Source organism: Cydia splendana, chromosome 1, assembly GCF_910591565.1.
Source record: "Cydia splendana chromosome 1, ilCydSple1.2, whole genome shotgun sequence".
Taxonomy (NCBI): domain Eukaryota; kingdom Metazoa; phylum Arthropoda; class Insecta; order Lepidoptera; family Tortricidae; genus Cydia; species Cydia splendana.
The window spans coordinates 33084917-33150472 of record NC_085960.1 but is presented as its reverse complement, the minus strand read 5'-3'; the positions used below and the strand labels follow the sequence as shown (position 1 = coordinate 33150472).

Here is a 65556-nt window from a genome sequence, read left to right as displayed (position 1 = left end):
TTAGTCCAGCTTTCCTGGAACTAGGGTTAGGGGATTCATTTCATCTCGGGCTGTATTCTGAAACTGAAATCAATACCGTAGTTACGACTACCTACAACTAAGTATCATAATACAATCAAGTATATATATAAGTCAATCAAGTATGTATGTATATACGCAGACGAAGTCGCGGGCAAAGGCTAGTAGATATACGGACCAAGCTAACTCTGCACAGACTTTGCAATGACAGTGTGGAAGTGTCACCGTAAACCAGCGGTCGGCAACAAGCGGCCCACGGGCCGCGTGCGGCCCGCGAACCTCTCGCTTGCGGCCCGCGAGCCGCCCTGGCTATTTTGTATGTAATATTGACAAACGACAATGTCTGCTAAAGTCACAAATATTACCAAAGTGCGGCCCGCGTCAACTGCGTTAACTACTATGTGGCCCTTGGCTGCTAAAAGGTTGCCGACCGCTGCCGTAAACGAAACGTAAACATTTCTATGAAAATATGACGATATGGCATTCCCACACTTTGTCAAATCAGAGTACCTAAGTCCAGAGTTGGCTTAAAAGACAAATTCTAGTCTTGTTCAAAATTCAGACTCATACTTTAGTTATTTCTATAATCTAAGCTGCACTCAAATGAAATTAAACAATACGTTTTCCAAGTTATTTAGATTCTTTAAATGAACATTGGAGAATGTTCCCGAGGCAATAACGGTAAACTCATCAAGCTGTTCGTCAAAAGCACAGACACTGGTTAAAATTCAAATTCAAAACGCTGCCAAAACGTAAATAATACGAGAACGGCTAAAATTAAAATACCCTGTTTTCCGCAAACAAAGTATTTTAAAATATGCTTCCTTTTTAAAAGAACTCGACATTTATTTAAATTTCGTTTATTGTTGTGTGTATTGAGATTTTAGATAACTTGGCTCCTTTCATGCGGAACTTATTACTTTAAGTTTAACGAAATTTAAATTTCTAATAATAGAAGATTTTCTTGCTTCGAAAATGTTAATAGAATTGTTATGAAAGAATATTCAACAATTGTATGATTTTTAATTCACATAAAAAATTGGATTGGTAAATGAATGGATATTTTCTTCATTTTGGTAATTTATTTTGTAGAAAGTTTAGTTTATCCAGTATACTTGGGCCATTTTATTTAAAGTTGTCCCCTACACTTTTTTTTCAAAATTGGGATTTTTTATGTTATTTCTACTCAGAATCATGAGCTCTTTTGATCCTAATAGGAGCAAAAAAGTGTCCCAAGATTTCCATACATTTTTCGATCTTTCCATTCCGAAACTGCCATACAAAGTCTATGAAAAAATGGTAACGGAATGGGAAAAAAACCTTGGGACACTTTTTTTCTCCTATTAGGATAGAAAGAGCTCGTGAGTCTGAGTAGAAATAACATAAAAAATACCAATTTTGAAAAAAAGTGTAGGGGACAACTTTAAATAAAATGACCCACTTAAACAATTGCTTGGAATTGTAAATCTTAAGAGTCCGCAGCAAGCTCGGCTGAATTTCACATTCCCATACAAACGGAGTTTCGTTCGAATTGTAATGAAAATTGGCACATACAATAACATGAGGTATATCTATGCCTGTAATTAGTTTATATAGCTCCACTAGCTCCAGCTTATAAAACAAACGAAATAGAGCAAAAACAAGTTTTGTATGAAATTTCTACCTCAATGCAGGGCTTAAAGGCTTAAAAGAAACCTTCATATCTACTCTCTTTGCGCCAAAGGAGCAAATATTTCATAGTCTCATTTCCATTCATGTGTAATAAATCTGCTTAAGGTCGACGCACACTTGACAACCCGCTGTTTCGCCTTGTTCACCTTATACACATTTTATTGTGTGCTTAACTCGTTGGCGTTTTTCCTGTAAATATCGCAAAAATCATCATCATCATCATATCTGCCAGAGGAAGTCCACTGCTGGACATAGGCCTCCCCCAAAGAGTGCCACAATGACCAGTCTTGCGCCACCCGCATCCAGCGGACTCCCGCGACCTTTACCAGGTCATCAGTCCACCTTGTGGGGGGTCTACTCACGCTGCGCCTTCCGGTACGTGGTCACCACTCGAGAACCTTTCCGCCCCAATGGCCATATAGGTTCTACGTGCAATGTGTGTAAGGTTTGTGTGTATAAGGGCTGATTTAGACGGCGCGCGAACTCGTATGCGATTTTAGTTACATTGAGGACTATTGGTTACGTCCAACTCGGCCGACCAATCAAAAACCGCAATGTAATGAAACTCGCATGCGAGTTCTCGCACCGTCTAAATGAGCCTTAAGGAAACAAATGAAATCATTATATTAAATTAATAGTGTTATTTTTTCCAGGCTGTCGACTTTTATTGTATTATCCACAGATGAGCCGTCAACTAACATTAACCTGAATCAAGCTTGTGACTCCGAGTCACTGACTCGGAGTAAAAAGCGGATACTATCGCTTTCGGAGCGCGTCAGTTTCACTTATACGCTTGCCGGTTTTAACGTGGTAATGGTAATTAAAGTAAACTCGTCTAACGCGAGCCGAACCACAAATTCGCTGTTGTATACAGCCCCAGGGGCGTATTTACCATAGGGCCAAGGGGGCCATGGCCCGGGGCGGCAGGCCGCAGGGGGGCGGCTTCGCCGCCCCCTTGCGGCTTTTTCTGGGCGCCTTTTATAATCAAACTTAGCTATATTTTTTATTATATTTTAATTGACATTTAAATTAATAAACAAACGAACGCTTCAAACCCCACCAATTGCTAAAAATATCTACCAACAAGTACCTAAATTAAGCAACATTTTCGTTCAAGAAGTATTAGTACGGCGCAGTGCCGGATTTACCACTAGGCTGAGTAGGCTGAAGCCTATGGCGGCAGATTATAGGGGGCGGCAAATTTGGGTCAAAAAAATATTTTATTAGCTGTTCAGATAAGGTCGACCAGAATTTTGTGGCTCCCCTATTTATTTGTAAAATTTAAATAACAAGCCTTGTCGATTTTGCCGACCTCTGTCATGTCAAGACCCTTTATATTGAGACAGACAGACGGCCGGACGGACAACAAAGTAATCTTATATGGGTTCCATTTTTTTCCTTTTAAAGTACGAAACCCTAAAAATTTACCTACTATTTTCTCGAAAAAATTTCGCGCTCGCTACGCTCGCGTTTTCACTTACGTACCTAACATTATTTGTGACCCATCTGACTATATACATACGGGCGGTTCTTGTGTCTTCGTGGTATTGAATCTCACTAAAGTGTTCCGATCCCATGCCGAAACTCAGTACAGATAGAGTGCTCTCGATATCAGGTACAAATACAATACTTTTCATGACTTTCCAGCACCACAGAATGAGGGATAATGGTACGGCCTGTGTAATACGCATCCCTACTACTGTCATCTGCATAGCAATGATTATCATTGATATGCAGCAATGACAGCACAAAACCTAGTGCAACGCCAGCGGTAATGTCCACACTATCGGAGCAGCTTCCGTCTACTATACGGCTCATGTGCGTCTACCGGAAAAAAAGCTAGCGATCCATTTGTATAACATAGTCCCTCGAGTAGAGTCGATGCCAGACCCGACCGAACTCCTTAGCTATATCCAGCCTGACTGCCATGTCTCACCTTGATTCTCAATGGCCAAAACCCAGCAGTACCCAGGTACCCACCGGTCACCGATCAGATCAGGCAAATATAACGAGGTCGCATCGTCATTGAGTGACAAAAACGGCCCATATAAAATAAATCTGTATCTAGAATAGTGACATTAGTGACGTCACCTTTCTGCACTCAAAAGAATAAAAAATTATCTACGTTCCACTATCAGCGGAGAGCGCCTGAATAGCTTAGCTCTTCCTTAATATAGAAGCTGAGCTGACAAACGTTTTAAATTACGACAGCGTTATTGATGATTTTGTCAACCAATTTGTACACAGGAAAACAATGTAAATGCCTATGTGAGTAAATGGTAACTGTTTAGTTTCTTTTTATTTCACACCCCAAAGGTACTTGTTGCAGGTTTTTTTTTCTTAAATAAAATACTTTATCGTCACTGATGAAGGGGGGCGGCAAATCAAAATGGCCCGGGGCGCCAAATTTGTAAATACGCCTCTGTACAGCCCTATACCTACAGACTACGAAGTAAGACAACTACCTACTAGAGTCTGTGCGAAAAGAGAAGAGTCGTGGAATGTATGAGCCCAATACATTCCACGACTCTTCTCTTTCCGCACAGACTCTACTACTAAATGAACTGCAATTTTTGAAGTGAAAACTTCTTTAGCGGCGCTGTGCACTTTTTGAGGTGGGGAAAAAATATTAAACTCGAGACAGCGTAAGGCGTAAGGCCTAAGGCGTAACGCTCTCTTTCTACCGCGCGGCGAAAATGTATGCCTGAGCCTGCTGTTTCGTTTAGGCGGCACAGGGCGCTTGCGTGACGTCACGTGTGACGGACAATGTCATTGTGTTTTTCCTTTTTTTTATTTAAATGCTATCTAGTGAGGTTTCCTCAAACTGGTATTAATATAACTGTAGGACTCACAGTGATGTGCTTAGGGGTTTCAAGTAATGCGACGAAATAACGCTAGATGGCGTTAACCTCAATTATACATAGTGCTGCAGACATTTTGCACTAGATGTCGCTGTTATTAATATTTTGAGTTACAATGTCGTTGAGTTTTCACTTCTGCCGGCACTCCCGGAGTGCAACCCGTTGTTTTTTTTAAGTAAACTAATTACAACATTTTTTATTCATTAGGTACATACATTAGGGTGGGCAGGTGTGTGTATTTTTCGGTATTTCATAAAATTTCATTGGAATTTTAGTGTAGGTATTTTTTAGATATTTTTAAGCAAACGGATTTGTGAAAACAACCCTTAAGGGGGGGCAACGCTAAATTGTAGATTTTATATTAGGTATATTGTACATTTTTACAAAGGCAAATTCCTTGAATAAAGTCACATAGAAACTGGATTACAGTTTCAAGGTCAAAACCTTTCTAGGTTATAGGTTATAGGTTTTCGCGGGCTTGGTTTCCGCAACTCGACGTCATAATATCGCGCCTATTTTGCGTATTGGGTTGGCGGCACTATTCCTGCCAACCCAACTCTACCAAGAAGCCCAGCAGACCCTTGACGTTGCCGACGACTTCTGGGAAAGACCCCGGTGAGCCGAGGTGTTGTGCCCGGTATTTTGCCACCCCTGGGCATTCAAGAATGACGTGGGCGGCTGTCTCCTCTGCCTCCATGCACGCTCTGCAGAGGGGGCTATCTGTAACACGTAGGGTTAGTAGGTGCTTGTTAAATGAGGCGTGTCCAGTTATTGCCCCGGCTATAAGCCGGAGCTGTGGTCTCTTCAGCTGTCGAAGTCTCCGCGACAGATTGGGGTTGAGTGTCGGGAGGGCTTCCTTTGCCTGCCTGCAGGTGCCTAGGTTAGACCAGTATTGTTGGTGTTTTACCTTGGTGTTGTGTCGCAGCGTGTTCCGGAGCCAGGCATATGGTAGAGGTAGGATTGGCTCAGGTCCTGCCACCTTCAGTTCCGAGCCACCTCTCGCCAGGATGTCGGCTGCATCGTTACCTCGCGAGTTGCTGTGTCCTTTGATCCACTGCAGAGTTACGCCATTGGTGGTACATACCTCTGACAGAGCTTTGTGACATTCGAAAATTAGCCCTGAAGTGAGAGTATAACTTTGTAGAGCTTGTAGTACTGATCGACTATCAGAGAGTATGCGGATGGGGTAGTCCATTACTTCCCTTGAGACGATTGCGTGTGCTGCCATTATAATGCCCATACATTCCGCCTGGAAGACTGTGTTATGGGCACCAAGTGGTGTCGAGATGTGTATGTTTAGGTCCTCTGAGAAAACCCCAGCGCCAGTGCCTGACCTTGTTTTTGATCCGTCCGTGAAGATTCTCAGCTCCCTTGGGTTGAGTCCTTCATGGGGTTCTTCGTGTAATTGTATTTTGTATTTCTTGTCGAAGACGAACTGCTTGGGTATCCTGTCAGTCACCGCTTCTATAAGCGGTTCCTTACCTATGGCCTCGTAGAGGATTTCGGTGTGTGGCACCCTAGGCGGTCTCCAGAGATTAGATTTTTTTAGACGTACCGCCGCAGCCAGCGCTTCTTGTTGTATAAAGAGGTGCAGCGGCGGGAGGCCCAGTAAGGCTTCCAGGGCCGCGGTTGGTGTTGTCCTCATGCAGCCCGTTGTCGCCATACAGGCCAACCTCTGGAGTCGTTGTAGTCTAGCCTCCACAATGGATAGTTTGCTGCGTGGCCACCATACTATCGCACCGTAGCTTATTATTGGTCTTATCACTGCCTGGTAAAGCCATAGAGTTAGCCTGGGAGTTAATCCCCAGGTTCTACCTACCATTTAGGTGATTACTCCAATTCAATTTGTTGTCAAGTATTACCCCTGGATACTTTACCTCTGAAGATAGTTGGAGTTCTGTATTGAACAGTTTGGGAAGGTGGTAGTTTCCCAAATTGCGTTTGTTGGTGAACATTACCAGCTCCGTCTTTCGGGGATTGACTGTGAGTTCGTTGTTAACGCACCATCAGCGCTCCACGATGGCTAGTGCAGAGCGGGTGACATCGCATACCGTACCTGAGTGGTTGCCGCTCGTTAGTATCACTATGTCGTCAGCATAGCCGATTGTGTAGTAGTGATTGTTGTTTAATGTTGTTATGAGGTCGTTCACCACTAGGTTCCATAAACCTTTCTAGGTTAAAGTTGACTCGATTTGAAAAAAAAACACGAGAACGAATTTTCAGAAACGGATTAGACTAGCAAAATTTTAAAGAGATCTAATACCGCGCGGTCGCCAACTTCCATCGCAGTTTTTCGCGTGGCGCAACCTATCATTTGTTCCTTTCTAATTTTCTGGCTTTAACCCCTCATAAAAAATAGGAATTCGCTCTAAAATTGTTTGCAACTTGCTCATGTTGAAGATACATATTGACTTTTCACTATTAATAAAATTGAGCACCGCTTTTTAAAAAATGTATTCCGAAATACGTATAGTTGGAAATTCGTAAAGGGAGTTTCCATTAAAAAAGTAATATTGCGCAAATTCACATGACTGTTCTGTTGAGTGTTTTTTTTATCGTTGTAGTCATATACATATCGATATATGGTGATACAGAATATTTTGAGTTATTATCAGTTTTCTTAATATGCGTGACCGTTTTGACATTTCTGTTTGTTAAAGTCAGTCCATCAAAAGTCTGCAGTGGATTTGATAGCCCACGCAGTGCACGTGTTATTTATAACGTCAAACTTCTATGAAATTATGACGTATAAATGACACTTGCACTGCGTGGGCTATCAAATCCGCTGCAGACTTTTCTTGGTCCGACTCTAGAAAGAGACTTCATTTAAATGAGGTTTGTTAGAGGTTGCTAAGTTTTATGAATAAAGAGGGTAAAGCTACAGATACGACTTATCACTGGCTGCTCATATGCTTGTTTCCCGCCATAGTGATTTAATAGTTATTTGTACAACAAGAGATCAAAGTTTGATATTTCTTCGAGTGCTTATTTTGAGTCCCGTGCAAGCGAAAGATTCTATAATAGATTCACGAGCGTAGCGAGTGAATCTAATTTAGAATCTTGAGCGTAGTAAGGGATTCAAAAGCGCACGAGATGTAAATAACTTTGATCTCGTGTAGTACACAAAATGTTTCACCCTAAGCAGTGAGAACATACCTAGAGGGACAGAGAGAATAGAACCCAAGTATATCGAACTTGTATTAGACCCCGCATGTTGAAATGACATTTGACTATAAAGGTCACTTGAATGACATTTTGTCTCACTCAGTGAGCAAAATGCGATTTTGCTCACTGAGTGAGACAAAATGACTTAGTGAGCAAAATCGCATTTTGCTCACTGTTTTTAAGAAGCAAAGTACCCTTGTTCGAGCTGCTGAGGTGAAAAAAAAATTGTAAAACCGCCGCAAGGATGCCGCTGCGCACTGCGCTACATTCGTCATCCGTATCTACAAGCGGGTCATATAAATTGTGCAACATCCTATAACTGCATATGCACCTGCATACAAGCATCTATTGGCTCCGTGCAAAGCGGGTGGTGGGGGAAGCCGAAACGATCGCAGCGCTTGATGTGGCCAAAAATGGCAGTTATGGTAACAGTGTTTCTGTCAATTCCCATATTTCTCAGTTATTTTGTTCTTTAAATCATACTTACGATAAAAATGGGTCACGAGTCACGATAGCTGTTATGTGGTAAGCTGCAATAATACTGGACGAAACATATTTTATATATTTTCAACACTGAGCTAGATATTAGCTTTTTATATCATATAGTATTATTCCAGACTTAACAACGTAACGGGTAAACATTTTATTTAGTCTATGTCAACACAGTTTTGCATCGATGTTAATAAAATAGTATGGCTATTACAGTGTACCAACATTAGGTGATTGTAATATTAGTTATTGAAAGCCCGTCAAAAGCATACTTTTGACACGCAGGGTTGTCTGTCGTCTGTCACTTGGTCTGTCACAACAGACATTGTTATAAGCGAAATAACATAATTTGTAACTTAAAATGTGTTAAGAAAAAGCTGTGAAGAAGCGCAAAATTACACTTGCAAGCATCATACATATCCCCAGGAAGAGGATCACAAAGTGGGCCATCAAAATATAACGAATAATAGTACATTGTAGGAGAGGACGGAAAACCGCTAAAAGATGGACGAGTGCGTTTGAGGGCCGACACGTTAGTGGAGGCCCTCAAATGATACGATGAAATTTCGGTAGGCGTCAGCGTTAGAATATCATTTTCTTGACTAGAAGAACTCATTTTTATAGCGAGCGTAATACGTGTATCTTGTATTTTTTAGTCAAACACAATTACACTATCCAATTCAGTAAGTATTTTCAGATCCCGCCTTTTTTACTTTTTTATCACTTTTAAGAGGCGTTTTTCTGTTATTTGCTTCAAACCGACTCTAAACTTAGAAGCGTTTTTGGTAAAAAACAACCACAAACAGCTACAAAAGTAAAAAACGCCTTAAGCGTGAACTGAATGATTAATTGTTAAAAAAATGAACTGAATGGTTTTGACATTTCTTTTTTTTAAGAAATGGGTCCTATAAATAACCTAATTTTATTTTTGAAGGAAAAAGTTGCGCCAAAAAAGACCTTTTATTAATTTTTATGTTTTAAATGATACTCATTGCTGTAGCGAACCGTCACCAATGACAGATGATGATAACAATGAAACCTTGTAGTAGTGGTGGTTCAGGTGCTACAGCTACTGCCTACTTTCCAGCTTGGTTTTAGACCATAGCTATTGCCACATTTCCGAACAGTGGCGTGAAAAACATTTTTTCATTAAATTTGTAACGAAACAACAACGAAGAAAATATTAATATGAAATACACAGATAATGATTACTATTTTCAGTAAAGCAAAAACCAAGTGTATTTAATATTAAAAACGAAAAGCTTCCGCATATTGTTATGTGCATTTTAGTAAATATTTTTAAGACATATCCAAAGACGCGAAGACGACTATGTGATTAAGAAAGTACTCAACATACCAAATTCGGCCAGGGGAAGAGGTAGGCCACCCGCCACTTGGTGGAATAACATTAAGAAAGAGATGGACCAGGACAACCTTACTACTCAGACAACCCAGAATAGAGTTCTCTGGCGCAAATGTACAGGGAGACCCGACCCCAGATAAACTGGGAACATGGGTTGGACAAAGAAGAAGAAGAAGAGTAAATATTTTTAAGGAATAATTTTGTTGCGCTCATTATTTTGACAGCGCACCCAAAGTTGCGAACGCTAAGCAGCGCTGCCATCGTGCACGGTCCCATATCAGGAGCCGATTCCGTATTAATTACTTGTTACGGTTTTGATCTAATTTTGATGCGACCTTGAAGATATAGTTTGTCAAAGGACGTCTCATTTAAATCATAGAGAGAATCATACTATCTTTGTCTTACACTAGTACTAGCACCCAAATGAAAAGGATGAGGTATAGTTTTCCTGGTTTACTACTGACTGACAAATTGGTTTTACCAACTATAGCTCACGCTATTGGTTCATGCGAAATCAAGTAAAAAGTGTTAGTCGAAGATATTAATGTGATATGTGATGTGTGGTGTTATAAGATATTTATGTTCAGCAACATATCTATTTTCTTTCAAAAAATATAGTTTCATCCAGTAGGCAGATCGGTGAAGGTCGGCCTTATATATTAACGTAGTAGGTATCTCCTACTATATTGTGATCTAAAAAAGCGCTTCATTTTTTCAAAAACTCTGCTGGGTGAACCCACTGCATCTTAAGGGGCCCACAGGTTACCAGTTCGCCGGACGATATCAGCCTGTCAGTTGTTCGGAGCTGTCAAATTTTGCGGTTAACTGACAGGCTGATATGGTCCGGCGACCTGGTAATCAGTGGGCCCAGGGGCGTATTTACCCTAGGGCCATCCGGGCCATGCATGGCCAACCCCCATATGCCGCCCCTGGCGGATTGCATTTTGTTTTTCTTCCTTGACTTCTGGGGCGGCGAAACGTATTGGCCCGGGGCGCCAAATTTCAAATACGCCCCTAAGTGGGCCCCTTTTTAGTTTCATATTAGAGTTGTCACTGTAATATAACGTGTGTGATCCCGATTAGCGCTAAATGGGTTAATGTAAGCGTCACCCTTTCAATACATCACTGACTTAATATTAGAAATAGACACACAGAGCGGAACAAAAACGTCAACAAAACGTGGGTCAGAATGACACAAGCGCCAAATTTGCATTGATGATAAAAACGTTTACGTAAATTTTGAGTCAAGATAAATGTTTTGTTCGGAAAAGAACTTACTGTCGTAAGCATTAAGTGTCAAATTTATAAACATTAGTACCAACACTGTTAAAACTTTAAGTCCGATGGCACTAAACGTAACGTCACCATTGTATTTACGTCAAACGAGAATAATGAACGAATGGAGGCCCTTTGGTTCATTTTAATAGGTATTACTGTACAGAAAAACCAAAGTAATAAAAGAAACAAATTTAATTTGATCGGAAGTTCAAATAAAATTAATTCATTGTAACAACCCGTGTAAGTTATCATAAAACAAATTTATTTTTAATAAGTAGTATACGTGTTTAAATACTATTTTCCTTGAAATAAATTCAACTTATTAAATAACTGTGTATTTTAGATCTACATAATACTCTTCGCACTTTCGTTCTTTGCATATAGTGCATGGGGACATTTAGGTCGCTACTGGTACTGATTGGTTATGGTCTTTATCAAAAAATCCTGTGGTTGTCACTGTGTTCAGACAGTTTTAGCATTTACAGTTAGTCGATGTAAGCCCTTATTGGTCGTGTATATGGGGCTAATCATAAATTACGTCATCTATTTTTGACCCCCCCCCCCCGCCCTAAAATCATCCAAAAATCATGCTTCGAATGACCCTGTTTCCTCCTACGTCATGCTAGCATCATCCGATGTCCAGACCCCCCCCCCCCCCCCTAATTTGAAATGACGTAATTTATGAATAGCCCCTATGTCGGAAACAGGGAAATGGGCCGAACACACAAGTGCCGTTTTGCCTTGTTTAAAACTGCATCACCCCTATCTCTTGCTATAATAGCAGTCCTCTGCACGTCGCATAGGTTTTCTTGGAAATCTCGAATTTAAACATAATATTATATCTTATTCTTATATTATTATTATTATTTTATTTTTTTGTAAATGTAATATGGGTCCTGGAACCTGAAATAAATGATTTTTAGTTTTATTTTTATTTATTTATCTTACGAATTCCATATAAAAATAAAAAAGTATTGACCTCACATCGACTCATTAGATTTTTGTTCCTTCACGTCCCTTCTTTGGTACTAACAAAATAATTTATTCAAAACCATGAAATTACCACCAGATTACATAAAATATGTAATGCTATCCAAAGAACTAACCGAAAGAAAGACATTCCATGCTTTTTCCTTGTTTTATCATTGTTATTTTTGCATATTTTTACGACCATTTTACGACATTGGGTCATTCTCGCATTTCGTGCAAATCGGTATTATTTGCAATTTACCAAAAATGTGATGGTGTTTTCGAATATCTGTTAATGCAAGGTTGTAACATAGGACCTAAAGTATATTGGCCCGCCATGAACAATTCTAAAAAGGTGGTTATTTTCTTTATATTTACAATTAACCCCCACTATTTTCATTCCTCTCTGCATATAACGCGTGAAGTTAAACTTTGACCTCGATTTGAACCTTAAGATACTAAAAATAGAAAACTTGTTGTTGGTTCAGTAAACAAGTAATTTAGTTATGTTTTATATCCTATAATATTATACGCTAAGAAATTAACAATAAAACTATACAGCCTTATAAGTGATGGTCCAAGCAATTTCTTCATTACCGACGCGAGAAATGGATTAGCTATATTTTGCTATGTAGCAAGGGTATATAGCACTTCCCGCGGATACATCACATTGTTCGTCAGTCAGTTGGCCGCGTGCTACCACAGCGGTCGTCCGTATGTTGCTTTTGACGAAAATACCTACGTTCTCTCGTGTCGGGAAGGAGTGTGGTTCAGATAAATCTTCATCGCCATCTAGTGATTTATACAGTAAGTACCAATTGTACATCATTAAAATTATACCTAATTGATGTGTTTTAGGGTTGCCTTTCGTGTGGCTTATTCCGCGAAATCAAGGTCTGATATCAACCGACCTAGGCGACGAAAACTTCCAAAACTTCATTCATATCTGTTTCATTCATTTCTTTTCCTTCCAATTTTGCCAGGGAAGGTAATGAACGAATTTAGAAGGTAATGATAATGTATTTGAGGCAGTGCATTTAATGGAAAGAGGGTTAAGTTATTATAAATAGAATTTTGGTATAAGCATTTAAAACTGTATGTAATAATATATAGGGGAGCCCAACTGGTGATTTTTTGGATTTAACTAGAGCCCAGTAGATTAACATAATCTGCCGCTCTACATATAATACCAGACCTCACTCAAGGACTGTGCTGAGAAATTTGACACGTTACTAAGAGACTAAGTGAGTTGGAATCATTTGATACCTGTCGACGATAAGGTGTCGAGGAGAACGGGGCAAATGTTTGAAATAAAGGGCAGAAACTACAGAAACATAAACACAGGCCGATAAGCAATAATAGTGCCTCCGCCGTCAAAAGCGAGAATTCCCAATCCGTGCGTGATAAATCTCAGAAAACTACGCATCGCTGTCTGCCTCCGCCTGGGCTTAAAAATATGCGAGCCCCACGCCTGTAGTCGATGCGCTCAAGCTGTTGATGATTTAGGACGGCACGGCTTACACTGCCAAATGAGCGCAGGCCGACTATATAGACACGCCACATTGAACGACCTGATCCGCCGCGCCCTTTGCACCGCCTCTTTACCCGCAACTCTGGAGCCGTCAGGCCTCTCTGCCACAGATGGCAAGAGACCTGACGGCTGCACTCTTGTGCCCTGGAGCCTTGGCCGCCCTTTAGCGTGGGACGCTACCTGCGTCGATACGCTAACACCGTCCCACGTTGAGGGATCGGCCCGGAAGCCCGGGACTGCCGCGGACCAGGCCCAGACACTAAAGCGCCGCAAATATGCGTTCCTAACGGACACATACGATTTTGCGGCGCTCGCCATTGAAACACTGGGCCCATGGTCGACCGACACCAAACAGTTAATAAAGGAAGTGTCGGTCAGGCTAATAGGCGTCTCGGGCGACCACAGGGCGGGCTCCTTCTTGACTCAAAGATTAAGTCTGGCGGTTCAAAGGGGCAACGCCGCCAGCATTCTAGGGTCCATTCCAGAAGCGGGTAGCTTGGGAGAGATATTTTATATTTAGTATTTAGTTTTAGTTGTTAGTTTAAGGTTTTGTGTAAGTAAGTATTATTTTAACATTGTAGAAAACTGATACCAGCAGTAAAAAGCGGTGTAAAATCCCTCTCAGGGCGGTGGACCATCGCAAGTTCATCCATCTGTGGAATATAGCTTGAGGATCGGAGGACCTACGGGCATATCTGCTGTTATTCATGGTGCACTGTCGATGAACTTAAGCACAAAGGGGACTCCAAGACTTTCAAAATAGGAGTACCCTCGACAATGTATGAATCCTGTTTATTTCCAACTATGTAGCCTGATAATCGTGGTCATTTCGTAAATCCAACGTCAATGGGAGTCAGACAAAAACCAACCAATAATACTTAGTTTCGGAATCCTGATTTGAAACCTTCACTGGATCTAATTTACCAAAGTGTAAGGGGTCTTAACACCAAAGTAAGTTTTTCGGGCTTCTATGCTGTTGGTCCACACTACTTAGGTACCTGCATATATCTTAAAGGGGTGTTTAGAGCTTTTGAATGGTCCAATACACTCCATGCTTAATCTGGTACCTACTCTCCATAAGTACATATCCTCACCATTGGAAGATTTCACGGGTAAGACCGATCCCAAAGTCAAGGTATTCTTTTCTTTCAGCTTTAGCAAAGCTGTTTGAGTCCATACTCCATGGCACGTATGCGAAACAAGTGAAACCATTATTCCTGTGCAACACTCAGCATGGTTTCAGAGCGAAACGGTCTGTGAAAACTAACCTGACCTTGGTTGACACCATCTCAGAGCATCTGGATATGTCCTGTATTATGATTTCCGAAAAGCCTTCAATCGTGTGGGTAACGATGTATTCCTACACAAACTAGACGCTATTGGGTTTAATCCACATTTGCTTAACATTTTTGCCAGTTATCTGCGTAATCAACCGCAGTATGCAACGACCAGCATGGCCACTTCGTAACAGATCCGTACCATACTCGTTCAGGTGACAGCCAAGATTCAATCTTGGGGCCTTTCCTATTTGAAATAATGGTCAATAACCTGCCCTCGGTTATCCATAACGCTCGTTGTCTACTCTACGCCGACGATCTTAAATTGGTATATTGAGTTGAGAAGGAGGAGGATTGTAAGTTGCTGCAGGAGGATGTTTCATCTCTGTTCCAATGGAGTCGGGATAACAAACTGACTTTCAATGCGGCTAAGTGTCAAGTGTGTAGTTTTAATCAAGCCCTATTTCCTACACATGCTTAATTTTTTCTTGGACCTGAGCCAATAGACTCTTAGATCAATAGACTCTTGTAATAACAAGAGTCGTCTCAGTAAAGGATCTTGCGGTCATATTCGATACGCGGCTAACATTTCACGACCATATCAAAGCACTTGGTACTGTAGCTTCAGTAGATTAGGCTTTGTCACTCGCAACGTCAGAGAATTCCATGACCCTTGCCCCATAAAAGTTTTTTACAATGTTCTGGTCAGAAGCAAGTCGGAGGCGTCAGCATTAGCCTGGATCCCTTACGAGTCAACGTACATTCTACTATTGGAAAAGGTCCAAAAGAATTTCCTTAGGATTACCAAAAAATATTTATTTTAGGAACCCTGAGCTTCATGTCTTTGGACGTGAGGCAGAACTTAAGCCTACTACTTTTAGCTTGTTGGACTTTTCGTGGAGACTCTGGCTGCCTTGAACTAGTAGAGAGGCTTGTAAGACTTTTTGTACCGGACATTAGAAATATAACCCTTAGGCTTCTCCTGGTGCATCTCCTGTTGACTCATGAGTGCTTGAGATTTTGCGAGTTTATGGAGCTACGGTGGATGGATTGGCAGTCGAGTGTATTTGGATGTTAATTTTAAATTAAAGTATGTAGTTTCTCAGTGTGTTGGTGACAAGACTAATGTAGTGCTGTGTAATCATTAAATAAATAAACAATACGAAATACGTCTTCAATCACGTAAATTGTGCTTGACAATCGCTACAAGCTAGGTGGTAAATCATAAGTCGCGATTGTCAAGCCGGAGTATTTGTTAAGTCGGCTTGATCGTCTGCACAGCGCTTAAGACACGTGATTTTAATATTGTTCATTATATTAATGGTGTTAATTTTCGTTAACTAAAGTTTTTTTATTGCGATTTCATAAGTTTGTTTCATTACCCTCCACTGATAAAATTACCATCCATGCCCATTTCATTACCAGCGCGTAGTTCATTACCACCAGTCTTATTAAATGAAAAGGAATAAGGTTTTGAAGGTGCCTTTAGCATAAAAGTGTCAATAAATGAATCCACAATGCATGAAAACCCAAAAATTTACCATTTAAAAGAAAATTTACAAATCGAGAGAACATCACCGATTTGCACGAAATGAGAGAACGACCCCATTGTTGACAACTTCACATTTGAGCGGTCCATACAAGACTAAACGAAAAAGTAACGCGTGATCTGTTTTAACGTTACTTTTGCGGGGCCATTTTTGGCGGCTGATTGGGTATCCAGTTCTTATTCTATATCAATGCAATACATTTAAGAATTTCTCCAACGATGTTCTACCTACAAAGTTAACTAACTATTAATGAACTATTTAACAGCATACCGCCATTACACTGCCCACCACGCATAAAAGCCGTAACAGCTATTGGAAAACGTTTGAATTTGCAACTTATTGCTCAAAAATACGGTTTATAATTGAATGATTATTCCATTGTAACGACTGTGATATAATTATACCTACTTCAATTTAGGTACTATTTTAAACAAAAGTTTTTAATAGGCTTATTAGCCGTGAAATTATGCTTACGAGAATTTAATGAGACCTTATTTTGCCATTGAAGTTCTCGGCTTTAGCGTTTAGGTAAGTACATAGGTATTAATATTATTATATTATAAGTACGAGTTTTTTTAATAATTAAGTAGATATACATATAAACATTAAAAAAAACGATCCTTGCAGATCCTTATACTATTTTTTGGGGGGAAAAACTCATTTATTATATAATAAGTGTTATAAAATGAATATAAAACTAAAATTAACTACAATTAAAATATCTAGAGCTAAAAAAAATAAAAATACAATTTTTTAATGGTATTTTTGCGCCCAAGTAGGGTTCCCGCAGGCAGCGTTCCCGCGCTGGATTGCTATGGCCAATCTTTGCGCGAGAAGGCTGCAGATGATAATCCGGAAACCTCTGTAATCCGTCAACAACCGATGTTTTCCTTGCCCGGATTAGCGAGGGCCTACTGTGTTTCAATATCTCTTTGATTCATTCATTCATTTATAATAATTTTGAAATTCATCCCGACGACGTTTCGCTATGTATACACAGCTATCGCGTCTACCGGAGATACCTACTCTAGTTCGTTGAATACAGACATATCGTGCGCATATATACACTAAAACGATTTCCATATACCATATAACATGTCCTCCCGTGATCTAGTATAGCTTCTGATTTTCCTTTACAGCCCCATCTGGATTTATCACCCTGTATACTAGAGCACGTTACCGTAGCGTTCCGCTTTCCGCTTAAATTTTATTCGAGGCACATAAGTCGTAAAGACCAAAACTCATTTTGACTGGAATAACCTTAAGCAAAGAGGTATTGCTTGTAGAAGAGGTGTAACGTCTCCCCTTATTCATGAAACTTAGCAAACCTCTGAATTTGTTCCCTTTCTAACAAATACAAATGTCGAAATGACGGATAAGGACACACGATTATCAAGACCTTGTTAGACTTGACAAGTGTTTATGAAAAACGTCGTAAGAAAAATCGTACGTAATCGTAAACTTATTTTGTTAAGTATGTTAGTTAGTTGGGGTCTCTTGGAAGCTAGATTTGACCCACTTCCCGATTTCCGATTGAGCAGAAATTTTGCATACAAAATCATGACATGGAGCTGATCTGATGATGGAGACAGGAGGTGGCCATGGGAACTCTGTGATAAAACAACGAAAGTTAGAATTGTCTCGATGTGTATTAGTTGCCCGTGGAATTTTTCTTTCCAGTACAGTCAGCGATAAAAACTTGTCCCAAAAAAATTTCATAGGTACTTTGTACCTCTTCTAATGTTAATAGCTCTTTGCTTTAACTTTATGACCCATTTTAGAAAAAACGATTATTGTTGACGATCTAGCTGAAATTACGTTTCATTTAGTTTACTTACCTATCATTATATCTTAGAACAGTTATAGTATTTTATACGGTACATGTTTACCTATTTTTATGGGATTCTGTTATGTTAATCTAGGTAACAAAACTAATGTAAATAACCTCGTAAGGCCCGCCATGCAATTTTTTCCTATTTTTAATTAACCTTGTTAAATATTATATTGGGATGAATTTCGTTTGTTTGAGACAGCGATTTAATAATTGTTATTTACGATACGAGTGAGAAATAAATTCCTATTCGCACGTGTATCGTACGTTTTACAGTATATATATGACAAATTGACTAGGACAAACAGCGCTTTCAGTGCTGCTCCTACTGACAGTCACATATTAAGACCATCCCGTTCGGTCATCTCCTCCCTACTGCCTAAAGGGAAACCTCCAACACCAGATTATTTTGCCTACTTCTAATATGTTTCTGGCCTTGACACACCATTTCTAATTTAAACGTGATTTCCTACAAAACCTGCCCCATTTTTTGTTAAGTAGTTTCTTTGGAACTCCAAAAGAACCATTGCTGTTAGCGATTAATGTTCCCTTTCATTGGCTACAAAAGGCTCTTTTCAGCCGAATCAAACGAAAGTTGAGAAGTATAGCCACGTATAGATGTGCGGAAAACGCTTTCAGTATCGTCGATTAACATTACCTACCTCTAAAGGGACCGTGCGCGTTGGAGGGTCCGCCATCTTGTGGCCCCAATCGGAAACAATCTGCCCGATTCGAACTTTAAGATACGTCAATTAACACATTCACTGCCCCCAACGCACATGTGCGTTCACCGTCATACAAGTTTGTTCCTAGGCCACACCCCCTGGCAGTGAATGCGTTAATAGACCAAAGTCAAAGGTGACGTATTCATTGGAAGAAACGTCACATTTGACACTGACGTATCTAATCCATATCGTTTCTAGATCTATTAATTGACGTATCTTAAAGTTCGAATCGGGCAGTAAGACTAAGACACATTGCCAAAGCAAGTGCTTTACCATCTACCGTTCTCGTAACGTTTTCTTGTGTTGTGCATAGTACGTTCTGCAATCTTGTAGGCTGCATCGGAAGCATAAACTTCACATTTACGCCTCGCGTCAAAAATCTGACGGCTCCTATGCTGCCCCCTATAATTCATGCACGCTCTGAAGCAGCTTGAGATAAATTCTGATTTAACAAATTGTTAAGGTTTTGATCTTGTGATACGGCCTTTAACCTTACCACGACTGCATTAGCAGCAAAGAATATAATACTCACTATTAGCAGTGTCAAACTGACATATACAGAATGATTCAGGAGACGTGAGCAGGACTTACACTGCGCATTTCGTAAATTATAAGCAACTGTTTCGTATCAGTATTAGTGAGGTTAACGTTAATTTTCTAGTCGTGTTAAAAAAAAAGTTATTAATTTATTTAAGATATGCATGGTCACCCTACAATTAGAATACTAAACTACCGATATTCTGTGTCAAATTGAACGTCATCACTGTCATCACGGTCTGGCTACTTTTGAATACTCGTATACTCACTCAAGTTTGACAGTTTATTTTCTTCGTAATCAAAATGCTGTCATTACGGTTAAAGAGGTTTTATGTTTATTAATTAGGTCTTGTAGTGACCATGATTGTAGAGAAAGAAATTTGCCCTCACCAAAAAGTTAAAAAATAGGAAAAAGTGTGGTTGTTTCACCTAAATACGACGGTGATCGATCAATTATCAGTTACTGAGTATGCAGGATAAGTCCTGCTCACGTCTCATGAATCACCCTGTATATTCGCTAACATCTGCGTTAGCTGCGTGACTTAGGAGCCCATCAACGTGCACACTAGCGCCACTGCTAAATAAACATGATTATTTAAATTTAACGAAAGATATTTAAAAAAGGGGGCCGCTACTTACATCAAACTAGTTTTTATGTTGATGGATTCGTCGATCTATGAACTGAAAACAAAAACAGCCGTTTTAACTTTGGACGCATAGATTGACGAATCCAGCAATAACTAGTTTGATGTATTCAACAGGTACTTAAATACAAAATACAGCGGCATCCTTTTTTTAATACGTGTCGTTAAATTTAAATAATCACGATTATTTAGCAGTGGCGCTAGTGTGCACGTTGATGGGCTCTTAGGTACTTTCTATACAAGTACCAGCTGTCTACACAGCCATGCTATGGGTAGACATACATAAAGAAGACAATTTTTTACTACATACATATTACACCCTCACGACGACAATTTCATCACTGAAGAGCTTATTGCAGCTTGGTTGGCTCCATTTTATTTAATACTTTCGGAGTTTCCCACGAATTCGTTCGCTCGGAATAAGTGGATGGAAAGGAAAAACCAAGTTCCCGGCAAATAAAGAGTAGCCTTCGTTAAATATATTAACATTTTAGCCACCGGCCATACTCTGCGTACAGATGTAGTGCTTAATTGTTTCCCATCACATTTTCACGGAAACTTACGAACCTGTCTTGCTATTTCAGTCAGTCTCGGTACAAAAAGCCTACTGACATGGACTGAACTAGCATGATAAATACGAACGTTTTCGAGAAAATACGAAGGAAAACAATTATGCACTACATCACCTGTAGTGACTTTACAGGTCAACTTTTATTATGGATCCAATGCCGAAATAATATTCAGGCGGGCGACAATTCATTCCTCAGTTTGGCTGAGCGAGGAAAGAAGTTTCTGGAGAAACGTACAGTTGAGGACTTCCAACCATCTAAGTGGAGAAGTTACTATACCTACTGTCTAACCCTGAAACCGACATGACAAAATTACAAAATTACCATGTAAGTATATTTAGTACAATTATAGCTAGCTGACGTACAAAAATTTTGTTTTGAATGTACAGTACATGTCTTCATAATAAATGTAGGTACCAAACTAGTTCATAAAAAGTGTACGAATCATTAAATACAGCCCCGCAAATGGCACAATTTATGGAATGGTATTTAGTCACTGAGTACCATTGTAATAACAGCAGATCGGGTCGTAAAGCTGCCTCTTTCCGGTTGTGAATCTTCAAATTTACAATAGTCGTTTGGCAGCGAAACCAAAGCCAAACAGAGTTCATGAAACTGAAATCTACACACACTTATATTCCCTCATATCGGCTATGTAAGGCAAAGTTTTCATGTTTTCAGCGTACATGTATAATTTAACTATTCGCATGATTTAGTTGGAAAACTTTGTTCCTCACAAAATAAATCGAGACACTGCACGCCATCTATTGACGTGATTATACAACTTTGTAAACAACAATGCATACCTAGAGGGCAGCAGTCAGAATTACCTACAATCAATGCAAATGTTTTGAATTCAGCTGTAAATTACATGTGAGCATGTAATTACATAATTATGCTGCAAATATGTTGGTTTTTTAATAAGTTATGTTTTTTGACACAATGGTCTTGTAACGCTCTTTATACACGCTTCCAAAATATTGATTTACGAAAAACATTTCGGCGTCCCCATTGCGCATGCTCGCACAAAAGGGTACCAGAGGGCTGTGAATCTCAAATCTACTTAGCTTTTATATTTCATGTAAATAGTAGCCAAATGATAGACCCAATTTTTACAAAAACAACGAAAATCCTTAGACACGTTCGTTAAGTAGAGATCATAAGTTAGTAAATAGTGTCACAGAAATGGGTAATATTCAGGGAAACGAAAAACAAAGTAAGACGGGCAAGTCACCAGCAAAAGGGCGGAATTTTTTGAAAAACAGAAAATCACCGGGTAGGGACAGCAAGAAACATGGAAGGAAAAAGAGCGGCGGGAAGCGAGGGGCCGCCGATACGTTCGATAAAACGCCCGATTCCGATAATATTGAAGTGGAAGCGTCAGATAACGACACGCTCGAGTGCGCGTCGAAAACGGGAGGGAGCGCGGAGTCGGCGAGTCAGTCGGAGGTAACGGTGTCCAGGTGCGAGGAGCGGTCAGCGACCCGCGCGCGCTCGCCCTCCACGCCCGACTCAGTGCTCACGGACCCGCTGGCGCCGCTCGCCGCCGTCGAACTCAACCAGTGCTACTACTCGGCAGAGAGCAGCGCGCACGACGACGCGCACACGCTCACTCCCATGCCGCACGACGACGCGACCTCCTTGCTCGACTTAGACAAAGAAGAAAAATCTGACGTGTTCGATGACAGTGACAAGAGTGACAATGTTATGGGGTTGTCCGGCAGCCGCGGGGAGCGGCTGGAGCGGCTCACGCATGAGTGCGGGCACGAGTTCCGCGAGTTCCGGCTGAAGGCGGCGCCGGCGCAGTCATCGTTCACGGTGTCTCGGCACCGGAAGGTGGAACTGCAGCCCGCGCCTGCTGTGCCCGACGCCGAGCCCGACCCCGCGCTGGCCGTGCTCGATAATGGTTAGTTCATTCCAACAATCACACAGTACGTGATTACCTATTAACTCTTCATTGTACAGAATACACAGACACGTATGAATAGACGGTTTTAAACGCACATATTCAATGAATAAACACATCCAAAAGATCAAAGTGTAGGTGTGGGTGTGTGTGTGTACCTTTGAAATTGGTAACATTGACGAATGTTTACAGGGATAAGTAATGTAAACAAATCCTTTTGCGTTCATCGTTTTGTGACCATTTAAGACTCTGAAGTCATTTTCCGCGAGCAATATTGTAAGTAAATTACAGTTAATGATAACCATCAGTTAAATCGGTTAAATTTCCCACATTCAATGATCAAACACAGTTAAAATATAGGTACTCACTTTTCAAATTGCTAACACGCAAAATGTTTACAGTGTGCAGTGATAAAGTAAACAAAACCTTTTCAATTCGCTTTGTGGCTTTCACAACCCGTGAAATATTTCCGGCAAGTGAATTTCAAGTAAATCTTTCCGTTTAGCTATGAATGACTCTTATCAGCACTTCAACCTCTGATTGACAACAGACATTATCGAGATTTTCACTTACTTATCATAACCAGATAACCACTATTCTTCGTTTAAATAGAGCTCGTTCAGACCTATATAAGTGTGCGTTCAGTGTAAATAAACAAAGATAGAACTTGCTTGTAAGCGGCAAAACCAGTTTGTTGATGTTGCTTACAATACACTAACTGTTATATTGTTTCCTTTACCGCTCTTTTCTTACTGGAAATGGAAACTACGTTCTTGTTAAGGATCACAATAAAGCAGTTTTTGCAATTACGCGCTTGATTCTATTAAATCGTAATGTGCCAGTCAGAGAATGCATTAGCGATGTTTGTTTTTTATGCTTACCAAAATGAATAGCTATTTTGCTCTTACAGATTTCTTCTACGAGAAGTAGGTCGTAAAGCCTCTATTGTAGATGTAGATATAAGTTGCAGAGTATTCGTTAATTTTAAATTATTAATAAATTTAAAATCTGAAGCGAATTTAAAAAGTGAACCGAATTTAAAAAAATGGCTACCATTAACACTAAGTTTGATACACATAAACAAAAAACTGAGTCACGCTCCTTAGGGTTTCAGGAAGTAAGGTTAGTATTCTAGCAAAACTGGCTTTTCTAATAAACGTGCAAGTCGGCATATTACATGCGTGATCAGCTATCTATCCATCTGCCAGTAATCCTATTGAGGACTTCCCTAAAGTGGATTAAGTATGAAGAAATTATTTACCCCACCTTGCATTAAGCCATTTGCCCTCATGAGACGTGGGTAGTAAAGTGTATTTAATTCATTAACGAAAGTAATATTCAGTTATTAATTGCATTATCGATTTATAATTCTGATTATACGTGCGTAAAATTATGTAGCATGCCGTTGCATGCTATATATGTTAGTTATATCTTATCTTAGTTACCTGTCTATCGAACTAAGTGAGTCAAAACAAAACAAAAAAATACCTAAGTAAAAAAAAATCTTACAAATGTGTGTATCAGTAATAGTTTCAAAGTCGTGTCCAAATTTTTTAGGTAGGTAATAGTTATTTGTTTTACAAGGGGGCAAAGTTGTTGTTTAACCGCTCGTGCTAATATTGATACCCGAGCAAGCGAAAGATTCCAAAATTGAGTGGTTCGTAAATGGAATCTTGAGCGTTGCGAGGGTTTCAAAGCACGAAGGTTAAACAAAATTTGCCCCCGAGTGAAACACAAAATTATTCACCACACCAACCCGAAGCAAATATGAAATGTAAAATATCAAACCAAATCAAATCTAAATGAATGTTATTAAATATTTATTATCCAAGATCATACTTAATTTAAAAGTCAATTCTACCAGCAAACATAAGAAAACAACTCAAAATTTGCATTTGATTACTTTGCCTCACATGTGAATAAAATGCAACTTTGCTATCAGTTTTTGAAGTGCAAAGTAAGCCTTTCCGAGCTGGTGTGGTGAAAATAAACTTTAACTAATTAAGCATTACATTGGTACACATTTACATATATTACACCACAATTTTCACGTAAAATCAAAATACCTTTATTTTTCCTCTTCTAAGATAAGATAGGGTTACAGCTATAATTATTGGCCCTTCCATAGTAATTGAAATTGATGGCCACTCTTAACAACATGACTTCTATTGCCTTGTTTATTTCTGCTTTGTTAAGAGCTAGTGGACAATTACTATGGAGGAGCCATTAAAGTCATCCTACCTAATCTACCTATCCGTAGGAAATTTGCTCCTTTGGTCAGTTAAATATGCTAGTTTACCGAGTTTACCAGTAATTTTGCTGGAACTATACATTTAGCAACGCCCACGCTCGTATCGCAATCGCATTGGATCAACTGACATTTCATTGACAGTTTCAGAAGAGCGCCGAGCAGCCAGCGTGAGCGACGCGCTACCGGAGTCCAACGTGCTTCGGAAGGTCGCCTCGCTCACGCTAGACAAGCATTCCGAGCCGCGCGTGCAGCGCCCCAACTTCGTGCCTGAGAAGCTCAATTTCCAGCTCTATGAGAAGTTTGAAGGTGAGGCCTTAAACATTAACAGCTTGACGGCTCGGCCACGACATTGAGCGACTTGCGACAGCGGCAGCGACAACAATAGGTGGGAACGAAAGGTCCGATCGCTGTGTCTCACTCTAACCTATGGTTTTCGCTGCCGCCGTCGCGAGTCGCTTAATGTCGTGGCCGAGCCGTGAGAAGAGCGCCCCAATTTCGTGCCTGAGAAGGTACCAACTTCCAGCTCTATGAGAAGTTTGAAGGTAAGGCCTTAAACATTAACAGTTTCAGAAGAACGTTACGTCAAGCAGTAAGGAGTGGTCCAGTAAAAAAGTAGTTGTGAATTATATATGTACATATAGTGAATTATTATATACTTTTGCCAATTATGAAGCAGTTTTTTTTTTTTTGTAATTTAGTTAATTATACTATAAAATAAAATAATATTGATAAATATGAAATTGTTTGAGTTTTCTCATTTGTATTGCAATGTACTTTGCAACTTTTTGAACAGTACAATTTGATAATATTTGTTGACCGTTTTCTACAATGCCACAAATGAAGTTCCAGTTTCATAACTTTGTTTATACTTTTAAGAACATCATCTAACAAGCTATTCCAATAAACTGGAATTTATCTTGGGTAGTTAGGAAGTCTCTCCAATCTAACCTATGACAGAGGTTTTTCTATGGAAGACAAATTTCTGTAAAAATGGCAAATATACAAAAGTAGAAATTCCATGAAACTACCTACCACAAAGTGAAGTCAAATAAAAAAAGTTTTATATATAACGAAAAATTATTTGATAATGTATTAATTTGCTTATCAAACTTTTAGAAAAAACGATGTGTATGAGAACCGAAGAGAGCTTATAATTTCCTTCAAAAGACACTGTTCAAAAAGTTTCATGGGAGATGTAATATAAAACGCGAAAACTCTAATTCACCCTTTTGTATTAAATACGAGTATATTTAATTGTAAAGGATAGTATCTACAGATCACTATAGAAATGAACTGCTTACAAATTATTACAAAATAAAATGAAAAATCCACATAATGTGCTGTTACTTTTTTTCCGGACCACTCCTTATGTAGGTATGTGTTGAATATATATTACCTATATAATTTATAGGTGACTATAAATTTTAATTGATGAGCTCAAGATGGCTCAACTCAAAAAGATACGTTTTGTAGAAAGAGATATAAAATATTCTCTTGTGTTATGTACCTAGTTAAGACCTGTTTTTTCCTATTGCTCTTTTAATGTCGTTTTAACTATATCTACCTAGTTCATTTCTAGTTAAAATATAATTACGGTTATTGGATATAATGTATAATATAAAAGCGTTTTAAGAATATATTTAATAGAACCAGACTAGTATATGATATGGTTCAGGTACTTATTTTACCATAATTCTGATGTAATACCGCATAATACGTATACGTAATATACACCGGCAACTGGAAGTCATAGCAACCGCAATATGACCTCTAAGTAAATACAACCTGGTTATAGGTGTCGGCCCGAGTTGAGATGAATGATTAATATATACACAGCACAGCTTTCAAGGTAGTGAATGAACGAATAAGCGAAAGTACACGATATTTATACGAAATATCCTGAAACTTAGTGGTCAATCTTGCAGTTAGCTGTTGAACCTTTCTATCGGTACGAAAAAAAGTTATACTCATTTCAAAACCCCGCTTTCATAGGTACATATATAATAGAGGTATGTTGAGGTAGGCGCGACCTCAACATACCTCAACGGTCACGGTCAACTCTTGTGCGATATGGATATTATACCTTCTTATGCTACCTATTTATATAATTTCTATACTTGGTCAAGCAAATCGTGGCAGTAGAAAAAGGCGGCAAATTTGAAAAATGTAGGCGCGAAGGGATATCGTCTCATAGAAAATTTAAATTTCGCGCCTTATTCTACTGACAAGATTTGCTTGACCATCTATATGTGCTTTTGTCTTTGGAAAATAGTGTTTAAAAAGTTTATTCAGGATATTAAGACTGATTTTAGCTGATATGATGCACATGCCCTAATAGCACTAGCATAAGTAGTCGTAGGTAGGAACCTATTAAAAAACACCCTGTACCTATAGATCGATGACATTCTGTATGCATGCATTAGGTGTAATAGGTCATCATCTAAACATTCTAAACAGAGGGCCTATAGGCCTATAGGCCTCAGAAACGCTACCTAACTAACCTACGTCATCCTGTACATATTGACGCACACGCACGAGACAAGATGTCCACGTCTTATCTCCATTAAAACGATTACATACGATACAGATAACGCCAGTAACACTGCATACGTGACTAAGAACGCCTACTTACGGCACTAATTAGCCAAAAATTTGTCTTAAATTCTAAATTACGTGATGCAACTAGCTACTAATCGCGTGAACTTCGCTAGTTCTTCAAGAGCGCATTTTAATTATGTGAAACTTTTAAGCAAGTACAGAGACGCACAAGAGGGAATACACGATATCGTCACCATACTTGGGTTACACAATGAAGAATACACTGCGTTTGAATACAAGTTCGTCCCCAAAAATGTAACATTTAAAAGATTTAGTCGGGCGCTGGTACCGTATATGCCAAGAAAACTACTAATACTGACAATTGGTATACCTGTATACTCTCAGTATACTGTATTTGTGGTGAAAATGAAATGTGGTGAATTAAAAGTTCTGTGCGACATTAAGAGAGTGGTGTTGATAGTGGAGTATGTTAAAAAGTGTCCAGTGATGTACGTAATTCGTGTTCCAAAAGGACATCTTCAAAGTAAGTTCCTAGATGAGTAAAAAGGGCATCTAAGTCAATGACCTTTTATTTATGTAGACGTGTGACGTTCATAGTTGACAAAACTAAAATGTGATCCAACGATTTTGACAACTTGAAAGGTTGGCGTCACCCATACGACTAAGTAAATATAGGTTCCGGAACCTATATTTGATGGCTCACGTTCGTGCGCCTGGTACCATATCTACCTCTTTTTACTTACATCCATGATCTAAGTATCTAAGATCAAGTATTATATTTTGCAAGGTACAGTTTTAAAGGTACAGGTAGACGAATTTTGACAAATGCGAGTACCGCTTATCTCCCTCACCACCGGCACGGTTCAGCTCGAAAGTCTTCAGACTTCATGCACGAACTGTAGGTATAAAGTCCCTGTTTTGTCACTCAATAAGTGAGGAGGAGACGGTAAGTGCGGCGCACCAAGGCCGCGGTGCGGTGCGGTAGTCTGTTACGGCTTTTACACAAAACGGCCATGAAACAGCCCCAGTCACTTTAGAAAACGCTCGTCGTGTGTTGTTTACGCAGCAAGCCGCAAGCATTTGTCTACGCAAAATACGGCCCCCAATTGTCAATGTGACATTATCGTTCTGTCAATGTCAGTCGATTAATGAGTAAACTAAAACTACTGTTATAAATTACTAAATTAACTTGTTATTAATGTTTGGTATCCAAATTATCCCTTGATATCCATTTGTTATATTTATACTTCAGGGCTTATGCTCCTCAACTGGTTCATATCATCAGTCGCGGAGAACAGTTACTTGAAAAACCTCCTCACCGCACAAGATTTGAAGAACCTTGGAATTCAATACTGCACGCACCTGCTGGCCGCGGGGGTGCTCCGACAGATACCAGATAAGGATGCGCCCACGGAAAATATTTTTAAGGTACTATTCAGGTTTCATGCATGAATTAATATATCATGTTTTTTCAACTTGAAATGTAGAAAAAGGGACGAAGCCCTACAGCGATGGAGGCCGAATACACAGATCACAATATTTGATAAAATAATTTGTTTTTTTTTTCGTTTTATGTGCAAGTTGCGGAAAATTTACCAAAAAAAAATTTGTCATACACAAGAATATAAGTTTCCGAAATTTTACCTTGTGGAAATATCGCAATTTTTGAAAGTTTCTGACAGCACATATTGTTTATTGTTATAGTAACAGCACCAGTCATGGGACATTTAAGAGGAAATTTGGAGTATTTATGATATTTCCCTTGTACATGTAAATGGTCTACCGCTTAGCGTGTTAAAAGATGAAAGTCCTATCCGCCTTTCATGTTTTAGGCGTGTTGTATCAAAGATACTGCAATGAGTTTCCACATAATTAACAAATTAAAACTATGCTTTTTTTCTCCAGTCATGGACACCAAAGCTCCAGTAATGGGCCCCCGGTAATGGACGTGGATCCAGTAATGGGCCCCCTATAATGGACATTGCTCTATCAGTATAAAATATTGAAATGGGGAATACGTTATGGCAAAAAAATCAATTTTTGGTATAAGCTTTTATCGCTGAATGTATTTTCTTTCCGCAGCCAATTATTATTGTATTAGATTCATCGAGACAATTCTAATATACCCAAACACAATTAGTTAGGGTTTATTGCGATAAAGTTCCCATGGCCACCTCCTGTCTCCATCATCAGATCAAGTCCATGTTATCATAATATTGCATTATCATCCGATTTGCATACTTAATTACGTACTTACACAAAATTTCAACTGAATCGGAAATCGAAAAGTGGGTCAAATTCAGCTACCAAGATTTGACCCACACTAACTAACAAGGCAAGTTAAATAAAAGTTTGGAAAAACGATATTAATTTATCCTAAGTCCGAGAATACCTCCTGGTTGACATATTTCGTAACTACATTTTACTTCTGTATTGTTTAAAACATGAAATTATGGCATGGCAAGCATCATTATGTCAATTGTCCCATCATAGGAGGTATGCAGTTTTACAGCTCCTATAATGGGATTGGGCCAAATACCACTATTTTTTTACATCTGTGGAGTCACAACATAGTGTGTTGTATACCTTATCTCATGGTAAATGCAATTAACAAAACACATTCTAGTTTTCATCAAGTATTCATTAATTAAAATTTAATAAATTAACTCACCTCTCTTAGCGAAGTTGTTAAGAATTTTTAGTGATATTTTTTTTCAGTGGCACGACAACTTTTGGGTTGACGCACATTTCTTAAAAAATAACCGAATTTAATAAAAATTCAAACATAATCAGCTCTAGGACTCTTATTTATGATAAAAATATATCCAGTGTTTATAAACTACTTTTATATACTTATTTTAGAGGAATTGTGTTTTTTTGTCCCATTACTGGTTCCGTGTCCATTATAGGGTATACTACTATAGTACATACTGCCATAAATTTGTAGCTGTAATTCTTGTTTCTTTGTTGCAGCCTAATTTAATGTACTACTGGGCCCACATGGAAGCCCCCGTCTCTCAGCCGATCACCCCTGGCCGACTGCACGTCTCCTGGCCAGACAAAGATGTCTACAGCATCACCCAAGATCACATCACAAACCTGCGCAATGAAAATCACAGATTCAGCAATCAAAATAACAACGAAGAAGTAGCTGATATCAGTGAAGCGAGAGCGATCATAGCGCAGCTCAGAAATAGACTAATAGATTTAGAATTACAAATTGAGAAATTAAAGTTAAGCGCTCAAATTGAAACAATCAACAAAAATTTGGAGAAATGTTTCGAGTTTCCGGATAAACTAAGCAAATCAGTGGACAAAGAGATACAAACTTCCATCGAAATGCTTCCCGAACCTGTGATATCTTTACCCGCTAATCAGTGTGTAAGAACAAGAGATTTAGATGTAAGTACTGTAGCTTGTAATACTGAACCTATTAACAATATTCAAAGTGAAGGAAGATCTGATAGTATAGAAAATTATTGTAAGCTAAATAAAATACGAGATTATGAAGCACATAAAGAACCTGACAACGAAAGACTGGATAAAATTGAAGAAAAAGATATTAAAGAGACCCCTGAAAATGCTTTGACAGACTCCCTACACAGTATAGGAAGCTCTGAAGCTTCATTCTTTAGTATTAATAATGCCGATATAATTGCTAGTACACACGAATGTTCCTCCGATATATTTAGGAAAGACAGTGAATCAAAGGCTGCAATAAACATTCCAATTACAGCAGTATTATATAGAAATAATGATATTCAAGTTTATACAATGGCATCAATGGAAACTAGCAAGTCCTTATCAGAAAACACGTGCATACCATCTGACAGTGTAACTACGAAACTACAAACTGACGAAAAACCTGAGCAACCATCAGAACCGAGTAGCCTAAAGGCAGTGCCACCCGCACCCCCTCTACCAGAGTCTTTGGAGCCTACGACAGACCCACCACCCCTTACATCTCCTGGCGAAACTCAAAAAACCTCGCCTGTATCACAACCTTCAAAACCAACTTCTCCTACAATGGATCTTTCCACCTCTAAAGAACCAATAGCTCAGACTAGTACAAGCACTCCTCCAAGTATTCCTTCACCCGGGTTGGGTCCACCGCCTCTACCAATGCCTGATTTGGGGCCGCCTCCACCCCCAATGCCTGGTATAGGACCACCGCCTCCACCGATGCCCGGTATGGGTCCCCCACCCCCACCAATGCCCGATATGTGGCCCCCACCCCCACCAATGCCCGATATGTGCCCCCCACCCCCACCAATGCCCGATATGTGCCCCCCACCCCCACCAATGCCCGATATGTGGCCCCCACCCCCACCAATGCCTGGCATGGGTCCCCCACCACCTCCAATGCCCGATATCGGGCCGCCACTGCCCCCAATGCCTGGAATGGGGCCTCCGCCCCCACCGATGCCTGGTATGGGGCCGCCACCCCCACCGATGCCTGGAATGGGGCCTCCACCCCCTCCAATGCCCGGAATGGGGCCTCCACCCCCACCGATGCCCGGCATGGGGCCGCCACCGCCGGCGCCCGCGCCTCCCGGCCCGGGTGCGCCGCCGCCGCCCCCGAGCTTGGGGCCTACGCCGTTCCCTGCTCCGCCTGTAGGGGGCTGGACTATGCAAAGAGCGAGTAAGTATTACATTATCCTCTATAATCTATATCTATCATTAAATCTGTCATTTGTCCATCTTGATTTAAACTTGCACGATGTCCACTCATTATATTAACTTAAACGACTGAGCTACAAGATGTAAACATTTTCTCGCAAGCCTGTCAACTAAATGCGTAAAGACACGGTCGAAACGTCAGAAAAAATAAAAATCAAGGCCGAAAAAGTCCCGTTTTGAATAATCTTGCCTACCAGCTAATCTTGGCTAGCTTTTCCTTAAGTAAAAATTTGAGTAAAAGTCCTTCTTGAAAAAAACGCCGCTCAAAACACAATTAAGTATAGTAATTTTACGAACAATCAAATGGACCAGCTGTCAACTCGCGATTACTGCATTGAATTGTGATTTCACCAAGCAATAAAAAACATTCTCATGTGGATTCGTGAACGAAAACACAGATTAATAAATAGTTACTACGTAACAGATACTTCATTCCCAAACAAAAGCAAAAATACCTACGCTATAATAGCCTACAAAACCTTAATAATAATACCTGCTGCTCAGGACAAGAAGAAATGTACCATAAGTACGCGCACAAAGAGTCGAGACTGTGTTGCCCGCCGTGCGAGTCACGTGCCAACGCGTCATCGTAAGAATGCGCTAGGGTTGTAGCTAAGGGTAGCTTGCAACATTCGTTTTATTACAATAATCGTCATAGGTAGGGACCCATGATGATTATTGTAATAAAACGAATGTTGCGGATCAAATATGTTTTAGTTATAATATAATTATTTATAATTTTTCCCCTTCTCGGAATTCTCTGTTATTAAATTTTATAGTTGAAGATGTCCTAAATCGCGTAAATAATTTTAATAAATATTCAAGAGCAAAGCAACGGACAATCAACGGTTTTTAAAAGTTGTAATACGGTGCTACCAGGCCGATTAATTATTACGTCGTCAAAATTATTTAAAAATACTTTTTCTAACCCTTCAATATAATTATTAAACGTTTCAGGTGGGACCTTTAGCCCGCCATAAAAAGATGAATCTTTATTATAGGCTTTTTCCTTTGTTTTTTATTACTTTTTCACCCATCTACTGCACAATAATTACGTGGTTTCGGCATTTCGAAGCATAAGCGCGGGAAACGCGCGGTGCAATGCGGTGCGAGCGCTGAAGCGGGCGTTCGGCGGCCCTCTGTCGGTTGTATCGTCGACGATACGCCGAGCGGTAGGCATATAGCGCGGGGCCTTGAGCGTGTGACGGAGGCCTGACGAAAACAACCATGTCTATTTTATTTTCAGCCTTAAGAAAAATCCCCGTAAAGCCCGCAGCACCAATGAAGCCACTATATTGGACCCGCATCCTCGCCTCTCCCGCGCCCCAAGCCTCAGGCGAAGCCCCCCAGGCCGCTCTAAAACCCCTCTGGCTCGAAATAGATGAAACCAACTTAGACAACATAGATGAATTCACAGATCTATTCTCAAGACAAGTCATCAAAGCGCCTGTGAAGAAAAAAGTTCAAGTGAAAACGAAAATTCAGCCGGTTAAGATATTAGAGAGCAAACGGTCGCAGAATGTGGGGATTTTAGCGCAGAGTTTGCATGTAGAGTTCTCGGAGATAGAGAATGCCATATATAATTTTGATACGTCCGTTGTGAGTTTGGAGGCGTTACAGCAGATCTATGAAATGGTAAGGATCTTTGTTACTTTACATTTACACTTCATATAACTACTATACTATATTTACTTTTGAAATATTTGATAAAAAAAAACCATACATGTAACCCTTTACCAGGCTGACATTTCAAAAATGAAAACAACAGAACACATGTTTGAAGTGTCGTATGTGGGAAATATATATCTCTTAGCCTGGTAAAGGGTTAACCAATGCTGACCTAGTACTATACCAGTCATATCTAACACTAGAAATCGGTAAAATCGCAAACTACAGCTAGTTCTGATTTTTAATATGTTGTTGGGACCACTGCCAGTACCGTATATCCAAGTTTGTAAATAATAATTTAGAATAACAACGATATTAAAGTAGACTAAAATTGCTACAATTTGAGACTAGAACCAGCTCTGTATCTTCAATACTTACAGAGATACAGGCCTCCGAAAATTTCCTTTTTTTTTCCAATAAAAGTAAAGTTCTAAGATTTGGTAAATTTTCGACCTTGATATCACTTAGCACTGTCAAAAAAAAATCTAATTCAAGTTGCATAAGAAATTTTTCTATAATATACTAAGGCCCGCTTGCACCACTCTACTAACCCGGGGTTAACCGGTTACACCGTTAACACAGTGTCAAATTACACTGGTAACCATGGTAACTCCAGGTTTAACCGATTAACCCCGGGTTAGTGGAATGGTGCAAGTGGCCCTAAAACTAACAAATTATGTGGTTTCAGAGAGCGACTGACGAAGAGCTATCCCAGATTAAGCAGCACCTGCAAACGAAGCCAGATGTGCCACTGGACAAGCCCGAGGCGTTCCTCCACGACCTCAGCGGCATACCGAACTTCGCGGAGAGGATATCCTGTTTCATGTTTCAAGCGGAGTTTGAGGATGCAGTCACCACGACCATGCATAAGCTGGATAACTTGAAGCATACTTGTGAGGTAATTTTGTAACTTGTTTCTTACTTTACTTAGTCATACTCCGTCAATACCTATACAGAGTGATTTTGTTATGTTTGATACCTTAACAATTTTTAATATGGGCCCAACCCTAAAAGGGCAAATAATATGTTGTCTCATACATTTCGGTGAATTATATGTCAGTGTTTTCTATAAAACAACAGTTTTTTTCGCGATTTCGAGGTTGGCTCGATAGTAAAATTTGTTCAATATGACCCTTCAGAAATCACATCATAAAAAAAGTTTTACTGGGACGAAATCCGGATCGCGAAAGAAATTTGCTGTTTTACACATGGGATATCGAAAATGGTTTTGATTGTGAAACTAAGACTGAGCCTATGTGCTTGTCATAAGGACTACAGAAAAATCCTTCTCAACTCATTGACAATCTTGATCTTTTATATGTGGCTTTCCATCACAGAAGGGTCCTTATGCTTCAAGTGCAATAAGGTTCTTTTTATCTGAAATTCCAACAGAAATTCTGATAGAAAGGTCTTTATTGCACATGAAGCATAAGGACCCTTCTGTTATGGAAAGCCACATATAGTTAAAAATAAAAACCTTGTTTTCAGTTCTTAATGACAAGCGAGGCGTTAAAGCGGGTGTTCGCGATCATCCTAACGTTAGGCAACTACATGAATGGCGGCAACGGGCAGCGAGGCCAGGCTGACGGATTCGGTCTCGAGATACTCTCTAAACTCAAGGACGTCAAGGTACTGGCAGGGTCGTCATGTGATGTGTTGATTTAATAAAAATATAACGAGATGCATGAGCCTAATGATTCACGTTAAATCTATTGATTTACAAATTTTAAAATTTCACGTGCTTTAGCTACGTATACGTAATATACGTATACGTGACGGTGCGTCAGAAGTCTGCCTCAAAATGATATCAAGCCGCAAGTCGTCTTCCACAGACCAAAGCCTAAAAGCGGGATTCCACCGGTGTGCGGCACTGTGCGGCACAAGCATTTTTGTACTGAATACAATTGTGCCGCACAGTGCCGCACACCGGTGGAATACCGCCTTATGTTTATATTAATTGTTGCCAGTCGAAGCGCTCAACAGTGACTTTGCTCCACTTCATCGTGCGCACATACATGCGCTTGGCCGGCGTCGGCACCGCCCTGCCCGTGCCCGAGCCGGGCGACGTGGCCCGAGCGGCCGCTATAGACTTCGCCGACGTCGCCAAGTCCCTGGCTGAACTCACGCAACAATTAGCCGGTGAGTTTTACCCCCTTATTCATAAAACTTTGGGACCTTGTATTAGTTAAATTGTTTTATCCCTTTCTTACAAATACATAAGTCAAAATTACAGATAAAGACAAACGATTCATAGCTAATTCAGGCTTGTAATGCGTTTATGAATAACGCCATTAGTGGATAGTGGCGCCACAACGCATATATCGTACAGTCGGCATCGATAGAAATGGATGAAACAACGCTCCAATAGTATCTGCCACCCTGGAATACTCTTCAAAATAGAGATATATATCCACATATTTCGTCTTCAAAAACATCTTTCACAATCTAGTTTTTGTGACTGTTAATTCCTTCGCTCAGTTCACATGGGTCTCTTAAGGCCCAAGGTCCTACCTCAGTTCAATGAAATTTAAATCATATTCAATTGGAACAGAGTCGCTTTTACACTCTTTCGTTAAGTTTTCAAACAACGCAAAATCGACTCTATTTCCTACACTACAGGTTCAAATTTCAGTGGCAAAGTTTGGATGTTTCTATTGTATGAGCCTTAGGAGGGTATAGCAGATATAAAATACTAACCAATAGTTTCTTTCAGCATGCAAAGAGAAAACCAAGAAGGTTCTAGAAAAAACCGACGCACAACGGAGTCCCGAAGAGAGCGAGTCAAAACGCATAGATGTTTTCGAGGAAAAGATGGGCACTTTCCTCACCGCCGCCGAGGAAAAGTTGAAAGCCGAACATGAGAATCTTGAAGAGTGTCGAAGCAAATTCTTTGCCACTGTCAGGTTTTATCAGTATACCCCCAAAGTTGGCAAGTTCGAAGATTGTGAACCGAAGGAGTTTTTTTCGCTGTGGACGAGCTTTTGCAGCGATTTTAAGGATATCTATAAGAAGGAGGAGCAAATTGCTATTAAAGAGAAGTAAGTCTTTCCGTGCACAACCACAGATAAGATAATAACTTGAATTTTGCCAACCCTAAATAGCCGAAAGGGATAGTGCCATACATTAGAAAGGGACATCATCATTCGTTCCGGAATAGCTGTCAAACTTATGTTTTGTGGAAGTGTGTTTTCTGTACGGTAGTACTAATATTTATTCTGTGGTTTGTTGTCGAGAAAATGGGATTATTGAGGCAATCATAGTGCCAGTAACATGCTAAACGTACCGGAAGGCGTTTACTAGAAATCCTACTCCTAATTGACTCATTTATTTTTCATTTTTTCACAGATTAAAAGAAGCCAAAAAGCATCAAGAAGAACGCAAAGCTCAAGCTATCGTCCAACCGAAGAAAGAAGGCGGGTTGAAAGCACGCCTACAGAAGCTCTCTGGCACTAGGAAGTAAACCAATTGACAGTTGTGGCATTTATTACGTTACGTCGCTACGCGTCACTTTCGTTTGACATATATTGGAAAGAGATGTTGGTAGCTTAACCCAGTAGTCGGACCAAGATAACTCTGCATGGAATTAGCAATGACAAAGAGTGGCAAAGTCATCAGTAATGTCAATTTTTATGAAAATAAGACGTTTAAAATGTCACTCCCTCACTTGTTTTTGTTCTATTAAAAACGGTGCAAAGTTCGACGGTCTCGGCCGACGGACGGTATGGGATATACAAAAGTTTGCCATTCTTGCCTATATTTATTAAATACGAGATTTACTTAGCTCCACGCATATAAGGGCTGTGAAAAGAATCATTATGCAGTATGAAAAACAGCAATCTCACTTTTTACCAGTTATCAACCGCCGTTTTCTATACGATTAAACCAATAATTGTGTCATTTTCAGTTTTTTCATTTATTGTTAAAAAGTAGTGTAAACGTATAATAATTATACATTCCTTGAAGTGTACATTGTGAAGTAAAATAAATAATGTATTGTGAATTGTTTTCATATTGTAAACAAGTTGTAAACTATGGGGTGTTGCGAAGCATTATGTAAAATAGTGAAAGTCTTATGACTTATGTAAATATAAACAAAGCGCAAATATATATTACAAATTAAGGTATACAAATATGACTGCATTATTATAATTCCATACTGTTTGTATGCTAACTAAGTAATGTTGAGATTTCAAATTCTTGTTATTCTGATTTGATGTACTTCATTGAAAACCAGCAGAATAAGATGGTAAAGCTTTTATCATCTATTGTGTCCTTTGTCTGTTTAGTATAGGTATCGCCAAGAGAGATGAGGTGAATGATTTGATTACATACACACACAAAGCTACACAGAGTACTAATCGCAAATGATTTTGTTGTTGTATGTGTGACTTTCTCCTGGCGATACCTATACTTGTTCGATGTCAAAAATGACAAATGATAAAAGTGAAACCATAATAATTATCCATACAGATGTAAGTACTGCATAATTATTTTCCATCGTATTTTCACGGAAACGTACGAACGTGTCTTGCTATTTCAGTCAGCCTCAGTACAAAAAGTACTGAGGTTGTCTAAAGTAGCATGCCAAATACGAACGTTTCCGAGAAAATACAATGAAAAACAATTATGCACTACATCTGCACAAGGGGTTTGTATTAAAAACGTTTGTCAGGAACAATTTTAAGGAGACAGACCCTTATAAAATATTCCATCGTTTATGAGATTATCCATTTATTTATCTGGTCTTATATTTATTTTTTTACAAGCAACTTTTTACTTGTATAAAATAATTTCCTTAATGATACTTGCATTATTGATTGATTACTGAAGAATGTGGAAACTTTTTATATAGCATTGTCAAACTATCATAATATATTCAAAGTAATATGAAGACATTTCATATTAAGTAATCTAAATCTTAAACTGAATTATCATACTTTAATATTGGAAGCTATTTATGGCCTCTAAAGTAATAAAGTAAAAACTACCATTTCATATTGACATTGGCCATAATTTCATACATAGCTTAATTACAATTAGCAAGGATTTTGTAATATTGTATTTGTTTTATATTGTACCTGAATATATCTTTGATTGTGTTAAACATCTATATTTTTTCAAAGTGATTAAATTGGTGCTGTTATGATTAAACTGTAAATAATTTGTGTTAGTAAATAATAAAAGAAAAAATGGAAAATACATTTATTAACTATAATCAATGCACTTTTCTTTCCATATTTTTTTGAATTTTTTCTCTATTTTTCTTTTGTTGGACAAGGAATCACCTAATGTGTCTAATGAATTCTTTAAAGCTGTCCACTGCATGAAACTCAGGTGGCTGGTTAAGGATGACTCATTTTGTTCATTTCTAAAGCCTTCTTCCATCAACATGAACTTTTTTAAAGATTCTGTATCAGTCACATTTGCTGGAGAATGAATGTATGTATTATTGCTCTTTAATTCAACTTGTTTTGATTGAGTGTGTTGTGGCGCTTTAAAACTTTCCCGGGATATTGTCTCTCCTTTATCAGTATTTAATATTGCAGTTGATTTTGATTTGGAGTGCAGTGGGGCTTTAAAACTTTCTCTAGAAATGCTCTCTCCCTTATCTTTATTTAGTACTGGATTTATTTGTACCTCGGGTAGACTTTCTTTTGAAAGCCTGTTTACCTTAAGATGACATGATGGCTTCTCAGAGTCATCTTCTTCATTTAGCCGATTGACATAATCCATGAAGCTGTCAGTATTATCATCATCGTCGTCAACTATTAAGCTCTGGTACAATGTCAAGCATTTGTCCGGAGCCCATTCAAACCTTCCAAAAGAGTCAATGTTTTTAAGGTCCAGCCACACCTCTAAGTCAGCCGGCAGGGAATAGTTGTCTGGTAGGAAGTCTACTCCCTTCAGTTGTAGTTTGTCGAGCCAGGGCCGCAGGCGCGCGTACCATGCGCAGGCGCTCCGCAGCAGCACCGTGCACAGCGACCACACTCGGCTCAGCGCTGCATATGGCATCAGAGACATCCAGTGGCCCTCCCCGCACTTTATGCGGTCCAAATAAAATACCGACGCTTGCTTCGAACATACGCAAACCCTCACCATTATCTTCGCAAACGTCATTAATCTGATCATTATATATTGAAGCATTTGTCTTGTCGGTAAATAATCCTCATCATCAGCCGGCAATGTGTCGCTGAAGTTTTCTATGTCCTTCAATACCTTCAGCCCCAAATAGCGCCGTAAGGCTACGTTAACTTTCTTAAAATGCCTGTAGCCGATATCGTTGCGAAACTTCTTGTCGTACTTGTAAGCAAATCTAGAGAGTATTGCGCTCTCTTTGTGCAAAGGAGATTGATTAGACAGTACTTTGATCATATTCCTACAAGTGGTTTTTAGATCCTGAATGCCTGTAATTAAAAAGAGTTACAAACAGTTCAAAAGTTATCCGACAAGCAGGCGTGTTTTAAAAAAAGGTCAACGATGAACTTACCAACTTTACGATGACATAGAAATGTATGAACAGGTGGTGGTAGCAGAGAGGCATCGTTCCAGGGTTCTAACATCGTGTTTTGAATATAATTCAATATACCTGTTTTAGATAAAATTCTAAGTTTACACAGGTCGTAGCTTATTTTTGCAGGTTATGTTTAATACCTGTCACTGTCAATGTGACGTTATATGCTATTCTGCTGTCATAAAAAAACGTCGAAGTTACACATACAACCAAAGAACAGTCGATGAGGTCAAACAGCTCAAACAGCTGATTGAGTTAAGGTTGAGATACCGGCTAGGTGGCAACGTCAAACGACCAAAGAGAATATAATCACTACGTTTTAAACGACAACGGTAAGTTAAATAAAATTAGAATTAAGCTTTAATTGCAATTAGTAACCTTTATTTTAGAATAATTAAATGTTCTAGAAGAAATTATACTGATCTTTTGTAAAAAAAACCCTGTTTGAATGATACAGTCCACTGTTTAAAAATATTTCTAGGTTAATTTTATACAATTGTTTACAGATTTTGTGATAAGCAAATCATTAAACAAAACAACATGCCCAAAAACAAGAAGAAAGCTGAAAGTTCTAGCGACAGCGACGAGGGACCTGTTGATGTAAGTAAATGATAAATAGATCATCCTAGAAAACACATGTTTATACATATTTATTAATTGATACTTAGCACTTAAGAACTTGGAAACTTTCCAATTACTTTTCCATGATGTACAGTCTCGTCAAAACTATTAGCTTAGCATCCCACCTTACATATTTTGCTGCTATAAGGTAATATTTTTGCTCACTACATTGTCATCAATTGGTCAATAAAAAAAAATGCATAGGAATAATGCATCATCATCAAATAATAATAGCCTTATCAGTAATTTATACAAGCATTCTTAACGGTTATCTATAAGGGGTCATCCATTAATTACGTCACACGTTTAGGGGGAGGGAGGGGGTCAAGAAAATGTGACATATTGTGACATGGGGGAGGGGGGAGACACAAACTTTGTGACGTCACTTTAACTTCATCAGTAACCGAAATTTTTTTAGGGTTCCGTACCCAAAGGGTAAAACGGGACCCTATTACTAAGACTTCGCTGTCCGTCCGTCCGTCCGTCCGTCTGTCACCAGGCTGTATCTCACGAACCGTGATAGCTAGACAGTTGAAATTTTCACAGATGATGTATTTCTGTTGCCGCTATAACAACAAATACTAAAAACAGAATAAAATAAAGATTTAAATGGGGCTCCCATACAACAAACGTGATTTTTGACCAAAGTTAAGCAACGTCGGGAAAGGTCAGTACTTGGATGGGTGACCGTTTTTTTTTTGCTTTTTTTTTTTTTTTTGCATTATGGTACGGAACTCCGACTCGCACTTGCCCGGTTTTTTTTTTTTAATTATTTTATTCGCTGTACATTTAAATAACAAGTTTTTAAAACGATAATCGTTTTTATTCTTTTAATTTTCTTTCCTAAGCAGTTTTGGGTTATAAAATTACTAATATTTATATCGTCAAAAATATTTTGATAAAATATTAATAATACTTAGGTACTTACTTAATTCGATTTGGCGATTTCGTAGAAAAAATGTGACGTCACACTAGGGGGGAGGGGTTTGCCAAATGTGACCAAATGTGACAAGGGGGGGGGGGGGAGGGGTCAAAAAACCTAGAAATTCGTGTGACGTAATTAATGGATGACCCCTAAGTGTAAATAAAACTGATACTAAGCAGATTAAATATTGATGTGGAATGAATTATTTTCTTCTACATGAGAACTAGACTCCATTTATTTTAACAGAAAAAAGTGAGGGAGAGAGAGAGACATTTAAATCATTATATTTTCATAGAAATTTACATTAATGATGACATGCAGAGTTAGTATCTCCTCCTAGGGCCCAGCCATACAAATGAAAAATGCAATATTTGCCACAGAAATTTGAACCTTTAGTGTAGGAAATAGAGTTGATTTTGCGTTGTTCAAAGACTGAACGAAACAAAGCAAAAGCAACTCTGTTCCAATCAAATATGATTTAAATTTCATTGAACTGAATAAGTACTATAGGTAGGACCTCGGGCCTTAGGAGGATCTTGGTCTAACCCTATTATAGTTTTCAAAGCTTATCTGTGAGGTCAATGTCCTGACCTCCACACTCCATTAAAAGTAAAGAAAAACTTAACTTGCATTCATATTTTCAGAGAAATGTACCTCCAGAAAAAAAAGCCAAAATGGGCTCAAGGACTACGGACAAAGAGCCAACATGGGTCCTTGAGGGTCAGAAGCTTGTCAAAGTGAGGGGGTTCAAGGGGAAGACTTATGTGGATATTCGCGAGTTTTACGAGAAGAACGGAGACTTGTTACCAGGGAAGAAAGGCATCAGCCTGACCCCGGCGCAGTGGCGGAAACTGCTGTCGTTGGCGGAGGAGGTGAATGAGGAACTCGGTAACTGTTAGTTCGGAACAAGTATACTGTATGATTGTGTTACGATCTGTAAGATTAAAGTTTTGTTGAGCAAATTATATTTGAAGTTTTGATGAATATGTTATGAGACTTTTTACGCGTAGATAAGTGGAAGGAATAGGGGAAGTCCTATTTTTGCATATATGTATTTGCATTGAAAGTGTAATAAAAAACTAATCAGACTAAAACATTTTTTATTTAAAAGATATAAATTTATATCTTCACAGTGACCGCCAGGAACTAAAACATAGTTATAACAGTATAAATAAATTAAACAGGTACTATATTGAGCTGTCTTTGATGTTAATATTACAGAACAAAAATTCATTGAGTATAATCATTTTGGTAATAACTAATAGAGATGATTTATTCACAATTTTGAGGTAACTTAATGTCACGTGCTATCATTCTAGCACTTTGTGTTCAGAGCAAAATCTTTAATTCTATTTAATGTTTATAATTTAATAGTACAGTCAGCGTCAAATGACCAAACATATTGGTATACAAACTTATTTGTTCGATAAGAAAGGTGTGTATATATTTGACTACTTTGGCCGTATCTATTTGATGCTGACTGTACCAGGGTGATAGCCAAGATGACAATCGTACATCGACCAACAAACGCCAAACGAAAAGTAAAACCGGGCAAGTGCGAGTCGGACTCGCCCACCGAGGGTTCCGTACTTTTTAGTATTTGTTGTTATAGCGGCAACAAAAATACATCTGTGAAAATTTCAACTGCCTCCCAACAAACAATTTGGTCGTATATCAAGTAGCTATACGACTTGAAGTATTATAAAAGTAGCATAACTATCGTCATTTGGGGTCATCCATTAATTACGTCACACGTTTAGGGGGAGGGAGGGGGTCAAGAAAATGTGACATATTGTGACATGGGGGAGGGGGGAGACACAAACTTTGTGACGTCACTTTAACTTCATCAGTAACCGAATTTTTTTTTTTAATTATTTTATTCGCTGTACATTTAAATAACAAGTTTTCAAAACGATAATCGTTTTTATTCTTTTAATTTTCTTTCCTAAGCAGTTTTGGGTTATAAAATTAGTAATATTTATATCGTCAAAAATATTTTGACTTACTTAATTCGATTTGGCGATTTCGTAGAAAAAATGTGACGTCACACTAGGGGGGAGGGGTTTGCCAAATGTGACCAAATGTCACAAGGGGGGGGGGGGGGGGTAAAGAAACCTAGAAATTCGTGTGACGTAATTAATGGATGACCCCTTTTGACTAATGGTGCATTATGCAACTAAATAGTCGGATAAACTTATTGTCGTGTAGCAAGGTCGAATAAATGTTTATTCTACCATTTTATACAACTAAATAGTCGGTGAAACTTGTAGTCTTATAGCAAGGTCGAATAAACGTTTATTCTACCATTTTATACGACTAATAGTCGGTAAACTTATTGTCGTATATCAAGGTCGAATAAACGTTTATTCTACCATTTTATACGACAGTCGTGTAGTAGGTATCACGACGACTCCTATAGAACTTTCTTACACGACAGTTGGTCGCATAGAGGTCCTCATTATTACGGTCGTAATAATAGAACTTTCTTACACGACAGTTGGTCGCATAGAGGTCATTATTACGGTCGTAATAATGTCGTAGTCACGACAATTTTGTGGTATGAATAACCATTATGCGACTTTTAAACTACTAATAGTTGCATACACGTCGTAAAGGTGTTCTTTATAGAACAGTCGACTAACTTGTTGTATAACTGTCCTATAAGGCATCTGCTTAATAATTTGTTAATTAAAATAATTAAATAAGTAAGAATTTTAAAAGCGCATCAACAATTAGTTATAAACTTATATAGCAAACATCAGTAAATTTAACTGCGCAGTAGTTTACAGATATAATATACACTTTTGTCTCCAATATCATAAACCACCAACTTAAAAAAAATGGCTACTTATACCTTCTTTCAAAGATACAATTACACACCACTTGCTGTTAATATTGATGTCATTTTTGACACAAGCCGAAGCGGAACTTCCGTTGAAGAAATAAGTTATTTATACGACCTTTAAGCGGCAATAACTCAACTTAAAGTCGTATAAATATCGTATTTCTCACCACTACTCTTCCTTAAGTCGATTAAGCGTCGTAGTAGTTACTATTTATACGACGAAGTGTCGAATCGGCGACGCATATACGACGACTATGCAACTAAATAGGTATTAAAACGACCATTATTCAACTTTTATATGACTTTAAGTTGAATAAGCTGCGCCCAAATCGCGTCGTATAAACGTATATACGACGTTTATACGACCATAAAATTTGGTCGTATAAACCTAAATTTTGCCTCAAATTGTTAGTTGGGCTAGCTATCACGGTTCATGAGATACAGCCTGGTGACAGACGGACGGACGGACAGCGGAGTCTTAGTAATAGGGTACCGTTTAACCCTTTGGGTACGGAACCCTAAAAATGTATTGAGATGACCAATGCGCGGTCGGCAACCTTTTAGCTGCCAAGGGCCACATAGTACTTAAAAATTTGAAGCGGGCCGCACTTTGTTAATATTTGTGACTTTATCGGACATTTTAGTTTGTCAATATTACATGCAAAATAGCCAGGGGGGCTCGCGGGCCGCAAGTAAGAGGTTCACGGGCCGCCTGTTGCCTACCGCTGCTTTAGACAGAACCAGACTAAAAGTACATTCATCATTACATATGCATATAAATTGGTGATGTCTCACTGTATTGTTATACATAAAATAATATTTGGATAAAATTAAATCATATTCTAATGACATTTCATATATTTACCCTAGAACAACAAGAATTCCATTTAATTACACAAATTACTGGATCCCAAATATATATCCTTAGTACCTATAAAAATGCATATCCCTACAGTCCATGTTTATATAACAAAACTGGGATATAGGTATCCACAGACTACATTAACCGCTTTCTATCTTTTGTTCGCCCTTTCCATGGTACACTATATGACAATGACTACAAGAAAGAAATTCCAGTCCTTGACAGTCCGGGAAAATTGCCAAGGGTCAGACATAAAACTGACCATGTCAATGAGGTAAGGTTATGACCACGTACGTCTTTGTTGTCTGGCCCTGGGCAATTCTCCTGGAACTTCCTCTTTCCGAAACAACTATCATTCATCATCCAGTGGGTCTTTTTCGACACATCGAAACTACTCATTAAACTGTAAACTTGAGCATGTCAATGAGGTTTCAAGGTAAGTACCTAACAACGGTATTGTCTGTCCCTGGGCAATTCTCCTGATACATTTAAAAGTGGAAAAATTACTGTCTTGGGTGAGACTTGAACTCACGGCCTCTGGATATCTATCCAGAGGCCGTGAGTTCAAGTCTCACCCAAGATAGTAATTTTTCCACTTTTAAATTTATTCTAAGCTTAATAGCATCGTTCGCAGACGTTTCTGCTTGTTGAAAATTAAAATTCTCCTGATGTTACCCTTTCCAAACAACTACGTATGATTCACAATTTCTAGAGATTCACTGGGATTATTTTCTGTCTCAATAAATGCTTCAAAAATCGTACAATTTTTACGCACAATGCACGATGCATGCTATCGAGTTTCTATAATATCAGTTCCTAATTTCGATTTTAATTGCATGAATTGAAAAAAAAAAAACATTTACCGTAAACCACCCAAGTCCAGTACCATCGACCACACTGTTAAATTTACTATCCGTAGGTAAACCTTATTAGAAACGGCATAAGGTCTACCGATGGACAATTAAAAGAGTGTTGCTCTTTGTACTACGACTATGGTCCACGAGCAGTGTTGGCCGAACGTTAATTGCAATTGACCTTAACCATTACAAATTGAACCGTAAACGGTAACGGACGGCAACAGTTGACGTTCAATTTGTACTGGTTAATGGTCAAGAATGTTCAATTGCATTAACGTTACGGCCAACACTGTCCACGAGTTCAATATGTAATGAAGTCAATACCAATGTTATTTTTAGTTTTGTCTGAGTTTCTTCTTGTAGAACTATGACGTTAAAATAATAGTCAACCGAATAGGCCGGCCGCACAGAACGGAGGAAATTGCCGCACGGATCAGCTCAGTCCATAATCTAATAAAACATGGTCTTCTCTTCCCAGAGTGACACAAGCCTACGTCACAATAACATTGCCACTTTGTATAGCACTATTGCATACTATTATATAGCGCTGTCGGCCTGTCGCATGATGACGTAGGCTTGTGTCAGTCACGGGGTCGGAAGAGAGTACCAGGCGGAGTATATTATTATACCATGGCTCAGTCTGTGGAGACGTGACTCGTCTCGATCGACCGAGCTGCTTCGCGCGGCAATTTCCCCGCGAGGCGGTTCCTTCTGTGTGGATTCGCCTAATGAAGAAATGTTGGCCCATAATTGGGAGCTTTTGGGACTATAGTTGGGTGGTTTAAGTTACATTTCATTAGCTATCTAAAAGTGTGTTTTGATTGGCTTTAGGCTTAACAATATTTCAATAATTGGTCAGATACACTGCATACTAAGATTTGTATAAGTATCGAAATCATTACAACAAGAATGATCGAAAAATATTTAAGTCTATTGAATGGTTTCATAAAGATTAAAAAGTTCATGAGAAAATGTTAATTACTAGGTACTATTAAAATGTAAAAATGCCATTTTGAATATGTGGCGTTAATATTGACTAGTGTTTCTAGTAACATTTGGTTAAATTCTAGCTTTATAATCGCTAAGGAAGTAAATAAAGTACATACCAATTTGGCAAGACTTAAATTAGTTTATAAAGAAAATGGAAGTCGGTTGCTCGCGATGAGATTCGTTCTACCTATATGACGCTGATAGGTATATACTCGTCTTCATCTAACGGAAGAAGTAAAAAAGTGGCTTCTGCTCAAAACCAGTGAGCGCTGAAAATTCTAAACACAAAATAACCATTTATACCCCAAAAACACCAAGGTATAACTTTGAATAAAATGACCCGAGTAAGGTGTGGGTACTTTACGCTTCTTCGGATCTCGTACGCGAATTATAACTAAACTGTTTACCTAATAATTATAATTAGGTTCCTTCTGTGTTCATATATCTGTATACACAGTATGTATACATACATATAATTTACGAGATCCGAAGATGCGTAAAGTACCCACACCTTCCTCGGGCCATTTTATTCAAAGTTGTACCTCCAAAAAAGTTCTTGTAATACATTACATACACGTTTCCACTACAAAGTTATACAAATATACATGCCTCTGCATTAAACGCCATTTATGGCAAAATTTCACTATGTCCTTAACGAATACCTTGACCAGATATCTACCGCAACCTTTCATTAATTATAATAAACATTTCGACTAGGCTCTAATCACTTATTTGATTTTTGGCTTGATATGGAAGCAGTTGATTTTGAAGTGTTCACACATTTCCTGCACCTGGAAATGAAAAGATTGTAAATGTTTAATATTTTTCCTACAAAGGAGCCAAATAATGGTATTCCACCTGTCTAATAACCAGTGTTGCCAACTCGGATTTTGAAAAAATGCTAGACTAATGTCTAGATTATGCCAAAATTATGCCAAATTTATTTTGAAATATGCTAAAAAAATGCTAAAATATCACTTGAAAATAGACACTTAAAATAATATGGCGTCTAAAAATATTCACTAAAAAACACCGTACTTTGTCAGTAGAAAAAGGCCCGAAGTTCAAATTTTCTATGGGATGATAATCCTACGCGCCTACTTTTTTTTTTTAATTTGTCGTTTTTGTTAACTGACTGAAATGGCATGACAGACTATAGTTACGACGGTTACGAGTCTGCTGTTGTTTGGCAATATAGGCTGGCCACAGACGCACGGAATTTTCATTCGGTTACGGACGGTCTGGTGTGAACGGGACGTCGCTATACACAACTATATATGTCTCGTTTGCACCTGTCATTCCGTACGGAAGATTCCTACGTCTGTGGCCAGCCTTATTATTGACCAAGTGAGCTCAAAATGCGAGCAAAGCTTCTCCGTTTCAGGCATATAACCGCGAACATCGAAAATAGAAAATTTCCAGCAACTATCTCTGTCAATCTAATTACGCCTTAATTGGAGTAAAAGAGGTAGTTGCTCGAAAATTTAATTATCGACGTTCGTAGTAGGCCCTCTGTAAATTTATGTAGGTAAATACCTACAAGATCATTGAAGGCCAGTCCAGATGGGACAATTTTCGCCCAACCTGATTAAATTGTCTGATCAAATCTGCAAAACGGAACTCAAATATGTCAATCCACAAAAAAATCAGAGGTCAAATTAACTGAGTTTATTTGCCATTTCAAAAAAAATATTCATATATAGTCCGTCGACGTCCAAATTCGACGCCCACAAAAGTCAAAATTCATATGAAAATATGAACCATATAAGGCGATGGCGCATATTGTTGCTGCCAAGTTGGTGCAAACTTGGCTTAGGCTAAATTATGCTAAAAAATATGCCAGATGCTAAATGGAAAATTTTGGTGCCAGAGTGAGTGAAATTATGCCAGATCTGGCATCATTTATGCCAAGTTGGCAACACTGCTAATAACATTGCGTCTCATTCTCTCATTAAGCAAAATGTGAGACGCAAATACAAATTGGACCAAGATAGTGGACAGATAGAATACCATCCTAAGACGCGTTAAGTGGTGTAAAATATTTTAGTCATTTGACAGCTAAAGTAGATGGCGCTGTACGACGTCTTATTTACAAGTACATGTCAAACAAAGTATATTTTCTTTCTTTATATATTGGCAAACGTCAGGGCTTGGCAATCTTAGTTACACATACCTAATGCAGGCGCATATACGAGTAAAATCAGAACTATCATCATATCATCATCTTCGCGTTATCTCGGCTGATGGGAGCCTGGGGTCTAGCACGAGTTTTTACGAAAGCCACTGCCATTTGACCTTCCAACCCAGAGGGTAAACTAGACCTTATTGGGATTAGTCCGGTTTCCTCACGATGTTTTCCTTCACCGAAAAGCGACTGGCAAATATCAAATGATGTTTCGTACATAACTTCCGAAAAATTCATTGGTACATACGAGCCGGGGTTTGAACCCGCGATCTCCGGACTGAAAGTCGTACGGTCTTACCGCTAGGTCAGCAAGTATGTTAAAAAAATACCACTCTAGTGCCGTAGTAGACATGTGCCACAGTACACGCCGCGGTGAGCGCGATCAGTACGTATAGCTCCGCGGCCGGAGACAGGATTGTGAGTGAGGCGACGCAGCACACAGTGTATGGCAGTAGGAGTGCGTTCCAAGCTGAGCATCGGGTGCCGCTCATCTGGGCGACGATCAGACGGCACTGTAACAAACAAATAAACTTAATCTGTAATAGCGCAGTGTAAAAAGTAACAGTGGACCGACGTCTTTGATGTTTGCGTAAATGCCGACACCGCACAAGAACACATTAGGCTTGTCAGGCTTTTACACAACTGCTTAAGACTTACACTTGACTTACTATAAGACACGCTAGCTCTGTAAGTAGTACCGAGCTACTAACTATGGCGATGTATGCAGCTCGGGTGCGCGCGACCCACCCCTCGCCCCTCGCACCCCACACGATTGCCCTGTCTAGACGGCTTCGTCGAATGACTGTATTCTTTATAGACTGGTAATAGTGTTGGTTAAAACTCGAGTCCTTTGAGTCCTCTGCTTTAAAATTCGACTCAGTGTTTCAGGCTCTTATAAATAAGTCGAAACTCGAGTTCCTTGCAACTTGTTAGAGGCTCGAGTATTTTGTAGAAACTCTAATTTCTTGACTGTTATTTAGGAGAATACCTATAAAATTATTGACGGAGTTTTTATTCGGAGGCTCGAGTAGTTTTGCCTTGCTAAGACTCATTAAAGGACTCGACTCGGGACTTAAAAGACACAGAAGTGGTTTAAGCGCCAAGTCTCGTAAAAAAATGGCAACGGGCTAGAGAAAGAGCCCCCCTCTCTTTCTCTAGCCCGTTGCCATTTTTTTCGGGGGGAGTAGAGAGAGAGAGCTACACTCACGTTAATATTGGAGAATATGGTCCCCGTCAATATGTAGAAGAGCCTCGGGGCGCGGTCGACGATGTCGCTCGGCGAGCGCAGCGCCCACAGCGCGCTCACGGCGAAGAACGTGGCCACGGGGTAGAGCGGGCGGAGCGCCTCGTTGAACGAGCGCATCTTGCCCGTGCCGTCGCGGTAGGACCTGTTGGGAATTGAAGAATTTTAGCGTAAATTCATTTTTTTAACCGTATTTTGATTCATTTTATGTTACAGTAGAATCCGCTTATAATAACATCGAAGGGAAGTGACAAAGACGTCATACTAAGCGGATGTCATATAAAGCATGTTGATTAACTTCTTATTGTTGTTAATTTTTCCAAATTAATCTCAAATTTCTTTGTGAGAGATGAGTTTTATTAATCTTGTACCAATTATTAACTTAACAATTAACTTAATTATTTCAGTTTATAATTATTAACTTGTCACCGAGAATCAAAACTAAAATAACTTAAACGCCACGCACGCACCAAACGTCCTCGCAAGGAAAGACGTGGGGATGGCCGTGAAAACCAGCGAATGTGTCACTATAACCGGACATAATTTCATGAAAATAGGATTTATAGGTCATAGTAAGCGGTTTGTCACTATAAGCGAAGTCATCTTATCCGAATTTGTCACAAAGAATTTTATATGAAAACCAAACTTCGCACTGTAATTACGTCATAGTAAGCGGTTGGTCATAATAAACGGATTCCACTGTATTTCTAATTTTTTACTCGAAATCACGAATGCTTTTAATACCATCAGAGACACTAAAACGAGAAAACAGTAATGGATGGTGTTTAGCAAAAATGAGTCATCCCACATCCATTTTGCAATAAAATGTCAACTTTAAGCGTAAATTTTTTGAGTTGACATGTTGTTGAGAAATGAATGTGGGTTGACACATTATTGCTTATCAGCATCCAGTTCCAAGTTCCATTTCACCAAATAAGCACTATACTTACTAAAAAGAAAAAAAATGTTACAAGATTTTTTTTTTTATTCGTTACGTTTTACCATAATATAAAAATTTTACCTTCCAATAAAATTGTTATTATGTTTCCTTCTACGTCAGAGGTCTCCATTGAGAGAGTAACGTCTCCGGTGTCCGATAGATGCCGCTAGCGTCTATGTAGTCGCTCCGCCCCACGCCGTGACGTAGTTCCGCTTCCCCTTCCTGCGAACTGTTACTCGCTTTCCGCGACTCGCCGCCATGACACATTGTTGAGGAGAAGTACCGTCGGCATAAAAGTAGCCTAGTAGCCTGCCAGGAAGGCATTACTCAGACCTCTGACGTAGAAGGAAACATAATAACAATTTTATTGGAAGGTAAAATTTTTATATTATGTGTTCCGTACTCTACGTCAGAGGTCTCCATTGAGACCTGTTTATTATCTCCTGGTGGCGAGTCAGCGGGCGCGCAAGCGTTAGGGCTACACCTACTGTCATAGAACTCAGAGAAAGAATAAATATATATACGCCTTATTGCAACCCATGAAATCACAGTGACTCGTTATAATGATGCATTACAGGAAATTGAGAATTTAAATTGTAATCCCAGGTTCGAATCTGACGTTAAACTGGTTTAAGAGATTTCTCATTCGAAATCGCATCCGATCCGCAGAATTTCGGCGATAGAATCGTCTGAAAAAATCATGTTTCCAATTAACTTAAGCTAATTGGATAGTTTTCCAGCCAATTTAGTGAATAAGTACATCGTGGATCGAAAGCAATCGTAGGCGAGGCCGGCTTGGATGAGACTGTGGCTGGAAGAAATAGGCGCAGTGTCCCCTAACATTTTGTGTAATTCTCACAAGTTAACGTACCCAGACTACCTACTTACTGGGTCTATACTTTATTCCGGAGTCTCTAAGAGTCCAGTCGGTAAGACACGTTATCTGGGTTAGAGCCGAATTTCGGACACAAAATAATAGCGCGAAAGTTATCTATGCAATTGCCCGGGCTACAGAGTAGTAGAGTAAGGTCATTGACCCTGTGGCCTGATGCTAACAGTAAAAGAGCGGCAGCTCTTCTATATAGGTACGTTGTAGGGCTATTCAAGTTAGGGCAAGTAATTTTAATTAGATTTCTCGCGTCCCAAGCTGGTGGTTTGGGAGGCGCTGGTCTCGCTATTAATGGCGTTGGAAGAAGGCATAGTGTCCGATAGGCTTATGAACAAGTGTCGTTCTGAAAGCTAACATGGACAGTAGAAATAGGTGCCTGAGATAGCTCGTTACTTCACTGGATATTAGAGGTACCTGGCAATCAATCTTATTTTTGATGCACCATGAAGACCATTTCTACATTGTGGGTGTACAGGCGGCCTAGAGAAGGCGATGATCTAAGGAGTGCTCCCGGTACTGGTTTTCTATACAAACACAGTACCAGAACCGGGAATACCCGGTTCTCGCCATACAAACTCAGTACCGGGAGCATCCCCCGGACGATCACTTGAGTTTCTTTCTGTCTCTTTATCACTCTTCCATATTAGTGAGACACTGACAGTTGCGTCTCGTTCGCTACGTAGCGTTAGCCCTTGGCATGTTGCATGCATGCGCCAGTCACGCCAGTAAGTACATCAAGCGGACGTCACTCCTGATCCCGCTAGCCCGGTGTTGGAGCGTCCTATCTGACAGGAGCTACGCCTCGATTCTTAAGGTCGTTGACTCGTTAGAAAGGGCGGTCTGACGTTGTGTTCACTAGGACCGCCAGTAAATTGCAAGCTTACCGCAGCTGCGTGAAGGCTCTCCTCATCACGCCGTCACAGTAAACAGACTAGGCTGGGAGGTGGAGACATCCATGCCAAGTCGTATCACCGGCAGCTGCCAAACGCGTCGTGGTAGCAGTTCAAAGAGTCGGTTAAGAAATACCGTGGCACAGTGCGAGGGCTCTCGAAAGCGGAGGCCGGCCAACAGGGCGCCTATCAGGCGAAGATAGTCTCGGCGGCTTCTGGGCGCAGCGGCCCCTCGGGCGCGCAGTGACTTCTTGATAAACCGTCGCCCTCGGGAGTTGTACCGACCTGGTAAGTAGCAAGGAACCAGCGCGACCTGTAGACGGTCTGCTGGCATCAGCAGTTTTTGCGACAGCCGTAGTAACGGAAGGGATGTAGTGTCGCCGTCGTTTTATGTATACTGTAACGGTCCGGTTGTATGTTTGTAGGACACTTCTGTCGTCAGCGCTGCAGATGCGGCCCGTTAACGATTACTCTCCACTGAAAGGGCCTTACCTCGTACATTGTCTACCATTATTGGAGATTGTAACGGACTGCAGGCATAAGATGAGGAGGGAAGTGGCACGAGGTTTTCGGCAGCTGTCAGAAGTGTTGCTGGGGACTGCGAAGGTGTCACCTTCCTCCATGAACTAAAGTTTGCGAATTTAAGACTAAACGGGAGGCATTGAGTCTCATTTCTGCGAGGAACTCGGCAGCAAGGCAGGCCTGTATGTCACGAAAAAGAAAACTTTCAATCGGGGTGCTGTGCCGCGTGTCCCACGTGATGTCTAGGAGCGTGATGGTCTAATTCACTTTATCCGAAGAAACGCCTATATTGAGCTAGTATAGGGGTATGGTAGCATGCTTTTAAAGAAATCGAACTGATGAAATCAAGTCTAAAATCGATTTTGGCGCTTTGCGTAACAAAACTGTTTCGATAAAGTCGAAGACAGACAGATGGAAACTGCTGGAGTCCCCCTGGCCCCTTTTTCTTAGCACCGGAAACTCAAGCTTGCTCAGGCGCAGCGGGTTTATTTGTCCCATTTTGTTTATTAGGGGCTTGGCGAACGAGTTCGTCTTTGTAAGACGGAACTTAAGCTGGAGAGAGCGGGCAGCAGAGAGATAATTATGTGAGGTCTGCTGACCTTTTCGATGCCTTCAACCTCGGTTGTGAGCGGTCGCACAGGATCGTGTCGCAAAGCTGCTCTCCGGTTGGATCGCTCGCTGGCCTCGAGACGTTGTAGGACCCTCGAAGCGGCACGGCTCCTCGTCGATCAGCACCTTTATGAAGCTCAGGGACGCGACGTATTTTCCTCTGGGTATCGACAATCTTACCGCTTTCAACTCCAGGCAGTCGAGCCACGCTAGGACGAGGCTCCTAACGACCTTGCCTGCCGTCGCCATCCTTAACCGAAACCAAGAGTTTAGCGGTCTGTTCGTGCTGTGGCACCATAACTATATGCGCCTGCGTACCTCAATGGGACCATGTGGACAGGACAAAACTGATACCGTGGCGCCCAGCGTCTGCTTGGTGGGCAGGGCATCGGGGACGGGTAAGTTCGCGGTGGTATTCTTGCGAACAGAACATGGGCGCCATTGCAAGGGACGACATCGTCGTAGTTGTAGGTGGACAGCATCGGCGTGATTGTCGGCGCCATTATGGCAACCGCCGCCGCTCGGGAGGTGCCGGTGCGTAAGGTGAGAGGCGCCATCGTGGTGGCCGGCTCGAGAGGCACCGGTGCGTGGGGCGGGCGGCGCTATCATGGCGGCCGCCACTGGCTCAGGAGGCGCTGGTGCGTGTGGCGAGGACTCATCGTGGCGGCCCGCTCGAGAGGCGCTGTCGCGTGAGGCGGGTGGCACCATCGTGGCGGCCGCCGCCGCCGGCTCGGGTGGCGCCGGTGCGTGAGGCGAGAGGCGCCATCGTGGCGGCCAGCTCAGGAGGCACCAGTGCGTGAGGCGGCCGCCGCCAGGCTCGGGAGGCGCTGTTGTGTGAGGCGAGAGGCGCCATAGTGGCGGCCAGCTCGAGAGGCGCCGGTGCGTGAGGCAGGCGGCTTCATCGTGTCGGGCGGCGCCAAAGTGGTGGTCGTCACCACCGGCTCGGAGGGCCCGGTGCGTGAAGCGAGAGGCGCCATCGTAGCGGCCAGCTCGGGAGGCACCGTACGTAAGGCGGCCGCCGCCAGGCTCAGGTGGCGTTGGTGCGTGAGGCGCCATAGTAGCAGCTAGCTCGAAAGCCGTGAGGCGGGCGACGCCATCGTGGCGGCCGCTGCCGCCGGCTCGGGAGGCGCTGATACGTGAGGCGAGAGGCGCCATCGTGGCGGCCAGCTCGACAGGCGCCGGTGCACATGACGGACGTTACCTGCACGGGAGGCGCCGATGCGTGTGGCGGGCAGCGCCATCGTAGCGCTGTAGGCTGGCTCGTAGTTGCACGCATCATCACGGCGACACTTTGCCCTCGGCGGCTCCATCGTGGTGGCCTCCACCGGCGCCTAGGTCACCAGCGACGTCATGACGGACGGCAGCCGACGGGCGAACGGCACCGCCGCTGTACTCGTAATGTTTCCACTGCTTCCACGTAACTTACCTTCCTTCCACATCGAGCAGTCGGGAGTCGCAGGAGCGGTCCGCTTTCACCTTGACGCCAGGACGGGATCGAGAGGTCCGTGATCCACTCGCGCCGCGACCGCAGCAACAGGAGTGGGCGTGTGACGTCTTGGAGTCCCGCGGACTGGGAGCGCCCGCACCGCGACACCACTCCGCAGCGTCGCGGCGTCTCGGAGTCATCTCGGACGACAGCAGAAGAAAGTCGACGGCGCCGGCGCGGCGCGCGACACGGCGGGGGCGGGGGTGCCACGGGCGGGGGCTTCCCTGTCGCGTCGCTTCTGAACGCCAAATAAAACTAGAATATCATTAAACTGGCTCACCGGGTGGTTCGAGACAATCCAAACCTCCTTATCAGTCCTATAGAAGCGCGGCACCCAGCAGCGGCGCGCGCAGGCTGTCCGCCTCCGCGCCGCCCGGGCGCCGCGCCCGCCGCCGCAGGCACGATGACCGCACGTTCCCTCTCCGAACGCGGAGCGACTTACGTTACCACTTGTTGATAAAAAACTACTGACGCACTTCCTACTTCGATCTCGAAAATGCGCGACCCGCCTGAGAACCGTGCCTGTCAAAGTAGGCATTTACGATGCGCAACTAACAACACGAGGTACTCCCAGGCTTGTTAACGGTAACGATTTTAGCAGCATGGTATGTAAAAAATAATTTAGCAAGAAAAATAAAAATAAAAAGTGGGTAGAATCGAAAAGCACTTTCGATCGCGGGATCGCCAAAAGACTAATAATAGCGATCTCTGCTATATTTCACTATTTAATGGAACAAGCTTTAGTTCGGAAATTTTAAAGCACCATGCTGCAAAAATGTACGCAAAAAAAATTTGCGGACCATCGGACAAGACGGTCGACGAAACAATGTGTCATGGCGGCGAGTCGCGGAAAGCGAGTAACAGTTCGCAGGAAGGGGAAGCGGAACTACGTCACGGCGTGGGGCGGAGCGACTACATAGACGCTAGCGGCATCTATCGGACACCGGAGACGTTACTCTCTCAATGGAGACCTCTGACGTAGAGTACGGAACACATAATAATATAATTAACGGCGTATATAATTTTTGGAGGATATCGTCTGTCTATTTGGATCGAAAATAAAATAAAAAATATATAGAAATATACATTGATTTTTTCAATTAAACTTGTGTGTTTAATTTATTCACTAACGCCGAGAATTCAAAGATCCTATTTATATTAAACAGTCAACGGCTACGAGGGTTCAAAAACATGACAAAACAATTCAACGCAACTTCTGTCGAGCTTACAAGTTTGTTTCAAAACTGTGAACATTTGTATTTACTTGTATATGTTGAACAAGATGGTGGTCTGCGATGTCAACATGGCGGACAGGTAGAGGACCAGCTCGAACACCACGCCTGGGGTTAGGCCGCCGGGCAGCGCCACGCGCCACGCCGTCGGACCGATAACTGACGTTATCAGTAACAGGAGACAGGAGCCCTGAAAACAATAGTCATTTTGTCAATTGGACCATAGACGTAAAATTTAAAAATGGCGATCATTATGAGATCTGTGGTAGAAGAGCCATATACCTAACCCTTACAAAATTTAGCGCTAACCAAAAAACCCGCCGCCTCATAGTCGCCTACCCCCCATAGTTAGCCTACTGAAGGTTGTTTTATAACTTTTACTCAAGTGAAAATGTACTCACAATCATGGTAAAGTCGTAGCCCCACGGCAGGAACATGACGCCAGTATTATACTTCTCCCAGTGGGTCAGGTAGAAGTTGATGAAGATGTTCCAGATCACAAAGAACATACGTAGCGGGCTCAGCTCGTCCCTGGAACAAGACAATTCTCGTTCAGAGTAAGCTCAGCCAGGGCAAGTGGAACCATGGGGCAAATGCAACTACTCTAAAAATACAAGGAGTCTAGAGCTTGAGCCACTTCCGCAACATGGCGCGTGATCTTATGTGTATTACTGGTCAGGCTTTAACACTGTAGACCAGCGGTTGGCAACAAGCGGCCCGACAAAGTGCGGCCCGCGTCAACTTCCTTAAGGGGCTACCCCACGCCAATGACCTTCGATCTGAATCCCTTAGTTTTCTAATGTTTTTGTAGCTTATTATATTAACAGCAACGGCTTTAAACAATATAGTATCTCATATTTACTTCAAAGTTTATTGTCTTCGAGATATTTTGCATCAAAGTTGAACAATTTTAGGCTAAAAAACTGGTTTTCTGGCCATAACTTTTGTGTTAATTAGTTTAAAATTAAAACCCTGGACACGTTTTTCGAGACGTCGAGAAGACGAACCCAAATATGTAGATTTCATACATGTAAGATTTCACTGCAAACTAGATACGAAAAAAGTGTTTTATTAGACAATGTTTCAAAAATTCATAAAAATATAAGTATTCATTTTTTTCAAAATCCGGTGGACAAAACCGGAGATAAAAGATTGAAAAACCGATAACCGTTTGTCTTATAATAGGCTAGATGACAAATTTTCATTTATGGTATCAGTCGATCAGGTATGTTTTTAGGATCAAATGTTTATATGGGACCCATTGCATTAAAGCAAAACGAAAGTCAGAAATGATAGTCAAAGTCCGACAGCCGTACTTCACTCGCGAAACGCCCCTAACAAATCGATAAGTGAACGTAACGTCAAGGTCACTGAGAGTCCATCTTGAAGTATGGACAAAACAAGAAAATTGCGTTTTTGTCGCTGAAATATTGCGTTTATGTATATAGTTGCAATACAATCTTTTTTTGGATATAATGTAAGGAATCGAATAGTATCCTTACTTATTTCCTTTTTGGAAGTTAAAAAATATCTTAATTTCTAGAACTTTCAGGTTCTGTATTTTTGTATTATTTCCATATTTTATTTTAATATCCACATTATTGTGATGAATTGCTCATTTGCTATCTATTTTTTACTAGATTTTGTTATAAAATTCAATATGTGTCATCAACCCTATTTCTATCTGTAGTGCAAAAAAAAGGAGATACGATTCAAAACTTGTCAAAAATCGATGAAAACCTCGGGTAGCCCCTTAACTAGGTACTATGTGGCCCTTGGCTGCTAAAAGGTTGCCGACGAGCTGCTGTAGACGATGGTCACACAATATGAAATGAAAATTCTGCAAAACGAAACATTCAGTGGAATGTGATTATATAAAATAATTACTCAAATCGGACCACGTGGATAGGAATAATCGGTGAACATCACTACACCTTATTAAACAAAGTCCCCCGCCGCGTCTGTCTGTTTGGGTGTATATATGTTCGCGAGAAACTCAAAAACTACTGAACGGATTTTCATGGGGTTTTCACCTATCAATAGAGTAATTCTTGAGGAAGGTTTAGGGGTATAATTTGTTAAGGTTTTGTGTAACCCGTGCGAAGCCGGGGCGGGTCCCTAGTACATACATAAATAAAATGCCACAACCGAATACTAGAATTGAAGCAGGTTAAAAACAATGGTGAACCTGTAAAACACGTACCTTCCGAATATGCTGTAGAGACAGGCGGGGATGAACACAGCAGAGTAAGAGTCCAGGCCGTGGTCGAAGAGTTCCCCGAGAGGACCGCTGGTGCCAGTGCGTCGCGCTTGCTTGCCGTCGATCCCATCTGCAAAAATACACAATCAGGTTGAACTGCCAATTGCTCAATACAGAGGGTGCTTGAAGTATATTCTTTAGTCTATGGTTTCCAAGAAAAGTCCGCAGAGATTTTGATAGCCCACGCAGTACAAGTGTTATTTATACGTCATAATTTAATAGAGTTTGGCGTTTAAAATAACACTTGCATTGCGTGGGCTATCAAAATCTCTGCGGACTTTTCTTGGTCTAACTCTATCAGTCAATGTGTTTGTGGTTATTTTTTTGATTTTTATAAAAGCAACTTTTGAGGCATTGTTTGTTACTCCATAAACAAGAAAATGGTCAATTTTTTAGTAGAAATTTGTAATTGGAACTCTTGAAAGTTGAAACATAAGCTAATGCAGCGCCATCTATATTCTGCGTTGAACTTTGCACGTTTCTTCATTCTCATTGTCAAGGAACCGACAGCGGTTATATATTAGAGGTTATTGTTATCTTCATTTAATATTTTGGGTACCTATTCATATAATAAGGTCACGCACACTCAGAGCTGTCAAAAACTTTGCGCTGGAATCAAAGCCACGTATTTATCACATACCAATGAACCCTAGCTGATAATGTGGGACACTTTGCCTAAACACATCACAAATCTAAAGTAATTTTTATCTAGCAGATACGTCTGCAAACGATAGGAACTACAAATTTTAAATTAAAGGAAAATGCCATGTAATTTCCTAGGGCATGTAAAAGTAAGGAAAAGAAAGGAATGGAAAAATTCGCACGCTTCTGGTACTGGTTAAGAGCGATTGGACCGGTGATTCAAAAGCTCGCAAGTTCGAATCCTGTCTGCCCGAAACAGTGAACTTTTCCAATTTTCCCAATTTAAAGACGTCACGAATGTCCCAGTCTTAAATACTACTTAATTAGTATTTAGGAATCGATGACCGATTGATTATCACGTGAGTAGAATTAATAGATAATAACTTATTATCAAAGATAATAACTCATTATTAATGAAATGAGGTATTTCTACAATGTGTTTGTCTACGCATACTATCTCGATTGCATGCATTGACCCATTGGTATTGTCATAATGTACATACAGAAAAATATCTGTTTATTCGTGTCCGGACCAGATATATATCGCAATAGACGCACCGTAGATGTACGATAGTTAGCATTAGAATCGCAATAAACGCTCGGCAGATGTACCCTAATTAGCATTAGAACAAAGCTCCCTCACGTCTGCGTAACATGTGATCTTAGGAATGACTGACGACCGACCTAGTGCGTTTTGGACGTGGACCTTGCGTTTAAGTAGGAATTAAGTAGGTACGAAAATAATGTACCTAATAACTGTCTACTGCTTGATACTGTTTATAAGACATAGTCTGGTGACAGACCGATTTTTAGGATACGGAAACTTAAAAACTCATCGAATTTGTTCACAAATATCTGCAAAAATGGACCCCGCAGCACCTAATAGAGTCCATCTAAGCCAACTTTGCATCGACTTGAACACAACAGGGTGTGGGCGTGTCAATTTGACATTATTGCCACTTCGTCATTGCCATGCAGAGTCCGAGTCTAGCAGACAGCAGACGTTTTGCGTGGTCTACAAAGATGTCTGCGGTCTAGAATCGTTTGAGGATGTGGTCCGAGTCTCCGTTATCTGCGCGAGATAAGGAGGTCACTAAAGCGTGGCTTCGGGATTGGAGCAAACGAGGTTTAATTGTTACATTGTCTATACAATATCTAAATATAAAACTGGTCCGTTACTGACAGACAACACAGCCTAATACTGCGTTGAAAAATGCTTTACATCATTTTGGAAAAGATCTGATACTCTTCAAACTGCTGGATTGATTTTTATGAAACATAGCTAAAAAACCACCGCAAGAAAACTCGCTTTCACGTAAAAAAACCGCATCGAAATCGGCCCATTCGTTGGAGAGCTACGATGCCACAGACAGACAGACAGACAGACAGCCAGTCATTGGCGTCAAACTTGAACACCCCTCCCTCTCCTTATGCGACAGGGGTTAATAAAAACGAACCGGTTGAACAGAGTTAATGCACATCTAATACAATCAATGACCGTTTGCATACACTTATAAGACTTGAGTTATTAGTTAGGCCGTATATAATGGTTCTACCTCTAGTAATTGCATTGCCTAGGTAAGTAGGTACGCAATGTGATCTGTGACGTCAGAATCGTGTAGACAGTTAATGGCTAAGTAGCGGAAGGGAGTTATTTCTGCCGCTACTCGATGAACGATTGGGGTCATTTGAATGTTTATTTATAGCAATGCCAATGTTCTTTTAAGAATAAGGGGTCCAACTATGTGTCATTGAACTAGTGGGTCTGGCTGTTAAACTAGTTGTAGACCTCGCGATCTCCAGGGCTTCCAAAAATCCATCAATATTTCACGAGAATTGGTTGAGAAATGGGACCTGTACAGGACCGGATTTCCGCCTATCCGGCCTAGGGGCCCAGGCAACTTAGCAATGGTTTTGAGATAGAGAAAGTTGCCCTAAAACCCTTACCAAGCTATACCAAGGGCCTAGGAGCCCTAGGTCTCTAAATCCGGGCCTGGACCTGTAGCCGAATAGGTGGATAGACGAATGAGAGCATTTTTGCCTAAACTGAAACGGAGCAGCTCCGTCAATAAAATTGATTGAATTCTAGATTGTATTATAAAGTCGGATTTAAAGTGTTAGTCCAAAAACTATGCAGATTTTTTCCAAAAACATAGAAAGGTTCTCGAAAGTTTCATAAATAACAAAAACGTTTCAACCTTGGAATGACGAAATTTCTTTCCCCATAAGAATTTCAGATATTCTCCTTAGTCTATGTGTAAAGTTTCGCCATTTTTGAAAGTTTCCATAAGCATTGTAGTGTAGTTACTCCTTACATTATGTAAAAACCGGTTAAGTATAATTATAGATGCACAATACATCATGTAGATACGGAAACCGCGTGTTTACGCAAAACAATCATAAGATAGGTGCAAAGGTCGCGGCCCAGCGGAGCACGAGTTTTTCAAATGTGTCGCCCACACGGTTAACTGTCACTGCGTGAACTTTGTTGCAACACATATGGTCTAAGGGCATTGTAAAGGCGGGTTCAGATATTTGTGAACACCTTGGCCGCTCCGATATGTCTAAAGGCGACTGTACACAATTTACCAATGGTGAGGCCTTACCTGGCTTTTAAGATTTTTCTTTAACTTGCATCAAAAATCTTGTCACGAACTTATTTCTGACCACTTCCTACATTTATGTAGTAATTAATGAATATTCAATATAAGAAATTGATGCCATACAAAAGATGCACTCTTTACCATATTTTAAACGGAAAACAAGACTGTGAAAAGTGTTTGATCCACTTATTTAAGCCAATAGCCAAAGATTTAATAATGTAAATGAATACCTAAAATTTTAGGTATTTTAAAATTAAAGTTTGACATGGGCCAGGTTTTGGTATAGAAATGATTAAAAAAATACAAAATAAATACATATACACAACGAACCACATGCTCACCCAGGGTATATGCCACAAACAGGTTGACAGCGGACACAGCCCACAGCCACCTCGGGATCCCGTCACCACCGGCCTCGGTTAACGCGAAGAACCCGTAGTCGTAGTAGGAGAATAGGAGGAAATTGAGGACAGTCAGTAGGAAGCCGGAGAAGGTTAGCAGGTTGGGCGCTACCCACACTGGGCAGAACTGGAATGAGTTAATTGTGTTAGCACTGTGGGTTTACATTAACACATTCACTGCCAGCAATGAATAAAATATGATATGTGTTAACATGACTATACCTCTCTCAGCAAATGATGGTCCTTCAAGTCTCTTTTAGTTGTGCTTAATTTGAAAAATTATTAATATGTTTTTACTATATTTTTATTACCTACTTAAATGTTACATTTCTAAACAAATTAATGTGATAAACTTCCAAAAAATGTATATAAACATTTTATGTGACAGGTACTCCATAATTAAAATGAACTGTCATAGGAACCATCATTCAACGCGAGAGGTCAGGGGTTGGCAAACTTTTGAGTACAACCATCTACAGTAGATATCGTCAGTTTTTGGAATTGCAGCGAGCCACCAATGTTAATTTTAGTGGTGTAGGAATTCTTGAGTAATAAATAGATTGGGAAATGCTGCCATGTGGGACTGCAATTGCTTGTTACTATAGTAAAAGTCTACCACTGTAAGATAGAGACTATCTATCAGTTGATTTGTGCCTTGCTTTTTATAATTAGTACTGTTAAAAAGCCAACATTTAGGTATAGGTAAGTATTCATTTTTGGTACAAAATAATTTTATCAAAATTTTTTTTCTAAAAATATATCAAGTATAATAAAATTACACCATAATTAAAAAAATTATGTAAACTGGTGTCGTTATTTTTAAATTTCACTTTTGTGTAATACAAATTGTTCAAGATTTTAAATAAAATAATATGCCATTTGTAGTAAACATTTTTGCACAATAAATGCTAGATGATTTCATTTACAATATATTCTTAGTTAACAACAATTTTAGGCAAAAAAGCATTTGATGACATAATAATTTTAAGTCAAAATTACTCACTTGAACACACCAATTCCAGAATGGGTGCATGACATAGTTGCTCAGTACACTCGTATCAATAGAATTATACTGAAAAGTAAATAATTCGCTATTAGACACTCGTACTACATCAAAAGATAAATTATCACTAATAATATCTATACACTTCATACCTATTCTTATGATGACACTGCTTATTTTGAATTATGAAAATTACCTTATATTTATCGAAACCTTCGAGGTTCTCTTTCGAGAGGAAACGGCCCATTTTTGCTTACAGTGGGAGTTTTCCTAAATACTTTCGGTATCCTGGCTTCTTAAAGTCGAAAAATCACCATTCACACCCGCGATTGTTTTTTTTAATGTTAACTGAAAATGTAATAACAGTATCAAGCAAAGCACGCCGGCGAGCGGCAATCACCGGCGCGGCGATTAAAACTGAACATAAGTACAACAAAACGCTCGCTTAGCTACGAAATAAATCGCGCAATAAGAATTTTGACAGCAATGCAATGACAGTACAGACAGCTGTCACTATTAGGGTGGCCAGATACAGGTAACAAAATATAGGTATAGTTGGTCAAGCAAATCTTGTCAGTAGAAAAAGGCGGCAAATTTAAAAAATGTAGGATCGAAGAATTATCGTTCCATAGAAAATTTGAATCTCGCGCCTTTTTCCACTGACAAGATTTGCTTGACCAACTTCAGCTTGGCAAAAAAGAGTAGAAATAAAAAGTGGCAACACTGTAGTGTCGTCCCTTTCAACCCAATTCATATGAGAAAACGGGACGACACTACAGTGTTGCCACTTTTTAATTTCTACTCTTTTTTGCCAAGCTGTATAAAAACTAATGCTCAATAGGGAATATTACGCGAAACTCTACGTAGGGGGCGCCACTACCGCAATCCATCATAATCTGGGGGTATACCACGAAATAAGAAAATCGAAATTTCGTTCTCGATTTTCTCGAACCTCTCTATCACTCTTGCATATTCGAGCGATAAAGAGGCAGATAACTAAATTTAGATTTTCGCCTTTCCCTGTAGGCCCTTGTTAACAAACCGCCATGATGCATCAATGTCATGGTCTAATAAAACATGGTCTTCTCTTCCCAGAGCCCCAGAGTGACGGGCCTACGTCACAATAACATTGCCACTTTATTTCAACATAACATGTTACATGGGTACATTATACCTATGGTTAATAAGTTAAAATATTTCTTTATAATTTTATAATTTTCATTTATATGTATTTTATCTTAAATTTTACAATAACACGTCATTTTTAATTATTCGTTTAGCAATATCTTCCGATTCACGAAAGAAATTTCAGACGTTCGGGTAATGGTAGAAGAGCCGGCCGCAAAATTTTTAACCGACTTGATACCACGATGAAATGCACAATGGTTTCCCAGAAAAGTTATGCTAAGTCCGAATTCGATAGTCTGCCACGGCGGAACTTGCCGAAAGTACGAAAAAGAAGGCCACTTCCGGTGCGAAAAAAGGGGCTGATTTAACC

At 40.1% G+C, this 65556-nt stretch overlaps 4 protein-coding genes across 5 annotated transcripts; 2 read left to right on the top strand and 2 right to left on the bottom strand.

The window, feature by feature from the left end:
- Window positions 1-21432: 21432 nt before the first annotated feature.
- LOC134793793 (protein cappuccino-like) lies at window positions 21433-38757 on the top strand. Of its 2 annotated transcripts, XM_063765470.1 has the most exons (10): window positions 21433-22384; window positions 24783-24941; window positions 28447-28622; window positions 30168-31836; window positions 33121-33509; window positions 34231-34440; window positions 35031-35171; window positions 35510-35681; window positions 36256-36580; window positions 36888-38757. In XM_063765470.1, the coding sequence occupies exons 1-10, from the start codon at window positions 21664-21666 to the stop codon at window positions 37000-37002; spliced, it is 4077 nt and encodes a 1358-aa protein (XP_063621540.1). In that variant the 5' UTR covers window positions 21433-21663; the 3' UTR covers window positions 37003-38757. The 2 variants fall into 2 exon arrangements, with proteins under 2 accessions (XP_063621540.1, XP_063621549.1); XM_063765479.1 differs by lacking the exons at window positions 21433-22384; window positions 24783-24941 and adding an exon at window positions 27259-27717.
- On the bottom strand, window positions 38731-40170 carry LOC134793886 (uncharacterized). Its single transcript, XM_063765603.1, has 2 exons — window positions 40030-40170; window positions 38731-39946 (listed from the first exon to the last, which is right to left on the bottom strand). Exons 1-2 carry the CDS (start codon window positions 40100-40102, stop codon window positions 38748-38750), a joined length of 1272 nt encoding a protein of 423 aa, XP_063621673.1. The 5' UTR covers window positions 40103-40170; the 3' UTR covers window positions 38731-38747.
- Window positions 40171-40521: 351 nt separating this feature from the next.
- On the top strand, window positions 40522-42566 carry LOC134793729 (RNA polymerase II transcriptional coactivator). The gene is made up of 2 exons (XM_063765386.1): window positions 40522-40653; window positions 42244-42566. Exons 1-2 carry the CDS (start codon window positions 40594-40596, stop codon window positions 42496-42498), a joined length of 315 nt encoding a protein of 104 aa, XP_063621456.1. The 5' UTR covers window positions 40522-40593; the 3' UTR covers window positions 42499-42566.
- Window positions 42567-45855: 3289 nt separating this feature from the next.
- On the bottom strand, window positions 45856-64499 carry LOC134793719 (ethanolaminephosphotransferase 1). The gene is made up of 9 exons (XM_063765375.1): window positions 64255-64499; window positions 64059-64127; window positions 62996-63182; window positions 59353-59479; window positions 57551-57680; window positions 57182-57339; window positions 50546-50726; window positions 49668-49850; window positions 45856-47944 (listed from the first exon to the last, which is right to left on the bottom strand). The coding sequence occupies exons 1-9, from the start codon at window positions 64303-64305 to the stop codon at window positions 47882-47884; spliced, it is 1149 nt and encodes a 382-aa protein (XP_063621445.1). The 5' UTR covers window positions 64306-64499; the 3' UTR covers window positions 45856-47881.
- Between the last annotated feature and the right edge of the window lie 1057 nt (window positions 64500-65556).

Bases quoted from the DNA above. Each gene is read 5' to 3' on its own strand.
- LOC134793793 (XM_063765470.1), top strand. From the start codon at position 21,664: ATGGGTAATATTCAGGGAAACGAAAAACAAAGTAAGACGGGCAAGTCA. The intron at 22,385-24,782 runs GTTAGTTCATTC...TGACAGTTTCAG, and splicing joins GCTGGCCGTGCTCGATAATG to AAGAGCGCCGAGCAGCCAGC. The intron at 33,510-34,230 runs GTAAGGATCTTT...ATGTGGTTTCAG, and splicing joins TACAGCAGATCTATGAAATG to AGAGCGACTGACGAAGAGCT.
- LOC134793719 (XM_063765375.1), bottom strand. From the start codon at position 64,305: ATGGGCCGTTTCCTCTCGAAAGAGAACCTCGAAGGTTTCGATAAATAT. The intron at 63,183-64,058 runs GTGAGTAATTTT...AACTCATTCCAG, and splicing joins TCTGGAATTGGTGTGTTCAA to TTCTGCCCAGTGTGGGTAGC. The intron at 49,851-50,545 runs GTGAGTGTAGCT...TGTTTGTTACAG, and splicing joins CCATATTCTCCAATATTAAC to TGCCGTCTGATCGTCGCCCA.
- LOC134793886 (XM_063765603.1), bottom strand. From the start codon at position 40,102: ATGTTAGAACCCTGGAACGATGCCTCTCTGCTACCACCACCTGTTCAT. The intron at 39,947-40,029 runs GTAAGTTCATCG...TTTTAATTACAG, and splicing joins TCTATGTCATCGTAAAGTTG to GCATTCAGGATCTAAAAACC.
- LOC134793729 (XM_063765386.1), top strand. From the start codon at position 40,594: ATGCCCAAAAACAAGAAGAAAGCTGAAAGTTCTAGCGACAGCGACGAG. The intron at 40,654-42,243 runs GTAAGTAAATGA...TCATATTTTCAG, and splicing joins GCGACGAGGGACCTGTTGAT to AGAAATGTACCTCCAGAAAA.